The 52,480-nt window shown below is 31.1% G+C and overlaps 3 protein-coding genes and 4 non-coding genes across 11 annotated transcripts; all 7 read left to right on the plus strand.

The window, feature by feature from the left end:
* Positions 1 to 14,610: 14,610 nt before the first annotated feature.
* LOC102621878 (probable pectate lyase 19) lies at positions 14,611 to 16,771 on the plus strand. The gene is made up of 4 exons (XM_006482481.3): positions 14,611 to 14,859; positions 15,067 to 15,718; positions 15,833 to 16,075; positions 16,239 to 16,771. Exons 1-4 carry the CDS (start codon positions 14,672 to 14,674, stop codon positions 16,461 to 16,463), a joined length of 1,308 nt encoding a protein of 435 aa, XP_006482544.1. The 5' UTR covers positions 14,611 to 14,671; the 3' UTR covers positions 16,464 to 16,771.
* Positions 16,772 to 19,589: 2,818 nt separating this feature from the next.
* LOC127903595 (small nucleolar RNA R71) lies at positions 19,590 to 19,696 on the plus strand. The gene has a single exon (XR_008056303.1). It is a non-coding gene; the product is annotated as a small nucleolar RNA R71 (small nucleolar RNA).
* Positions 19,697 to 22,333: 2,637 nt separating this feature from the next.
* LOC127902936 (probable pectate lyase 19) lies at positions 22,334 to 24,320 on the plus strand. Its single transcript, XM_052442941.1, has 4 exons — positions 22,334 to 22,579; positions 22,787 to 23,438; positions 23,553 to 23,795; positions 23,959 to 24,320. The coding sequence occupies exons 1-4, from the start codon at positions 22,392 to 22,394 to the stop codon at positions 24,181 to 24,183; spliced, it is 1,308 nt and encodes a 435-aa protein (XP_052298901.1). The 5' UTR covers positions 22,334 to 22,391; the 3' UTR covers positions 24,184 to 24,320.
* A 2,988-nt stretch (positions 24,321 to 27,308) lies between these two features.
* Positions 27,309 to 27,415, plus strand: LOC112498731 (small nucleolar RNA R71). Its single transcript, XR_003066149.1, has one exon. It is a non-coding gene; the product is annotated as a small nucleolar RNA R71 (small nucleolar RNA).
* Positions 27,416 to 30,052: 2,637 nt separating this feature from the next.
* On the plus strand, positions 30,053 to 51,261 carry LOC127898591 (probable pectate lyase 19). Of its 5 annotated transcripts, none has more exons than XM_052442938.1 (4): positions 30,053 to 30,298; positions 30,506 to 31,157; positions 31,272 to 31,514; positions 43,009 to 43,513. In XM_052442938.1, the coding sequence occupies exons 1-4, from the start codon at positions 30,111 to 30,113 to the stop codon at positions 43,231 to 43,233; spliced, it is 1,308 nt and encodes a 435-aa protein (XP_052298898.1). In that variant the 5' UTR covers positions 30,053 to 30,110; the 3' UTR covers positions 43,234 to 43,513. The 5 variants fall into 5 exon arrangements, with proteins under 5 accessions (XP_052298898.1, XP_052298896.1, XP_052298900.1 ...); XM_052442936.1 differs by lacking the exon at positions 43,009 to 43,513 and adding an exon at positions 31,678 to 32,181; XM_052442940.1 differs by lacking the exons at positions 30,053 to 30,298; positions 30,506 to 31,157; positions 31,272 to 31,514; positions 43,009 to 43,513 and adding exons at positions 41,384 to 41,629; positions 41,837 to 42,488; positions 42,603 to 42,845; positions 50,729 to 51,233.
* LOC127903604 (small nucleolar RNA R71) lies at positions 38,640 to 38,746 on the plus strand. The gene has a single exon (XR_008056313.1). It is a non-coding gene; the product is annotated as a small nucleolar RNA R71 (small nucleolar RNA).
* Positions 46,360 to 46,466, plus strand: LOC127903596 (small nucleolar RNA R71). Its single transcript, XR_008056304.1, has one exon. It is a non-coding gene; the product is annotated as a small nucleolar RNA R71 (small nucleolar RNA).
* Positions 51,262 to 52,480: the final 1,219 nt, after the last annotated feature.

Consider the following 52,480-nt stretch of genomic DNA (forward strand, 5'->3'; position numbering starts at 1 on the left):
GCTTATTTTAAAGAGGCTAGCCGTCTTCATACACAAACGGCTGGCCTAAAAAATTTTAAAGACCAACCGTTTTCGATGTGGTTTTCACTGGAGGAGAAACGGCTAGCCTCTAAAATGTAAAGGCTAGTCGTTTTCGCGTTTGGTGCTCACTGGAGGGGAAACGGCTAGCCTCTAAAATTAAAAGGCTAGTCGTTTTCGCTTTGGATGGTTTCTGGAACTTGAACGGTCAGCCTATTATTTTGTAAAGGTTAGCCGGGTTCAATCCAATGGTATTGTTCATCTTTTTCCTCACAAAATCGGTCAACTGCTTCTCTCTTTAAAAGCCGAATCCTTTCTCCGACGTTCTCACTCCAAAAATCCACCGTTTATAATCAGTTCATAGCCCAAATTCAATCTTATAAATCGTTTCCCACCACTTGGTCTTGTTAAAATTAAAAAAAAAAAAACTGGTTAACCGTCGAAACCTAAATAACCTAGGTTGTAAACCCCTTTCACTTGCTACTTCACCAATATTTCACTATTCGGTAAATGTTTACCAAAATTTAACCTATATATCCCTTTTAAACATCATTAACTTCCATCTAATCGGTATATTCCTCTTCAAATCATTGAAAAATTAAAATGTCAAGCTCAAGGCTACGTAGAGCAAAAGAGAAAGGGAAAGAAGCGATTCCACCACTCAAATGGTCACCCAAGGGGGGGGGGGGTGTAGAATTAACTTGCAACCTTGAAAATCATTTAATTAATAGACCAATAAACATGAAACCATGACCATTAACTTGCTACCTAAACCATTAAACTTGAAACCAGTGAACTTGAAACTTAGGGCAATAAACGTGAAACATAAGATCATTAACTTGCAACCATGAAAATTATTTAATTAATGAACTTGAAACTTAGGGCAATAAACATGAAACATGAGATCATTAACTTGCAACCTTCAAAATTATATGATTAATGTACCAATAAATATGAAATCATGACCATTAACGTGATATCTAAACCAATAAAATTGAAACCAATAAACTTGAAACATAAGGCAATAAACCTGAAATATGAGATCATTAACTTGCAACCATAAAAATGGTTAAATTAATGAACTTGAAACTTAGGGCAATGAACATGAAACATCTTATTATTAACTTGCAACCCGAAAAATTATATAATTAATGGACCAATAAACATGAAACCATGACCATTAACTTGCAAGCTAAACCATTAAACTTGAAACTAGTGAACTTGAAACTTAGGGCAATAAACGTGAAACATAAGATTATTAACTTGCAACCATGAAAATTATTTAATTAATGAACTTGAAACTTAGGGCAATAAACATGAAACATGAGATCATTAACTTGCAACCATGAAAATTATTTAATTAATGAACTTAAACCATTAAACTTGAAACTAGTGAACTTGAAACTTAGGGCAATAAACGTGAAACATAAGATTATTAACTTGCAACCATGAAAATTATTTAATTAATAAACTTGAAACTTAGGGCAATTAACATAAACATGAGATCAATAACTTGCAACCTTCAAAATTATATGATTAATGGACCAATAAATATGAAATCGTGACCACTAACGTGATACCTAAACCAATAAAATTGAAACCAGTAAACTTGAAACTTAGGACAATAAACGTGAAACATAAAATCATTAACTTGCAACCATAAAAATTATTTAATTAATGAACTTGAAACTTAGGGCAATGAACATGAAACATGAGATCATTAACTTGCAACCTTCAAAATTATATGATTAATGGACCAATAAACATGAAATCATGATCATTAATGAAACATAAGATCATTAACTTGCAACCATAAAAATTATTTAATTAATGAACTTGAAACTTAGGGCAATGAACATGAAACATGAGATCATTAACTTGCAACCTTCAAAATTATATGATTAATGGACCAATAAACATGAAATCATGACCATTAACGTGGTACCTAAACCAATAAACTTAAAACCAGTGAACTTGAAACTTAAGATAATAAACCTGAAATATGAGATCATTAACTTGCAACCATAAAAATGGTTAAATTAATGAACTTGAAACTTAGGGTAATGAACATGAAATATCGGATCATTAACTTGCAACCTTCAAAATTATATAATTAATGGACCAATAAACATGAAATCATGATCATTAACATGATACCTAAACCAATAAACTTGAAACCAGTGAACTTGAAACTTAAGGTAATAAACCTGAAATATGAGATCATTAACTTGCAACCATAAAAATGATTAAATTAATGAACTTGAAATTTTGGGCAATGAACATGAAACATCTGATCATTAACTTGCAACCTTCAAAATTATATAATTAATGGACCAATAAACATGAAATCATGACCATTAACGTGATACCTAAACCAATAAACTTGAAACCAGTAAACTTGAAACTTAAGACAATAAACCTGAAATATGAGATCATTAACTTACAACCGTAAAAATGATTAAATTAATGAACTTGAAACTTAGGGCAATAAACATGAAACATCTGATCATTAACTTGCAACCCCAAAAATTATGTAATTAATGGACCAATAAACATGAAATCATGACCATTAATGTGATACCTAAACCAATAAACTTGAAACCAGTAAACTTGAAACTTAAGGTAATAAACGTAAAATATGAGATCATTAACTTGCAACCATAAAAATGGTTAAATTAATGAACTTGAAACTTAGGGTAATGAACATGAAATATCGGATCATTAACTTGCAACCTTCAAAATTATATAATTAATGGACCAATAAACATGAAATCATGACCATTAACGTGATACCTAAACCAATAAACTTGAAACCAGTGAACTTGAAACTTAAGGCAATAATCCTAAAATATGAGATCATTAACTTGCAACCATAAAAATGATTAAATTAATGAACTTGAAACTTAGGGCAATGAACATGAAACATATGATTATTAACTTGCAACTCAAAAAATTATATAATTAATGGACCAATAAACTTGAAACCAGTGAACTTGAAACTTAAGGTAATAAACCTAAAATATGAGATCATTAACTTGCAACCATAAAAATGGTTAAATTAATGAACTTGAAACTTAGGGTAATGAACATGAAATATCGGATCATTAACTTGCAACCTTCAAAATTATATAATTAATGGACCAATAAACATAAAATCATGACCATTAACGTGATACCTAAACCAATAAACTTAAAATTAGTGAACTTGAAACTTAAGGCAATAAACTTGAAATATGAGATCATTAACTTGCAACCATAAAAATGATTAAATTAATGAACTTGAAACTTAGGGTAATGAACATGAAACATATGATCATTAACTTACAACCAAAAAAATTATATAATTAATGGACCAATAAACATGAAATCATGACCATTAATGTGATATCTAAACCAATAAACTTGAAATTTAAGGCAATAAACTTTAAATATGAAATCATTAACTTGCAACCATAAAAATGATTAAATTAATGAACTTGAAACTTAGGGTAATGAACATGAAATATCCGATCATTAACTTGCAACCTTCAAAATTATATAATTAATGGACCAATAAACATGAAATCATGACCATTAACGTGATACCTAAACCAATAAACTTGAAACTAGTGAACTTGAAACTTAAGGCAATAAACTTGAAATATGAGATCATTAACTTGCAACCATAAAAATGATTAAATTAATGAACTTGAAACTTAGGGCAATGAACATGAAACATATGATCATTGACTTGCAACCCAAAAAAGTACATAATTAATGGACCAATAAACATGAAATCATGACCACTAATGTGATATCTAAACCAATAAACTTGAAACCAGAGAACTTGAAATTTAAGGCAATAAACTTGAAATATGAAATCATTAACTTGCAACCATAAAAATGATTAAATTAATGAACTTGAAACTTAGGGCAATAAACATGAAACATCTGATCATTAACTTGTAACCGAAAAAATTATGTAATTAATGGACCAATAAACATGAAATCATGACCATTAACGTGATACCTAAACCAATAAACTTGAAACTAGTGAACTTGAAACTTAAGGCAATAATCCTAAAATATGAGATCATTAACTTGCAACCATAAAAATGATTAAATTAATGAACTTGAAACTTAGGGCAATGAACATGAAACATATGATTATTAACTTGCAACTCAAAAAATTATATAATTAATGGACCAATAAACATGAAATCATGACCATTAACGTGATATCTAAACCAATAAACTTGAAACCAGTGAACTTGAAACTTAAGGTAATAAACCTAAAATATGAGATCATTAACTTGCAACCATAAAAATGGTTAAATTAATGAACTTGAAACTTAGGGTAATGAACATGAAATATCGGATCATTAACTTGCAACCTTCAAAATTATATAATTAATGGATCAATAAACATAAAATCATGACCATTAACGTGATACCTAAACCAATAAACTTAAAATTAGTGAACTTGAAACTTAAGGCAATAAACTTGAAATATGAGATCATTAACTTGCAACCATAAAAATGATTAAATTAATGAACTTGAAACTTAGGGCAATAAACATGAAACATATGATCATTAACTTACAACCAAAAAAATTATATAATTAATGGACCAATAAACATAAAATCATGACCATTAATGTGATATCTAAACCAATAAACTTGAAATTTAAGGCAATAAACTTTAAATATGAAATCATTAACTTGCAACCATAAAAATGATTAAATTAATGAACTTGAAACTTAGGGTAATGAACATGAAATATCCGATCATTAACTTGCAACCTTCAAAATTATATAATTAATGGACCAATAAACATGAAATCATGACCATTAACGTGATACCTAAACCAATAAACTTGAAACTAGTGAACTTGAAACTTAAGGCAATAAACTTGAAATATGAGATCATTAACTTGCAACCATAAAAATGATTAAATTAATGAACTTGAAACTTAGGGCAATGAACATGAAACATATGATCATTGACTTGCAACCCAAAAAAGTACATAATTAATGGACCAATAAACATGAAATCATGACCACTAATGTGATATCTAAACCAATAAACTTGAAACCAGTGAACTTGAAATTTAAGGCAATAAACTTGAAATATGAAATCATTAACTTGCAACCATAAAAATGATTAAATTAATGAACTTGAAACTTAGGGCAATAAACATGAAACATCTGATCATTAACTTGTAACCGAAAAAATTATGTAATTAATGGATCAATAAACATGAAATCATGACCATTAACGTGATACCTAAATCAATAAACTTGAAACCAGTAGACTTGAAACTTAAGGCAATAAACCTGAAATATGAGATCATTAACTTGCAACCATGAAAATTATTTAATTAATGGACCAATAAACATGAAATCATAACCATTAACTTAATACCCGAACCATTAAACATGAAACCAAAGGAACATGAAACGGAGGGCAATAAACATGAAATATGTTATCATTAACTTGCAACCATGAAAATCATTAAATTAATAGACCAATAAACATAAAACCGTAACCATTAAATTGATACATTGACCATTAAACTTGAAACTCCTTTTTTATTATTATAAATTTTTTTTTGTTATGTCCTTTAATATTAAAATAATAAATATTTTATTATTATTTAATTTCTTATAATTAAATATTATTATTTTTATTATTATTTAATTTATTTAAGGGGCAACCGATTGCAAAAACCGGTTGCTGCCATTTTTTTTTTTTGGTGTTTGACTGCCAAGTGGCAGCCAAACCATTGCTCTGCTTTTTGCCTTTTTTTATTGCTTGCATGTATCACATACATGCATGTACTGTAGCCGTCCTCGAAAGTAATATATTTTCCAGATATAACAAGGAAACCATAAAAAATTTAAAACAATCATTACCTTGTACAAAAAGGAAAATCAACTACAAGATTGGAAACGGAAAAGACGAAATCATGGTGCAATTAGAGGAGACGAGGAGAAAGTAAACACCCATCTTGTTGTCTTCGAAAGTACAGCTTGGCAGCATCCGCTTTCCGTTCGGTTTTGGACATAACCGAATCCAACCGAAGCCGATTGATACTTTAACATTAGAACTAAAAGCCTGGTTTTAAATTATTCTTAATACGTATTAATAAAAAAAACTGAAAATAGAAACGACAGTTGCGTCAGCCACCGTCCACGGCTGCCGGCGTTTCTTTTACGTCGCATTTGGAACAATCAGCCATCACCATCCGAGTCAGAGGACGCCGCCCATCAAGGAACAGCCTTGAACGGCGCCATTCTACCGCTGAAATCGCCGGAATCTGCCAAAACCCGTGCGATGCCGCCGCTGGCCGATCGCCAATTTCAGCCGCGCGTTAGAAGCACCACCATCATTGATCCACTCCTCGCCATCAGTTCAACCTTTTTCACCCCTTGCCGCCACCGATCGACGAACCCATCGCCGGAATCTAAGCCAAAACCAAATCGCCGGCTTTATGTCTAATTTCCGGCCAAAACACCGCTTATTTCGGACAAACCACCACCACCACCATACTCAACAACCCAAAATTTTTCAGATCCGTCCGTTCTTGTCCAATTATTTCCAACCACCATCCCCGGAAATCCATCTTTTACTTATTTATCTTTTTAGCCCAATACTTTCTTTTATTTCAGTATTGTCTTTTAATTTTCTGATCTTAGCAAAAAAAATGTAAGAAAAAAAGAGAGAGAAATAGAAAAGAAGAAAAAAAAATTGAATCATGAAACCACAAACATTATCGAGAAGATTTTGTCTTGAAAGAAATTTTAAATAGGATGTTGGAGATCTTGCGTTTGATTGCTAAAGATTTAGAGAAATTTCGAAATAAAAAATCTTTACACATAAAGTAGACATATGGATTTGATGAAGTTATTCGTGATAATGCCTGTTGTGAGAATAATAAGGAATACTTCGACAGCTAGGACTCTCTCGATTGTATTTACAAATGTCCTCTCTTCTCTATATCACACATTCTTCGATTTATATATATTTTCTCTCCATTAAAGGCTTCGGTTGTCGAAATTGTCTGGGGAGAAATAGAAACTTGTAATAAAACGCCACGTGTCGATGAAGGGTGCCATGGCTTTAAATAATCACTGTATGTACCCGAAATACCTAACTTACACGATAAGTTCGGTACCCAAGGTACCTTACCTACGTCATAAATTCGCGTACTCGAGGTACTTGACCTACACCATAAATTCATATACCCGAGGTACCTGACTTGCAACATACACCAAGTACACCTGTAGATTAAGAAGGTATGAGGGGTACCACAGATCAGACGCGAAATGGTTAAGGAAAAATCTCTAAAAACTCAATCATGAGAGACATTTCCATCGCCTAAAAGATAAAATTTGATTTTTACAAAATCAAATATTAAATATCTTGTTGAAAAAGCGGTGGTAGTTGACTATCACATCTACCAAAAAGTTAAGGACCTTGTACCAAGGACAATGGTCTTTAGCAGCCTTGCCAGACAACCTCTACTGAGGCATCCTTGATCACCCTCCAGCGTACACCACTTGTTCAAAAGGATAAATTACGCCATGAATGCATTCTTACTCCCCAAGCATGCTCCTAATGACCCAAAAATCATAAAAAAGATAAAAGGACAGAAAAATGCTAGAAAAGGATAACCAATAACTATTAGAAATGTGCCACGTGACAACCAAGCTACTCCATATATAAAGGCATCTAGTTCTTATTTTCATTAAAAAAAAATACACACACACACACACACCTTAAAAAAAAGGCTGAGATCTTCTTTAACCTCAAATCACCATTTTAGAGGGCTGGCAAACTCTTGCCACCGTAAAAAACTTGAGTAGCTAGCTTGATCATCGGAGTGTGGATACTAGTCACCCCGGCTCCACCTCTAACTTCTTTTTTATTGTTTTGCAAGCTAAAAGATTATCTCCAAGAGCCTCCTTTCCAGATTTTAACCTCTCGCTATCATCACCGTCCTCCCACTCTCCTTACCTCCTTTGAATTTTAAAAAATATCGCACACAATGATCAAGTGAGGTACCCTGGTTTTCCCAAAAAAATAAATTTATTGTTTTAGATAGGTTTTTCTCTTTTCTTTTGCACCCCAAATCTGTCTAAAACATCAATAATTAACCACATTAATTGATTTTATTATGAGACAATGATACTTTAATCCCATTTAGAAAGTACATGTGGGCAATTCACACCATTAATCTAGCTATAAGTTTAGAATATTCTCAAACTTGTATCATATTAGTCTAGTAACTAATCTCAGCTCAATGAGATAGAGGGAGTGGTGCACAGTCATAATAAATAAATTGTTGTCACTAATTACTCATTATAATCTAATGGTAATTTAATTGGTAATGCGATGTTAATTGTGCTTAAGCCTACCAACATAACTAGAATCTATTAATTAATCTAGAAATATGCACAACAAAAGAAGAAATATTCACTAGAACCTGAAAAAAAAAATAATCAATTATGGAGTTGATAAGGTTGAGCTTGATTTTTTACTTCTTCCTTGCCACCTTGGTTCCATGCCTCTTGGCCCATATGGCCGACTCCAATGAAGCGTTGTGGCGACGAGCATAAGAAGCCATAAATGCCACCAATGAAGCCTAAAATCCTGAAGTAGTGATTAATTACTATAAAATGCATGTTTAAAAGTAAGCTCAATATCTTTAAGACGTTATTTTATTTTTTATTTTAAAACATATAGTGCTAACTTCTAGAGCACATGCTAAGAAAAAATTTTATGACCCCAATTTTTAGAATAAAATTTTGTTACATTATGTTGCAACTCGTAGATTTTTAGGAGGGAACATTATAAGGAGGAAATTGTTGAGGCATGAAAAACACAATGGACCGCGCGTTGCAACAAACCTAATAGTCTGGTGCTGGCGGTGTCAAAATGACTGGGCCAACAACCGCCATAAACTGGCCGATTGCACGCTTAGTTTCGGTAAACATGCCACCGGTGGAAAGCATGGACCTATTTATATGGTGACTGATAGTTCTGATAACCAATGTGATCATAAAAACCTTAAACTAGGGACTTTACGCCTCGTTGTGACCCAGAAGGGACCTTTGTGGATCATCTTTGAACGTAATATAAGTATAAAGTTAAGGGCGACATTAGGTATAGGCGAATTAGGTAATCGCCTAAGGTCCTATATGTTGGAAATTCCTCATTGTGGCCATCAAGTCCTTATATGTTAGAAGACCCCTTCTTTTGTATTTTTTTATATATTTAAATTAATATTTTAAAACTTACTTATGATAAGAAAGCCTATTTTTAGGCTTTTTTTAATTGATAATTATTTTACAATTAAGTCTTTTTTACACAAATTTTATATTTGATAACCTTAACATTAAAGAGCTGTAAAATTAAGTCATTATTAGGTTTTTCAAGAAAAATATTAAAAAAATCTGTATCTATTAAAAAAATCAAGATTATTTAATATTATAAAATTTCTTGCACTTTTCTCTTTAAAGAAAACTATTGCATTTATTGGCTCACTTTTGAAGGAAAAAAAATAGTTTCTTGAAATAATAGTCTAAGGGAATTAAAAAAAAATTCTTAATTACTTTTTTTTTTAATTTCTTACCATCTTATTGGTTGTCGATATTCAATATGTAATTAAAAATTGATTACATTTTAAGCCTTTTTTATGTTTCTTTGAGTGTTAAAACTACTAAATATAAGCAGGCCTCATAAAAATAGTTCGCCTAAAGCCTTTAGTACTCTAGAGCTGGCCTTGCATAAAGTTGTCAAAAATGCTTCAAATGATAGGCAATAAGACCATCGATGGTCGCGGAGTGGATGTACATAATGCACATGGAGGTGGAATTGGTACACATCAAGTGAAAAATGTGATCATTCATGAACTTCATATTCATAATATTGTTCATGTTCATGGAAGTGGCGATGGAGATGGGATTTCAATATATGGTTCATCAAATATTTAGGTTGACCATGTTTCAATATCCGAATGCCACAATGGGCTCATTAATGCTACTCAAGGATCTATTGCCATCACCATTTCAAACAGCCACTTCATCAAGCATGATAAGATAATTAATTAATTAATCTTTATAGCATAATTATAGTTTTATATTCTAGTCTTTTTAAAATTGTACAATTTTAGTGCCTTTTCATGATAAGCTCTAAATACGACCTGAATAGGTAGTACTAAACTGTAGTAGGGAAACTATATGAATAATCTAATTTTAATTAAGCTAAATTATAGGTTAACAATAAAAAGATTATTTATTCAAGTTGTAGGCGTGCTTTAATTTTATAGGTGATACTGCTAAGTGCAAGCGATACTTTTGAGGAAGATAAAAAGATGCAAATGAGAATCACATATAACCATTTTGATAAGGAATTGATTTATGGTGTGTTTACTTCATGGAATGGGGAATGTGAATGAAACTCATGTTTACTTGGCAAAATATAATTTGAGAATGGGAATAAAATTTGTGGGTCCCACACAATTTGGGAATAAGGAATGGGAATCCCATTCTCATGGGGGGGTTGGGAATGAAAATGAGGGAGAGGGAATGAGAATGAAATATGTGTTTACTTTTGTATCCCTCTAATTTTTTCATATTTCCCAAATTACCCTCATTCAAATCTCATTCAAATCACAATTACTTTTATTATTTTAAATGCCATTAATAATAATAATAATTATTATTATTAAATTTTATTAAATTTATTATTTTAGTTATTATTAATTATTTTTATTAATATTATCATTATTAACAATAAAAATAATGATAAAAAATAATTAATTTATCATTATTAACAATATTATCATTATTGTTGTTGTTGTTGTTGTTGTTATTATTATTATTATTATTATTATTATTATTATTATTATTAAAAATAATAATAACAATAATTAATAATAACTAAAATAATAAAGTTAATAAAATTTAATAAGAATAATAATAATGTAATTTTCATTATCTAGATATAAAAATGATATTAATTAAAAATAATAATAATAAATGTTAATAATGATAATATTAATAAAAATAATAATAATAAATGTTAATAATGATAATATTAATAAAAATAATAATAAAAATAATTAATAGTAACTAAAATAATAAAGTTAATAAAATTTAATAATCATAATAATAATAATAAATTTTAATAATGATAATATTAATAAAAATAATAATAACAATAATTAATAATAACTAAAATAATAAAGTTATTAAAATTTAATAATAATAAATGTTAATAATGATAATATTAATAAAATAATATTAACAATAATTAATAACAACTAAAATAATAAAATTAATAAAATTTAATAATAATAATATAATAGTAATAATAATAATAATAACAACAACAATAATGATAATATTGTTAATAATGATAAATTAATTATTTTTATTAATTATTGATGTTATGGTATTTTGGTAAATTGATTCTCATTCCCTTTCTTCATTCCCATTTATTTTGTTAAATAAACACATCAATGACATTCCAGCACATTCTCATTTCTATTTATTTTTGCTAAGTAAACATTGAAATCTCATTCCCATTCCTCATTTTCATTCCAGCTCATTCATATTCCCAGCCCATTCTCATTCCAGCCCATTTCTATTCCCAGTTCATTCTCATTCCACCATATTCTCATTCGTTGAAGTAAACGCACCATTAAAGAATACCATGCATCATATTTGACTTCGTTCATGTTATGAACAATGATCACACTCATTGGAAAATATATGCACTTGGTGACCTCAAAAACCAATAATTATTAGCCAGGGTAACAAGTTCATTGCTTTATACAATGATTATGCCAAACAGGTGACAATGAGAGATGCTAGCTCTAAATATGATGAAATACAAAGATCAGAGGGAGATATTCGACAATGGGGCTTTCTTTAATCAATCTGGTGACCCAAGTTGGAAGATATTATTCCATATTGAGAATGAGACGATTAAAGCGAAGCTAAGAGCATATGTTGAATGGTTCATTCGCTTTGTTGGTGCACTTAAATGCTCTCTTGTGAAAGAGTGCTAGCAACCCATTTTGTGTTATATAATCAAATGAAGCCTAAAATTAATCTTAATTTATAGGACTGGGGAACTCAATGGAAGAATTTTGCTTGTCAATCTTTATGTACAGTTTAATTGTGGGTGAAAAATTTAAAGTAGTCAGAAGATTATTGTAAGAAATTAGTGGTCTACCTAGACTAGGTTAATTACTGCTGAGTAAAATCCATCTAGGCAAAAGAAATTGTTTTCTTAGCCAGCAAGTGCGGAGCCATTGTCACCAAAAGAAAATTGTTTTCTTAGCTAAAATAAAGAACCGATAAAGAGACAACTTATTGAAAAAGAGGAAGCAACAAGCTGCCACGCTTGAAAGAGTCAAAATAGGTCACTTAAAGCAGTTGGGACCATTTAGCCCTATCTAACACATTAGCTGCTATAGGACTAGTTGGAGCTTTTCCTTCCTTAGGCAAGGATATTCTTGTCTTTTTTTACCTATGGTAGTTATAAGCCTTTGAAGCATGCCTATAAAATAAGTTGGCTTTTTATTCATGTGATTTCTCAACACATAGATGTGTTGGAATTTGGCAAGTTGGTTCAGCTAACTTGTAGTCGCCGACCACCGCTAGCTTTACATCTAATCACTTTTCTTTATTTTCGCAAGATGTTGTGAAAAATTTTAATATACTCGCAAACACACGAATCTAGAAATAGAATAGTGGTAACGATGTCGAACCCACAAAGATTGTTATAAATTGAAAAGTCTAAATTAAATCTAAAATTAATATTAATCCTAACCTAGTTGAGCAATTTGAATTTTTAAGAGAATAAAAATAATTAAATTAAGAAAAAAATTAAAGCAAATGAGAAATCAATAAGACAAAATTTACCAAGGTTTCGAAATCCATCACTATTCAACTATTAATTATCTAATTATTAATTAATCCTCAAATTTAGAGTGACAACTCGAAATCAATCTATATCATCTCATAAATATAACAATTAAACCCAATTAAAATTATTCTTGTGTAGGTTTCTTTTTCCGCTTAACAGTATGATATCTAAGCATCCCATGTAAACATATTAAATAACAAAAAGTCAAAGTTTTCTTAAGCGCTCTGCGTAAACAATTTAATGAAAGACACAGAATCAAAGATAATCATATATAAACTTTATAGACCCAAGCATAGATTTAATCGAATATTAATCCTAACAATTAATAATACATGACAGAATTGGTGAAAAGATTTAATAACATCCAACTAATCATGTGAAATAAGAACCATAAATATTAAAGCGCACATGTAGCGAATTAATTAAATAAAAAGATAATTATTTCATTAAATAGGGTTTCATCCTTAACCGTAGTATAAGAAAATTAGTTAGACATACTTGAATTGGGAGCTACAAAAGAAATAAAATCAACCCTAGAAATATTTAACTGCTGCAGCCTTCATTTTCTTCTCTGCCGAATTGCGTCTGCACTATTTTTTTCTTCCTGGCGGCTGCCCTTCTTTCAAAAGCCAAAGGCTTGCTTATATAGTCTTCAAAATGGGCCTCACCTTGTCAATTCTAAAGCCGAAAGGCTTTGCATTTTATTTGTTTTGCTTCACTCACGTGCTGGGCACTTAGAATTGCAATATGATTCCTTTTTTCCATTTATGAAACCCAAGTACGGGTCCCTTTTTAAAGCTAAAATCAATTTCTCTCATTTGTCTGCATGTGCATGATGAATTAACTTGTTGAATTCAGTTCCTTGGCTTGATTTCCACATGCATGTATGTCTAATTGCTTCCAAAAATCAATTAATCTTTAATGCTTCCAAAATTAAGCTCTTTTATGCCCTTTTTATCCATAATCTCAAAGTAATTCCCTATTCAATAAAAAAAATAAGAAATAAAAATAACTAATAAATATATAATAAAAGGGTAAAATATGTATACAAATTATGTTCATCACAAGATAAGTAAAACTCCTAAAATCACTTCTCCCTAGATCCAAACTCCTTCTAGTAACCTCACTTCTTCCATTCTTTCTAAAGCTCCACGGAAAGTAAAAACATGCAATACACCTCGATTACGAATTTATTATGTTTAGCTAGGTTTCTTACCTTGCCCAAAATTTAGTTAAAACGACACATTCTTTTTTTTTTATAAAAAATGAGAATAGGCAGCCATAATTAAGTTCATGGCTTAGTCGTTAGATTACTATTTTTGTGGGCATAATAAATTGGTCATTTGGAAGAGCGTTTAGAATAAGAATAAATATTTTAGTATTTTTTTTTACTTTAAATTACAATACAAAGCATTGCATTTTTTATTTTTTATTTAAAGTTTGACTAATTCTGTGATTTATTAAATCCTAATAATTCTAATAATAATGATATTGAGATTTATTCGTCCAATTAAATAGGATCTTAATTACTGTGTTATACTACAACCGTGAAGTGAATTTGGCTCTCCTCTTTCTGCGCAGCAATAAGAACTTAGAGCCATAAATTTTTTTTCTCAAAATCAATATATAAACACATGATCCACATTGCATCAAATCACAAGCAAAAAGTTCAATCCTACATACCTCGAACTTTTGTACATTAGAATAAAACATTTGAAAAAGAAAGTAAAAATGGAGCTAGCTAGGCTAAAATTAATCTTTCTTTTCTCTTTTATCATTTTGATCCCTTGCCTATCGGCTATCGCCGAGGCCGACGAGGTATGGAGGCGACGAGCTGAAGAAGCCATGCAGACCACTGAGCAGTACTATGATCCTGACCCTGTAGCTGTTGCCAGCAACTTGAACATGAAAGTTCAGGAGTATGTGAATAACAATACTAATACTAAAAACCCGTACCTGTCGGCATTAGCATGTTTCAAAATATAGATTTTAAACTAGATTATTCTATTTAATTTTAATTTAAAAAGGTGAAAAACGTTAGCAATAAAATATAATACATCCTATTAATGTTTTAAAGTTAGATATATATGGATATGAAATTTATAGAAATTTTTTATGGGTTGCAGCTTGTCAAAGCAGACTGCTGCCAGAAGGGGCTTGTTGAATGCAGAATCAGGGCAATGTGAGGCAACAAACCCAATTGACAAATGTTGGCGTTGCAAAGAGAACTGGGCAGAAGATCGGCAGGCGCTAGCAGGTTGCGCGCTTGGTTTCGGCAGTAAAGCTACCGGAGGAAAAGGTGGAAAAATTTATGAGGTGACTGATTCTTCTGACAATAATATGGAGAACCCTAAGGTTGGTACTTTACGCCATGCAGTGATCCAAAAAGAACCTTTATGGATCATCTTTGCCAAGGACATGAACATCAAGTTGCAACAAGAATTGGTTGTCCAGGGTAACAAGACCATTGATGGGCGTGGAGCCAATGTACACATTGCCAATGGAGCTGGAATTAGGCTACAGTTTGTGCAAAATGTCATCATTCATGGGATTCATATTCATAACATTTCTCCTGCCAGTGGTGGTATGATTAGGGATTCTGTGGATCATGTGGGAAATAGAGGTCCAAGTGATGGGGACGCTGTTTCAGTATTTGGTTCGTCAAATATTTGGCTTGATCATCTTACATTATCTAAAGCCCAAGATGGGCTCATTGATGCCATTCAAGGATCTACAGCCATCACCATTTCAAACTGCCACCTCTCAAACCATGACAAGGTGACTATAATTTAATTAAATGTTGACTTTACATGACGTAGCTCAGGTCATCATCAAACGTAAATTCAAACTTTTGATCTATTATAAGCCATGTTGTGCTATAAAATTTTGCAGGCAATTTTGCTAGGTGCAACCGATACGTTCACGGAAGATAAAAAGATGCAAGTGACTGTAGCATTCAACCGCTTTGATAAGGGATTGGTGCAAAGAATGCCATGCATCAGATTTGGTTTCGCTCATGTTGTGAACAATGATTACAATCAATGGGAAATGTATGCAATTGGTGGTCTCAAAGGCCCCACCATTCTTAGCCAGGGTAATAGGTTCTTTGCCTCAGATAACAAGAATGCCAAAGAGGTAATGTATTTTCTACAAGAGACAAGGTCCTTTATTGATTAGAGTTCACTTAATGTATAAACAATATTTTTCAATAAACGTACAAAAGACATAAAGTTCGTATCTAAAGAGAATCCAGGCTGCGCACGTAATGAATTAATCTTTATTATTTATTTGCATGCAGGTGACAAAGAGAATGGACTGCAGCCCTGAAGAAGGGAATGGTTGGATATGGAGATCAGAGGGAGATGTATTCTTGAATGGGGCTTACTTCAATGCATCCGGTGACCCGAAAAAGCAAATCAAATACGAACTGAATGATGTGATTAAACCAGCGCCAGGAACAGAAGTTCAGAGGATCACAAAATTTGCTGGGGCACTTGTCTGCAAGCCAGGCCAGCAATGTTAATTTACTAGATTTTTGGCATTGATAGAGAAACAGTGACCTAGCCATAGCCTAAGGCTAGCTCACTGCTATTGGTTAAAAATGATGGCCAAAATATTAGACAGAAAATTGGGACGGAAAATGAGAGGAGGAAGAAAATAAATGAATAGTAATCCTCTCATTTAGTCCAATTTTTTCATGGATTTGGTTAGTTTCTATAACCATATCCAACATTAAGGCTTTTTTTTTGTCCAATGCAATCAATCAACGTGTTTGATGTGCTTATTCATAATGGTAACCGTGTTTCTTTATTGGATGTACAAAATTAATAAATTTTTTCATTATTTAATAGTTAATCATTACCATTGATAATTAATTTGTTTGTTTAATTAATTACTTTGTGAGTGCTACTTCTTTTCATTAGGGAAAATTTTATAATACCGTGATTAAAATTACAGCATGAATGTCATGATAAACATAAATTTTGTAAATTATATATAAAACCTAGTAAATAGAAAGGAAAAGACGTAAACTAATATAAAAGTGGTAAATTGATGTTTTAAAATTACAAACACTTGTAAGAATATTATAAAACTTGTAAATCAACATTAAAGTAAAACAACATTAAACAAAAAATAGTTTATCAATTTGATTTAATTAAAGAAAAGCCACTCCTCAATTGAAAATAAAAAAATTGTTATGAAAACAATTGGAATAAGTTTTATTGAATTTGTCTAACCATAATTTCGGTATTCATTTTACAAATACATAATTTTTTTAATTTTTATCATAGTTTTTTTCTTAATTTTCTATCATAGTATTGTTCACTACATACGTTAATTAAGCAAAATTATTTTTATGTGGATTAAGCTAAAAAAGAAGAACGTATTCTTATGTTACTAGACATATATGATATATTAATAAAATTGGATTTGATTTTATGTTTTATACATACTTCATATAATTTCAATTTTTCATTTTTTACTTGTACTTAAAGATCATTTGGAATTACTGTCGGGGGCTTTTGGAAAGATACAAAATACCTTATCTTACAAACAACCTTGAAAACACGAAAATAATAGTTTTTCGAAATCCTATTTTGAGAATAAGTTTTATCCTTCATAATATTTTATGTACATCATCACATGTTTTACCTCAACTTAAACTATCATGTTCAATTTAGAAACAAAATTAGAAAATTTATAAGAAAATCATAATTAAAAAAGGGTTTTTATTTTACATTTGTAAGTTTTTATTTTTTCAATAATTCTTATACTAATCTACTTATTTTACCTTTTATTTACAATCCTTATATTTCATTTACGCAATTAATGTTTTGGTTTACACTTATTGTTGATTTACATGTTTTATATTATATTTTTTTATGTTAATTTACCATTCCTATGTTAATTTTTTTTTACCTTTTATTCAAAAGTTCTATGTTCCATTTTGCAAAATTTATGTTTTATTTTATTCTTAATATTGATTACAAGATTTATATTATATTTTTATTTTTTAATTATTTGTTTACAATTAATATACTATTTTATCACTCTTATGTTAATTTACTTCTTTTTTGCTTTCATTTACAAGTTTTATATTCTAATTAACAATCTATATTTTATCTTACACTTATTATCTGTTTGCAAGTTTTATATTGCATTTGTAAGTTTTTGTTTTGTTTACCAATAATACACCAATTTACCACCCTATGTTAATTTACTTATTTACCCTCCATTTACAAATATTACGTCTTCTTTACATAATTTATGTTTTATTTTACACTTAACATTGATTATAAGTTTTATGTTAAATTTATAATTTTTTATTTTTTTACTAATAATACGTTAATTTACCATTTCTATATTAATTTATTTGTTTTACCTCTCATTTATAAAAGAAAAATACTAGAAAAGAAAAACAAATAATGAAAAAGAAACCTACTATTAAAATAAAACAAGAATGCAAAGATGGACTTAATTAATCCTGATAAACAAGATCATCTAAAAGTAGCTCATCGACTTCTGATGTTCTTAACTCTAACAATGGTTGTAATCTCTGACCATTGACTTTAAATAAATCACCATTTTTTGGATTTTCAATCTCAATTGCTCCATAAGGAAAGACAGTACGAACTATAAAAGGAGCAGACTATCGAGAACGTAACTTACCTGGAAAGAGATGCAATCGAGAATTATATAAAAGTATTTTATGACCTAGTGTAAAGGATTTTCTTAAAATATGCTTGTCGTGAAATATTTTCATTCGCTGCTTGTAAATCTTGGCATTCTCATATGCATAATTCATGATCTCTTCAAGTCTTGCTAGTTGTAATCTTCTCTTCGTGCACTCCTTTGGGATTAGAAATTGGTTGACTTGGAAATTTTCTTTTTCTCTCTCAGCTATCGTAGTTGTTAATTGACTCAATTGATGTTCAACCTTTAAAATTGCTTGAGTGTTCGACTGAAAGGTTTGTTGGGTTGACTGAATGAATCTTTGAAGAGTATCCTCTAAAGAAGGTTTTCTTTGTTGAAGTGCGACAAATTAAGACATAAGTTATTCGGTAGAGGGATATACTTGGTTATGAGGGACAAATTCTTGATTGAGCATGTTAAATTGTTGCCCTCCTTAGTTTGACAAAGGTTGATTTTGTTTCCAAGAAAAATTAGGCGATTCCTCCAATTAGGATTATATGTGGATGAATATGGACTATTGAAGGATTTTTCATACGATTGTAGGGCATGTACCTACTCAAAATAAGCCTCTGGATAGGCTAATAATAATGGACAATTCTGTGCTGTATGAGATAAGTTAGAACAAAGAGCACAAACCTCATTAGCTACACTAGGATGGTGATTCATTGATTGGTTTAGAGCTAAGGCATCTACTTTCCTAGAAAGTGTAGTTATAGTGGATTTCACATTAAAATCATCTTTAACTGCATATAATCCCTTTCTAGAAACTTGAGATGATTTTTCCCTTTGATTTGAAAAATCCCACTGTTGAGAATTTTCAAAAAGTGAATTAAAGAAATCTCATGCAGCCCCTTCATGTAAGTTCAAAAATCTCTCACCATTCATAGATTATACCATATGATGATTCGACATGGTTAAACCGTTATAAAAGCATTGTATAAGTCTCCATTTCTCAAAACCATAGTGGGGACACTTGAGGAGTAAATCATTAAATCTTTCCCAACACTCATAAAATTGTTCACCATCTCTTTGATAAAAATCACTTATCTCTCTCCTAAGGGCATTTGTTTTAGACATAGAAAAAAACTTGGTGAGGAACTTGTTACTTAATTCATCCCACGTTATAGACCTAGTAGGAAGTGAATTCAACTAAGCTTTCGCTTTGTCTTTTAATGAGAAAGGGAACATGCGAAGCTTAATTGACTCATCATTAAAATTTTGAAAACGACATGTAGAGCATCTGTCAAGAAATTCCTTAATGTGCAAATATGGGTCCTCTCTCTCTAGCCCATGGAAAGATGGTAAAAGCTGAATGACAGAGGGCTTACGTTCAAAGTGTGTTGTTGTAGTTTGTGGCAACACAATATAAGATGGTTGGTTGGCTGCAAGTGGTGAAAAATATTCTCTAAGGGTTTTCTCGGCTTGCACTAGTGGAAGTATTGGCAATAGTGTATTTGGGTCATCCATCACTTCTGAATAACTAGCTCGACTCCTATCAATTTTTTACTCTCCTTTGACCAAGCGATTTGTTGAATCGCGTTCCCAAACACTCATAAACTAACTAGACAAAGAAGAAAAATTAAACAACAATAATAAAAATAAACAAAATTTAAAATAAAAGAAATCAAACAACCAAACAATGAATTCAAAGAAAATATTAACTAATTTTTTTGTGTTTTTTATAAAAAATTAAATAAATAAAATAAAAGACAACCTAAATTATAACTAGTAGAAGAATCAAATCAACCTAGATTAAACTGATTTTCTAGCACAATCCTCGGCAACAGCGCAAAAACTTGTTGTGAAAAATTTTAATATACTCGCAACCGCACGAATCTAGAGATAGAATAGTGGTAACGAGGTCAAACCCACAGGGATTGTTGTAAATTGAAAAGTCTAATTTAAATCTAAAATTAATATTAATCCTAACCTAGTTGAGCAATTTGAATTTTTAAGAGAATAAAAATAATTAAACTAAGAAAACAATTAAAGCAAATGAGAAATCAATAAGAAAAAATTTACTAAGGTTTCGGAATCCACCACTATTCAACTAGTAATTATCTAATTATTAATTAATCTCCAAATTTAGAGTGACAACTCGAAATCAATCTATGTTATCTCATAAATATAACAATTAAACCCAATTAAAATTATTCTTGTGTAGGTTTCTTTTTCCGCTTAACAGTATGATATCTAAGCATCCCATGTAAACATATTAAATAACAAAAAGTCAAAGTTTTCTTAAGCGCTCTGCGTAAACAATTTAATGAAAGACACAGAATCAAAGATAATCATATATAAACTTTATAGACCCAAGCATAGATTTAATCGAATATTAATCCTAACAATTAATAATACATGACAGAATTGGTGAAAAGATTTAATAACATCCAACTAATCATGTGAAATAAGAACCATAAATATTAAAGCGCACATGTAGCGAATTAATTAAATAAAAAGATAATTATTTCATTGAATAGGGTTTCATCCTTAACCGTAGTATAAGAAAATTAGTTAGACATACTTGAATTGGGAGCTACGAAAGAAATAAAATCAACCCTAGAAATATTTAACTGCTGCAGCCTTCATTTTCTTCTCTGCCGAATTGCGTCTGCACTATTTTTTTCTTCCTGGCGGCTGCCCTTCTTTCAAAAGCCAAAGGCTTGCTTATATAGTCTTCAAAATGGGCCTCACCTTGTCAATTCTAAAGCCGAAAGGCTTTGCATTTTATTTGTTTTGCTTCACTCACGTGCTGGGCACTTAGAATTGCAATATGATTCCTTTTTTCCATTTATGAAACCCAAGTACGGGTCCCTTTTTAAAGCTAAAATCAATTTCTCTCATTTGTCTGCATGTGCATGATGAATTAACTTGTTGAATTCAGTTCCTTGGCTTGATTTCCACATGCATGTATGTCTAATTGCTTCCAAAAATCAATTAATCTTTAATGCTTCCAAAATTAAGCTCTTTTATGCCCTTTTTATCCATAATCTCAAAGTAATTCCCTATTCAATAAAAAAAATAAGAAATAAAAATAACTAATAAATATATAATAAAAGGGTAAAATATGTATACAAATTATGTTCATCACAAGATAAGTAAAACTCCTAAAATCACTTCTCCCTAGATCCAAACTCCTTCTAGTAACCTCACTTCTTCCATTCTTTCTAAAGCTCCACGGAAAGTAAAAACATGCAATACACCTCGATTACGAATTTATTATGTTTAGCTAGGTTTCTTACCTTGCCCAAAATTTAGTTAAAACGACACATTCTTTTTTTTTTATAAAAAATGAGAATAGGCAGCCATAATTAAGTTCATGGCTTAGTCGTTAGATTACTATTTTTGTGGGCATAATAAATTGGTCATTTGGAAGAGCGTTTAGAATAAGAATAAATATTTTAGTATTTTTTTTTACTTTAAATTACAATACAAAGCATTGCATTTTTTATTTTTTATTTAAAGTTTGACTAATTCTGTGATTTATTAAATCCTAATAATTCTAATAATAATGATATTGAGATTTATTCGTCCAATTAAATAGGATCTTAATTACTGTGTTATACTACAACCGTGAAGTGAATTTGGCTCTCCTCTTTCTGCGCAGCAATAAGAACTTAGAGCCATAAATTTTTTTTCTCAAAATCAATATATAAACACATGATCCACATTGCATCAAATCACAAGCAAAAAGTTCAATCCTACATACCTCGAACTTTTGTACATTAGAATAAAACATTTGAAAAAGAAAGTAAAAATGGAGCTAGCTAGGCTAAAATTAATCTTTCTTTTCTCTTTTATCATTTTGATCCCTTGCCTATCGGCTATCGCCGAGGCCGACGAGGTATGGAGGCGACGAGCTGAAGAAGCCATGCAGACCACTGAGCAGTACTATGATCCTGACCCTGTAGCTGTTGCCAGCAACTTGAACATGAAAGTTCAGGAGTATGTGAATAACAATACTAATACTAAAAACCCGTACCTGTCGGCATTAGCATGTTTCAAAATATAGATTTTAAACTAGATTATTCTATTTAATTTTAATTTAAAAAGGTGAAAAACGTTAGCAATAAAATATAATACATCCTATTAATGTTTTAAAGTTAGATATATATGGATATGAAATTTATAGAAATTTTTTATGGGTTGCAGCTTGTCAAAGCAGACTGCTGCCAGAAGGGGCTTGTTGAATGCAGAATCAGGGCAATGTGAGGCAACAAACCCAATTGACAAATGTTGGCGTTGCAAAGAGAACTGGGCAGAAGATCGGCAGGCGCTAGCAGGTTGCGCGCTTGGTTTCGGCAGTAAAGCTACCGGAGGAAAAGGTGGAAAAATTTATGAGGTGACTGATTCTTCTGACAATAATATGGAGAACCCTAAGGTTGGTACTTTACGCCATGCAGTGATCCAAAAAGAACCTTTATGGATCATCTTTGCCAAGGACATGAACATCAAGTTGCAACAAGAATTGGTTGTCCAGGGTAACAAGACCATTGATGGGCGTGGAGCCAATGTACACATTGCCAATGGAGCTGGAATTAGGCTACAGTTTGTGCAAAATGTCATCATTCATGGGATTCATATTCATAACATTTCTCCTGCCAGTGGTGGTATGATTAGGGATTCTGTGGATCATGTGGGAAATAGAGGTCCAAGTGATGGGGACGCTGTTTCAGTATTTGGTTCGTCAAATATTTGGCTTGATCATCTTACATTATCTAAAGCCCAAGATGGGCTCATTGATGCCATTCAAGGATCTACAGCCATCACCATTTCAAACTGCCACCTCTCAAACCATGACAAGGTGACTATAATTTAATTAAATGTTGACTTTACATGACGTAGCTCAGGTCATCATCAAACGTAAATTCAAACTTTTGATCTATTATAAGCCATGTTGTGCTATAAAATTTTGCAGGCAATTTTGCTAGGTGCAACCGATACGTTCACGGAAGATAAAAAGATGCAAGTGACTGTAGCATTCAACCGCTTTGATAAGGGATTGGTGCAAAGAATGCCATGCATCAGATTTGGTTTCGCTCATGTTGTGAACAATGATTACAATCAATGGGAAATGTATGCAATTGGTGGTCTCAAAGGCCCCACCATTCTTAGCCAGGGTAATAGGTTCTTTGCCTCAGATAACAAGAATGCCAAAGAGGTAATGTATTTTCTACAAGAGACAAGGTCCTTTATTGATTAGAGTTCACTTAATGTATAAACAATATTTTTCAATAAACGTACAAAAGACATAAAGTTCGTATCTAAAGAGAATCCAGGCTGCGCACGTAATGAATTAATCTTTATTATTTATTTGCATGCAGGTGACAAAGAGAATGGACTGCAGCCCTGAAGAAGGGAATGGTTGGATATGGAGATCAGAGGGAGATGTATTCTTGAATGGGGCTTACTTCAATGCATCCGGTGACCCGAAAAAGCAAATCAAATACGAACTGAATGATGTGATTAAACCAGCGCCAGGAACAGAAGTTCAGAGGATCACAAAATTTGCTGGGGCACTTGTCTGCAAGCCAGGCCAGCAATGTTAATTTACTAGATTTTTGGCATTGATAGAGAAACAGTGACCTAGCCATAGCCTAAGGCTAGCTCACTGCTATTGGTTAAAAATGATGGCCAAAATATTAGACAGAAAATTGGGACGGAAAATGAGAGGAGGAAGAAAATAAATGAATAGTCATCCTCTCATTTAGTCCAATTTTTTCATGGATTTGGTTAGTTTCTATAACCATATCCAGCATTAAGGCTTTTTTTTTGTCCAATGCAATCAATCAACGTGTTTGATGTGCTTATTCATAATGGTAACCGTGTTTCTTTATTGGATGTACAAAATTAATAAATTTTTTCATTATTTAATAGTTAATCATTACCATTGATAATTAATTTGTTTGTTTAATTAATTACTTTGTGAGTGCTACTTCTTTTCATTAGGGAAAATTTTATAATACCGTGATTAAAATTACAGCATGAATGTCATGATAAACATAAATTTTGTAAATTATATATAAAACCTAGTAAATAGAAAGGAAAAGACGTAAACTAATATAAAAGTGGTAAATTGATGTTTTAAAATTACAAACACTTGTAAGAATATTATAAAACTTGTAAATCAACATTAAAGTAAAACAACATTAAACAAAAAATAGTTTATCAATTTGATTTAATTAAAGAAAAGCCACTCCTCAATTGAAAATAAAAAAATTGTTATGAAAACAATTGGAATAAGTTTTATTGAATTTGTCTAACCATAATTTCGGTATTCATTTTACAAATACATAATTTTTTTAATTTTTATCATAGTTTTTTTCTTAATTTTCTATCATAGTATTGTTCACTACATACGTTAATTAAGCAAAATTATTTTTATGTGGATTAAGCTAAAAAAGAAGAACGTATTCTTATGTTACTAGACATATATGATATATTAATAAAATTGGATTTGATTTTATGTTTTATACATACTTCATATAATTTCAATTTTTCATTTTTTACTTGTACTTAAAGATCATTTGGAATTACTGTCGGGGGCTTTTGGAAAGATACAAAATACCTTATCTTACAAACAACCTTGAAAACACGAAAATAATAGTTTTTCGAAATCCTATTTTGAGAATAAGTTTTATCCTTCATAATATTTTATGTACATCATCACATGTTTTACCTCAACTTAAACTATCATGTTCAATTTAGAAACAAAATTAGAAAATTTATAAGAAAATCATAATTAAAAAAGGGTTTTTATTTTACATTTGTAAGTTTTTATTTTTTCAATCATTCTTATACTAATCTACTTATTTTACCTTTTATTTACAATCCTTATATTTCATTTACGCAATTAATGTTTTGGTTTACACTTATTGTTGATTTACATGTTTTATATTATATTTTTTTATGTTAATTTACCATTCCTATGTTAATTTTTTTTTACCTTTTATTCAAAAGTTCTATGTTCCATTTTGCAAAATTTATGTTTTATTTTATTCTTAATATTGATTACAAGATTTATATTATATTTTTATTTTTTAATTATTTGTTTACAATTAATATACCATTTTATCACTCTTATGTTAATTTACTTCTTTTTTGCTTTCATTTACAAGTTTTATATTCTAATTAACAATCTATATTTTATCTTACACTTATTATCTGTTTGCAAGTTTTATATTGCATTTGTAAGTTTTTGTTTTGTTTACCAATAATACACCAATTTACCACCCTATGTTAATTTACTTATTTACCCTCCATTTACAAATATTACGTCTTCTTTACATAATTTATGTTTTATTTTACACTTAACATTGATTATAAGTTTTATGTTAAATTTATAATTTTTTATTTTTTTACTAATAATACGTTAATTTACCATTTCTATATTAATTTATTTGTTTTACCTCTCATTTATAAAAGAAAAATACTAGAAAAGAAAAACAAATAATGAAAAGAAACCTACTATTAAAATAAAACAAGAATGCAAAGATGGACTTAATTAATCCTGATAAACAAGATCATCTAAAAGTAGCTCATCGACTTCTGATGTTCTTAACTCTAACAATGGTTGTAATCTCTGACCATTGACTTTAAATAAATCACCATTTTTTGGATTTTCAATCTCAATTGCTCCATAAGGAAAGACAGTACGAACTATAAAAGGAGCAGACTATCGAGAACGTAACTTACCTGGAAAGAGATGCAATCGAGAATTATATAAAAGTATTTTATGACCTAGTGTAAAGGATTTTCTTAAAATATGCTTGTCGTGAAATATTTTCATTCGCTGCTTGTAAATCTTGGCATTCTCATATGCATAATTCATGATCTCTTCAAGTCTTGCTAGTTGTAATCTTCTCTTCGTGCACTCCTTTGGGATTAGAAATTGGTTGACTTGGAAATTTTCTTTTTCTCTCTCAGCTATCGTAGTTGTTAATTGACTCAATTGATGTTCAACCTTTAAAATTGCTTGAGTGTTCGACTGAAAGGTTTGTTGGGTTGACTGAATGAATCTTTGAAGAGTATCCTCTAAAGAAGGTTTTCTTTGTTGAAGTGCGACAAATTAAGACATAAGTTATTCGGTAGAGGGATATACTTGGTTATGAGGGACAAATTCTTGATTGAGCATGTTAAATTGTTGCCCTCCTTAGTTTGACAAAGGTTGATTTTGTTTCCAAGAAAAATTAGGCGATTCCTCCAATTAGGATTATATGTGGATGAATATGGACTATTGAAGGATTTTTCATACGATTGTAGGGCATGTACCTACTCAAAATAAGCCTCTGGATAGGCTAATAATAATGGACAATTCTGTGCTGTATGAGATAAGTTAGAACAAAGAGCACAAACCTCATTAGCTACACTAGGATGGTGATTCATTGATTGGTTTAGAGCTAAGGTATCTACTTTCCTAGAAAGTGTAGTTATAGTGGATTTCACATTAAAATCATCTTTAACTGCATATAATCCCTTTCTAGAAACTTGAGATGATTTTTCCCTTTGATTTGAAAAATTCCACTGTTGAGAATTTTCAAAAAGTGAATTAAAGAAATCTCATGCAGCCCCTTCATGTAAGTTCAAAAATCTCTCACCATTCATAGATTATACCATATGATGATTCGACATGGTTAAACCGTTATAAAAGCATTGTATAAGTCTCCATTTCTCAAAACCATAGTGGGGACACTTGAGGAGTAAATCATTAAATCTTTCCCAACACTCATAAAATTGTTCACCATCTCTTTGATAAAAATCACTTATCTCTCTCCTAAGGGCATTTGTTTTAGACATAGAAAAAAACTTGGTGAGGAACTTGTTACTTAATTCATCCCACGTTATAGACCTAGTAGGAAGTGAATTCAACTAAGCTTTCGCTTTGTCTTTTAATGAGAAAGGGAACATGCGAAGCTTAATTGACTCATCATTAAAATTTTGAAAACGACATGTAGAGCATCTGTCAAGAAATTCCTTAATGTGCAAATATGGGTCCTCTCTCTCTAGCCCATGGAAAGATGGTAAAAGCTGAATGACAGAGGGCTTACGTTCAAAGTGTGTTGTTGTAGTTTGTGGCAACACAATATAAGATGGTTGGTTGGCTGCAAGTGGTGAAAAATATTCTCTAAGGGTTTTCTCGGCTTGCACTAGTGGAAGTATTGGCAATAGTGTATTTGGGTCATCCATCACTTCTGAATAACTAGCTCGACTCCTATCAATTTTTTACTCTCCTTTGACCAAGCGATTTGTTGAATCGCGTTCCCAAACACTCATAAACTAACTAGACAAAGAAGAAAAATTAAACAACAATAATAAAAATAAACAAAATTTAAAATAAAAGAAATCAAACAACCAAACAATGAATTCAAAGAAAATATTAACTAATTTTTTTGTGTTTTTTATAAAAAATTAAATAAATAAAATAAAAGACAACCTAAATTATAACTAGTAGAAGAATCAAATCAACCTAGATTAAACTGATTTTCTAGCACAATCCTCGGCAACAGCGCAAAAACTTGTTGTGAAAAATTTTAATATACTCGCAACCGCACGAATCTAGAGATAGAATAGTGGTAACGAGGTCAAACCCACAGGGATTGTTGTAAATTGAAAAGTCTAATTTAAATCTAAAATTAATATTAATCCTAACCTAGTTGAGCAATTTGAATTTTTAAGAGAATAAAAATAATTAAACTAAGAAAACAATTAAAGCAAATGAGAAATCAATAAGAAAAAATTTACTAAGGTTTCGGAATCCACCACTATTCAACTAGTAATTATCTAATTATTAATTAATCTCCAAATTTAGAGTGACAACTCGAAATCAATCTATGTTATCTCATAAATATAACAATTAAACCCAATTAAAATTATTCTTGTGTAGGTTTCTTTTTCCGCTTAACAGTATGATATCTAAGCATCCCATGTAAACATATTAAATAACAAAAAGTCAAAGTTTTCTTAAGCGCTCTGCGTAAACAATTTAATGAAAGACACAGAATCAAAGATAATCATATATAAACTTTATAGACCCAAGCATAGATTTAATCGAATATTAATCCTAACAATTAATAATACATGACAGAATTGGTGAAAAGATTTAATAACATCCAACTAATCATGTGAAATAAGAACCATAAATATTAAAGCGCACATGTAGCGAATTAATTAAATAAAAAGATAATTATTTCATTGAATAGGGTTTCATCCTTAACCGTAGTATAAGAAAATTAGTTAGACATACTTGAATTGGGAGCTACGAAAGAAATAAAATCAACCCTAGAAATATTTAACTGCTGCAGCCTTCATTTTCTTCTCTGCCGAATTGCGTCTGCACTATTTTTTTCTTCCTGGCGGCTGCCCTTCTTTCAAAAGCCAAAGGCTTGCTTATATAGTCTTCAAAATGGGCCTCACCTTGTCAATTCTAAAGCCGAAAGGCTTTGCATTTTATTTGTTTTGCTTCACTCACGTGCTGGGCACTTAGAATTGCAATATGATTCCTTTTTTCCATTTATGAAACCCAAGTACGGGTCCCTTTTTAAAGCTAAAATCAATTTCTCTCATTTGTCTGCATGTGCATGATGAATTAACTTGTTGAATTCAGTTCCTTGGCTTGATTTCCACATGCATGTATGTCTAATTGCTTCCAAAAATCAATTAATCTTTAATGCTTCCAAAATTAAGCTCTTTTATGCCCTTTTTATCCATAATCTCAAAGTAATTCCCTATTCAATAAAAAAAATAAGAAATAAAAATAACTAATAAATATATAATAAAAGGGTAAAATATGTATACAAATTATGTTCATCACAAGATAAGTAAAACTCCTAAAATCACTTCTCCCTAGATCCAAACTCCTTCTAGTAACCTCACTTCTTCCATTCTTTCTAAAGCTCCACGGAAAGTAAAAACATGCAATACACCTCGATTACGAATTTATTATGTTTAGCTAGGTTTCTTACCTTGCCCAAAATTTAGTTAAAACGACACATTCTTTTTTTTTTATAAAAAATGAGAATAGGCAGCCATAATTAAGTTCATGGCTTAGTCGTTAGATTACTATTTTTGTGGGCATAATAAATTGGTCATTTGGAAGAGCGTTTAGAATAAGAATAAATATTTTAGTATTTTTTTTTACTTTAAATTACAATACAAAGCATTGCATTTTTTATTTTTTATTTAAAGTTTGACTAATTCTGTGATTTATTAAATCCTAATAATTCTAATAATAATGATATTGAGATTTATTCGTCCAATTAAATAGGATCTTAATTACTGTGTTATACTACAACCGTGAAGTGAATTTGGCTCTCCTCTTTCTGCGCAGCAATAAGAACTTAGAGCCATAAATTTTTTTTCTCAAAATCAATATATAAACACATGATCCACATTGCATCAAATCACAAGCAAAAAGTTCAATCCTACATACCTCGAACTTTTGTACATTAGAATAAAACATTTGAAAAAGAAAGTAAAAATGGAGCTAGCTAGGCTAAAATTAATCTTTCTTTTCTCTTTTATCATTTTGATCCCTTGCCTATCGGCTATCGCCGAGGCCGACGAGGTATGGAGGCGACGAGCTGAAGAAGCCATGCAGACCACTGAGCAGTACTATGATCCTGACCCTGTAGCTGTTGCCAGCAACTTGAACATGAAAGTTCAGGAGTATGTGAATAACAATACTAATACTAAAAACCCGTACCTGTCGGCATTAGCATGTTTCAAAATATAGATTTTAAACTAGATTATTCTATTTAATTTTAATTTAAAAAGGTGAAAAACGTTAGCAATAAAATATAATACATCCTATTAATGTTTTAAAGTTAGATATATATGGATATGAAATTTATAGAAATTTTTTATGGGTTGCAGCTTGTCAAAGCAGACTGCTGCCAGAAGGGGCTTGTTGAATGCAGAATCAGGGCAATGTGAGGCAACAAACCCAATTGACAAATGTTGGCGTTGCAAAGAGAACTGGGCAGAAGATCGGCAGGCGCTAGCAGGTTGCGCGCTTGGTTTCGGCAGTAAAGCTACCGGAGGAAAAGGTGGAAAAATTTATGAGGTGACTGATTCTTCTGACAATAATATGGAGAACCCTAAGGTTGGTACTTTACGCCATGCAGTGATCCAAAAAGAACCTTTATGGATCATCTTTGCCAAGGACATGAACATCAAGTTGCAACAAGAATTGGTTGTCCAGGGTAACAAGACCATTGATGGGCGTGGAGCCAATGTACACATTGCCAATGGAGCTGGAATTAGGCTACAGTTTGTGCAAAATGTCATCATTCATGGGATTCATATTCATAACATTTCTCCTGCCAGTGGTGGTATGATTAGGGATTCTGTGGATCATGTGGGAAATAGAGGTCCAAGTGATGGGGACGCTGTTTCAGTATTTGGTTCGTCAAATATTTGGCTTGATCATCTTACATTATCTAAAGCCCAAGATGGGCTCATTGATGCCATTCAAGGATCTACAGCCATCACCATTTCAAACTGCCACCTCTCAAACCATGACAAGGTGACTATAATTTAATTAAATGTTGACTTTACATGACGTAGCTCAGGTCATCATCAAACGTAAATTCAAACTTTTGATCTATTATAAGCCATGTTGTGCTATAAAATTTTGCAGGCAATTTTGCTAGGTGCAACCGATACGTTCACGGAAGATAAAAAGATGCAAGTGACTGTAGCATTCAACCGCTTTGATAAGGGATTGGTGCAAAGAATGCCATGCATCAGATTTGGTTTCGCTCATGTTGTGAACAATGATTACAATCAATGGGAAATGTATGCAATTGGTGGTCTCAAAGGCCCCACCATTCTTAGCCAGGGTAATAGGTTCTTTGCCTCAGATAACAAGAATGCCAAAGAGGTAATGTATTTTCTACAAGAGACAAGGTCCTTTATTGATTAGAGTTCACTTAATGTATAAACAATATTTTTCAATAAACGTACAAAAGACATAAAGTTCGTATCTAAAGAGAATCCAGGCTGCGCACGTAATGAATTAATCTTTATTATTTATTTGCATGCAGGTGACAAAGAGAATGGACTGCAGCCCTGAAGAAGGGAATGGTTGGATATGGAGATCAGAGGGAGATGTATTCTTGAATGGGGCTTACTTCAATGCATCCGGTGACCCGAAAAAGCAAATCAAATACGAACTGAATGATGTGATTAAACCAGCGCCAGGAACAGAAGTTCAGAAGATCACAAAATTTGCTGGGGCACTTGTCTGCAAGCCAGGCCAGCAATGTTAATTTACTAGATTTTTGGCATTGATAGAGAAACAGTGACCTAGCCATAGCCTAAGGCTAGCTCACTGCTATTGGTTAAAAATGATGGCCAAAATATTAGACAGAAAATTGGGACGGAAAATGAGAGGAGGAAGAAAATAAATGAATAGTAATCCTCTCATTTAGTCCAATTTTTTCATGGATTTGGTTAGTTTCTATAACCATATCCAACATTAAGGCTTTTTTTTTGTCCAATGCAATCAATCAACGTGTTTGATGTGCTTATTCATAATGGTAACCGTGTTTCTTTATTGGATGTACAAAATTAATAATTTTTTTCATTATTTAATAGTTAATCATTACCATTGATAATTAATTTGTTTGTTTAATTAATTACTTTGTGAGTGCTACTTCTTTTCATTAGGGAAAATTTTATAATACCGTGATTAAAATTACAGCATGAATGTCATGATAAACATAAATTTTGTAAATTATATATAAAACCTAGTAAATAGAAAGGAAAAGACGTAAACTAATATAAAAGTGGTAAATTGATGTTTTAAAATTACAAACACTTGTAAGAATATTATAAAACTTGTAAATCAACATTAAAGTAAAACAACATTAAACAAAAAATAGTTTATCAATTTGATTTAATTAAAGAAAAGCCACTCCTCAATTGAAAATAAAAAAATTGTTATGAAAACAATTGGAATAAGTTTTATTGAATTTGTCTAACCATAATTTCGGTATTCATTTTACAAATACATAATTTTTTTTAATTTTTATCATAGTTTTTTTCTTAATTTTCTATCATAGTATTGTTCACTACATACGTTAATTAAGCAAAATTATTTTTATGTGGATTAAGCTAAAAAAGAAGAACGTATTCTTATGTTACTAGACATATATGATATATTAATAAAATTGGATTTGATTTTATGTTTTATACATACTTCATATAATTTCAATTTTTCATTTTTTACTTGTACTTAAAGATCATTTGGAATTACTGTCGGGGGCTTTTGGATAGATACAAAATACCTTATCTTACAAACAACCTTGAAAACACGAAAATAATAGTTTTTCGAAATCCTATTTTGAGAATAAGTTTTATCCTTCATAATATTTTATGTACATCATCACATGTTTTACCTCAACTTAAACTATCATGTTCAATTTAGAAACAAAATTAGAAAATTTATAAGAAAATCATAATTAAAAAAGGGTTTTTATTTTACATTTGTAAGTTTTTATTTTTTCAATAATTCTTATACTAATCTACTTATTTTACCTTTTATTTACAATCCTTATATTTCATTTACGCAATTAATGTTTTGGTTTACACTTATTGTTGATTTACATGTTTTATATTATATTTTTTTATGTTAATTTACCATTCCTATGTTAATTTTTTTTTACCTTTTATTCAAAAGTTCTATGTTCCATTTTGCAAAATTTATGTTTTATTTTATTCTTAATATTGATTACAAGATTTATATTATGTTTTTATTTTTTAATTATTTGTTTACAATTAATATACCATTTTATCACTCTTATGTTAATTTACTTCTTTTTTGCTTTCATTTACAAGTTTTATATTCTAATTAACAATCTATATTTTATCTTACACTTATTATCTGTTTGCAAGTTTTATATTGCATTTGTAAGTTTTTGTTTTGTTTACCAATAATACACCAATTTACCACCCTATGTTAATTTACTTATTTACCCTCCATTTACAAATATTACGTCTTCTTTACATAATTTATGTTTTATTTTACACTTAACATTGATTATAAGTTTTATGTTAAATTTATAATTTTTTATTTTTTTACTAATAATACGTTAATTTACCATTTCTATATTAATTTATTTGTTTTACCTCTCATTTATAAAAGAAAAATACTAGAAAAGAAAAACAAATAATGAAAAGAAACCTACTATTAAAATAAAACAAGAATGCAAAGATGGACTTAATTAATCCTGATAAACAAGATCATCTAAAAGTAGCTCATCGACTTCTGATGTTCTTAACTCTAACAATGGTTGTAATCTCTGACCATTGACTTTAAATAAATCACCATTTTTTGGATTTTCAATCTCAATTGCTCCATAAGGAAAGACAGTACGAACTATAAAAGGAGCAGACTATCGAGAACGTAACTTACCTGGAAAGAGATGCAATCGAGAATTATATAAAAGTATTTTATGACCTAGTGTAAAGGATTTTCTTAAAATATGCTTGTCGTGAAAAATTTTCATTCGCTGCTTGTAAATCTTGGCATTCTCATATGTATAATTCCTTATCTCTTCAAGTTTTGCTAATTGTAATCTTCTTTTAGAACCAGCCTGTTGCATGTCAAAGTTGAATTTATTGATAGCCCAATATGCACGGTGCTCCAGCTCTACTAGCAGATGACATACTTTTCCATACACAAGTCGATAAGGTGACATCCCAATTGGTGTTTTAAAAGCAGTCCTATATGCCCACAATTCATGATCAAGTCTCAAAGACCAATCTTTTCTAGCTGGCCTAACTGTTTTTTCTAGAATTTACTTGATCTCTCTATTAGAAATCTCTACTTGGCCACTAGTTTGAGGATAGTATGGGGTGACAACCTTATGTGTAATGGAATATTTGTTCAAAAGAGTTTTGAAATGTTTATTGCAAAAATGGGTACCGCTATCACTAATGATTGTTCTAGGGAAACCAAAACGAGACAAAATATTACTCTTCAAGAATTTCACTACAACCCTATGATAATTGGTTTTGCATGGAATAGCTTCAACCCACTTTGACACATAGTCCACTGCAACCAATATATACTGATAACCAAAAGATGGATGAAAATGTCTCATGAAATCAATACCCCACACATCGAAAATCTCAACGACAAGAATAAGATTGAGTGGCATTATGTTCCTCTTTGAAATGTTACCCATGCGTTGACACCTATCACACAAAGAATAAAAAACCATAAGCATCATGAAAAAAAGTAGGCCAATAAAAACCACACTGTAAAATTTTTGTAGTCGTCTTTTTAGCACTAAAGTGGCCTCCACAAGCTTGTTCATGGCAAAAAGAGATGACACTTTGAATTTCATTCTCTGGAACACATCTCCTAATAATCTGATCAGCACAATATTTAAATAAATAGGGATCATCCCAAAAGAAATTCTTCACTTCAGATAAGAACTTTGTTCTATCTTGCTTGGTCCAGTGCTATGGGATTTGACATGTAGCAAGGTAATTAACTATATCAGCAAACTATGGTACAACATTTACGCTCATAAGTTGCTCATCTGGGAAAGACTCATTCAAAGGTAAAGATTCTGGAATAAATTTAAGATCAAGGCGAGATAAATGATCCGCCACAACATTTTCAGAACCCTTTTTATCTCTAAATTCAATGTCAAATTCTTGTAAAAGCAACACCCAACAAATCAATCTTGCCTTAGCATCTTTCTTAGTAAGCAAATATTTCAAAGCAGCATGATCAGTAAAATTAATCACTTTACAACCTATAAGATAAGATCTGAATTTATCAAGTGCAAACACCACAGGTAACATTTCCTTTTATATAGTTGAATAGTTTAACTGTGCATCATTGAGTGTCATACCAGCATAATAAATCACATAAGGCACACGTTCTAATCTTTGTCCTAAAACTGCTCCTACAGTATAATCAAATGCATCACACATAATTTCAAAAGGCAAATCCCAATTAGGTAGCTGGATGATAGGTGACGACGTAAAAAATTCCTTAAGTTTTGCAAAAGCATCAATACAAGATCCATCAAAGATAAAATGTGCATCCTTAACAAGTAAATTGTATAAAGGTCTAGAAATTTTACCAAAATCTTTAATGAATCTTCTATAAAAACTAGCATGTCTAAGGAAAGATCTTACTTCTTTTACAGATTTGGATGTGGAAGATTAGAAATTAAATCCACCTTGGCTTTGTCGACTTCTATGTCTCTACTAGAAATTATGTAACCGAGAATAATACCTTATTTTACCATGAAATGACACTTTTTCCAATTTAGAACCAAGTTTTTTTCTTTACATCTCTGCAAAATATTGTTAGATGCCGCAAACATTCATAAAAAAAATCTCCATAAACAGAAAAATCATCCATGAACACTTCAAGAAATTTCTCAACCATATCAAAAAAAAATACTAAGCATGCATCTTTGAAAGGTAGCAGGTGCATTGCATAAATCAAATGGCATTCTCCTATATGCAAAAGTTCCAAAGGGACAAGTAAAAGTAGTTTTCTCTAGGTCCTCTGGAGCTATAGAGATATGATTATAACCTGAATATCCATCTAGAAAACAGTAAAAGTCATGACCTGCAATTCTATCAAGCATTTGATCAATAAATAGAAGAGGAAAATGATCTTTTCTTGTGACTGAATTTAATTTCCTGTAGTCAATACAAACATGCCAACCTGTAGTTACTCTAGTGGGAATTAATTCATTATTAGCATTAGTAACTACCGTAACACCAGATTTCTTAGGAACGACTTGCATAGGGCTAACCCAAGAGCTATCTGAAATAGGATCAATGATTCATGCATCTAATGATTTAATTACTTTAGCTCTTGCCACTTTTTCATGTTAGGATTTAGCCTACGTTGCATCTCCCTAATAGGTTTAGCATTTTCTTCAAAATGAATACGATGCATGCAATCTACTGGATTAATACTTTTAATATCAGCAATGGTCCATCCTATTGCCTCCTTATGCTCTTTTAGAATACCTAAAAGCTTACCATTTTGCTCAAGATCAAGGGAAAAAGAAATAATAACAGGTAGAGTGTTAGATTCTCCCAAGAATGCATATTCCAAAGTGTCGGGCAGTGCTTTGAGTTCCAATTTTAGTGGTGTCTCCGCAGATGGGCTAATCTTCTTCTCAGAATGAGGCAGTGGTTCTGACTTTATCTTCCATTTAGTTGTGTCCATAATTGGAGGTGCATCAAGTAAGGCGTTGACTCCTACAATTGCACTGTCATCATTAAAAGATAAATCAGAATGAGTTAAATATGCCTCTAATGGATCATCAGTGTGGTTAGAAATGAATGAATCTTCTACTAATTCCTCTATCATATTTGCTTTGACAAATTCATCTTCTTCTTGTGACTGCTTGGTAACATTAAAAATATTCAATTCCATGGTCATATTACCAAAAGATAGCTGCATGTTTCCATTCCTACAATTAATAAGAGCATCAGCTGTACCTAAGAAGGGACGACCTAGAATAACTGGGGTGTGTTTCTTAGGATTATGTACATGCTGAGTATCAATAACAATAAAATCAACAAGATAATAAAATTTATCAATCTGTATCAACACATCCTCCATAATACCACGAGGTATTTTCATTGACCTAACAACAAGTTGCAAAATAATAAAAGTTGATTTTAACTCAACTAGTCCAAGCTGCATGTAAACAGAATAAGGCAAGAGATTAACACTAACGCCTAAATCCAATAATTCTTTATCAAACAATTGGTTCCCTATAATACATGAGATAGTAGGAAAACCTGGATCTTTAAATTTTGGTGGCATTTTACATTAAAGTAAATTGCTAGTTTGTTCAGTTAAAAATGCCTTTTTGGTGACATGCAAATTTCTCTTTTTAGTGCATAAGTCCTTCAAAAACTTAGCATATGAAGGAACTTGCTTAATAACATCAAGTAAAATGATGTTTATACTTACTTGCTTGAATATTTCTATAATCTCACCTGTTGAAGTCTCTTTCTTTACCTTTGTTAACCATTGAGGAAAATGAGCCTCAGAAATGTAAGTTGGTGGGCCACTTTCTTCTTGATCATTTGGTGATGAGTCTTGTGATGGAACTGAATCTGCAGAAGTATGTTCAGATGTCTTCCTTGTTTGAACCTCCACTTTGTTGTCAAACAATTTTCCTCTTCTCAAGGTCATAATAGACTTTGCTTCTTCATACTGATGGCTTCAAACTTCGTGCACTCCATTGGGATTAGAAATTGGTTGACTTGGAAATTTTCTTTTTTCTCTCTCAGCTACCGTAGTTGTTAATTGACTCAATTGATGTTCAACCTTTAAAATTGCTTGAGTGTTCGACTGAAAGGTTTGTTGGGTTGACTGAATGAAACTTTGAAGAGTATCCTCTAAAGAAGGTTTTCTTTGTTGAAGTGCGACAAATTGAGACATAAGTTATTCGGTAGAGGGATATACTTGGTTATGAGGGACAAATTCTTGATTGAGCATGTTAAATTGTTGCCCTCCTTGGTTTGACAAAGGTTGATTTTGTTTCCAAGAAAAATTAGGCGATTCCTCCAATTAGGATTATATGTGGATGAATATGGACTATTGAAGGATTTTTCATACGATTGTAGGGCATGTACCTACTCAAAATAAGCCTCTGGATAGGCTAATAATAATGGACAATTCTGTGCTGTATGAGATAAGTTAGAACAAAGAGCACAAACCTCATTAGCTACACTAGGATGGTGATTCATTGATTGGTTTAGAGCTAAGGCATCTACTTTCCTAGAAAGTGTAGTTATAGTGGATTTCACATTAAAATCATCTTTAACAGCATATAATCCCTTTCTAGAAACTTGAGATGATTTTTCCCTTTGATTTGAAAAATCCCACTGTTGAGAATTTTCAAAAAGTGAATTAAAGAATCTCTCACCATTCATAGATTATACCATATGATGATTCGACATGGTTAAACCGTTATAAAAGCATTGTATAAGTCTCCATTTCTCAAAACCATAGTGGGGACACTTGAGGAGTAAATCATTAAATCTTTCCCAACACTCATAAAATTGCTCACCATCTCTTTGATAAAAATCACTTATCTCTCTCCTAAGGGCATTTGTTTTAGACATAGAAAAAAACTTGGTGAGGAACTTGTTACTTAATTCATCCCACGTTATAGACCCAGCAGGAAGTGAATTCAACTAAGCTTTCGCTTTGTCTTTTAATGAGAAAGGGAACATGCGAAGCTTAATTGACTCATCATTAAAATTTTGAAAACGACATGTAGAGCATATGTCAAGAAATTCCTTAATGTGCAAATATGGGTCCTCTCTCTCTAGCCCATGGAAAGATGGTAAAAGCTGAATGACAGAGGGCTTAAGTTCAAAGTGTGTTGTTGTAGTTTGTGGCAACACAATATAAGATGGTTGGTTGGCTGCAAGTGGTGAAAAATATTCTCTAAGGGTTTTCTCGGCTTGCACTGGTGGAAGTATTGGCAATAGTCTATTTGGGTCATCCATCACTTCTGAATAACTAGCTCGACTACTATCAATTTTTTACTCTCCTTTGACCAAGCGATTTGTTGAATCGCGTTCCCAAACACTCATAAACTAACTAGACAAAGAAGAAAAATTAAACAACAATAATAAAAATAAACAAAATTTAAAATAAAAGAAATCAAACAACCAAACAATGAATTCAAAGAAAATATTAACTAATTTTTTTGTGTTTTTTATAAAAAATTAAATAAATAAAATTAAAGACAACCTAAATTATAACTAGTAGAAGAATCAAATCAACCTAGATTAAACTGATTTTCTAGCACAATCCTCGGCAACAGTGCAAAAACTTGTTGTGAAAAATTTTAATATACTCGCAACCGCACGAATCTAGAGATAGAATAGTGGTAACGAGGTCAAACCCACAGGGATTGTTGTAAATTGAAAAGTCTAATTTAAATCTAAAATTAATATTAATCCTAACCTAGTTGAGCAATTTGAATTTTTAAGAGAATAAAAATAATTAAACTAAGAAAATAATTAAAGCAAATGAGAAATCAATAAGAAAAAATTTACTAAGGTTTCGGAATCCACCACTATTCAACTAGTAATTATCTAATTATTAATTAATCTCCAAATTTAGAGTGACAACTCGAAATCAATCTATGTCATCTCATAAATATAACAATTAAACCCAATTAAAATTATTCTTGTGTAGGTTTCTTTTTCCGCTTAACAGTATGATATCTAAGCATCCCATGTAAACATATTAAATAACAAAAAGTCAAAGTTTTCTTAAGCGCTCTGCGTAAACAATTTAATGAAAAACACAGAATCAAAGATAATCATATATAAACTTTATAGACCCAAGCATAGATTTAATCGAATATTAATCCTAACAATTAATAATACATGACAGAATTGGTGAAAAGATTTAATAACATCCAACTAATCATGTGAAATAAGAACCATAAATATTAAAGCGCACATGTAGCGAATTAATTAAATAAAAAGATAATTATTTCATTGAATAGGGTTTCATCCTTAACCGTAGTATAAGAAAATTAGTTAGACATACTTGAATTGGGAGCTACGAAAGAAATAAAATCAACCCTAGAAATATTTAACTGCTGCAGCCTTCATTTTCTTCTCTGCCGAATTGCGTCTGCACTATTTTTTTCTTCCTGGCGGCTGCCCTTCTTTCAAAAGCCAAAGGCTTGCTTATATAGTCTTCAAAATGGGCCTCACCTTGTCAATTCTAAAGCCGAAAGGCTTTGCATTTTATTTGTTTTGCTTCACTCACGTGCTGGGCACTTAGAATTGCAATATGATTCCTTTTTTCCATTTATGAAACCCAAGTACGGGTCCCTTTTTAAAGCTAAAATCAATTTCTCTCATTTGTCTGCATGTGCATGATGAATTAACTTGTTGAATTCAGTTCCTTGGCTTGATTTCCACATGCATGTATGTCTAATTGCTTCCAAAAATCAATTAATCTTTAATGCTTCCAAAATTAAGCTCTTTTATGCCCTTTTTATCCATAATCTCAAAGTAATTCCCTATTCAATAAAAAAAATAAGAAATAAAAATAACTAATAAATATATAATAAAAGGGTAAAATATGTATACAAATTATGTTCATCACAAGATAAGTAAAACTCCTAAAATCACTTCTCCCTAGATCCAAACTCCTTCTAGTAACCTCACTTCTTCCATTCTTTCTAAAGCTCCACGGAAAGTAAAAACATGCAATACACCTCGATTACGAATTTATTATGTTTAGCTAGGTTTCTTACCTTGCCCAAAATTTAGTTAAAACGACACATTCTTTTTTTTTTATAAAAAATGAGAATAGGCAGCCATAATTAAGTTCATGGCTTAGTCGTTAGATTACTATTTTTGTGGGCATAATAAATTGGTCATTTGGAAGAGCGTTTAGAATAAGAATAAATATTTTAGTATTTTTTTTTACTTTAAATTACAATACAAAGCATTGCATTTTTTATTTTTTATTTAAAGTTTGACTAATTCTGTGATTTATTAAATCCTAATAATTCTAATAATAATGATATTGAGATTTATTCGTCCAATTAAATAGGATCTTAATTACTGTGTTATACTACAACCGTGAAGTGAATTTGGCTCTCCTCTTTCTGCGCAGCAATAAGAACTTAGAGCCATAAATTTTTTTTCTCAAAATCAATATATAAACACATGATCCACATTGCATCAAATCACAAGCAAAAAGTTCAATCCTACATACCTCGAACTTTTGTACATTAGAATAAAACATTTGAAAAAGAAAGTAAAAATGGAGCTAGCTAGGCTAAAATTAATCTTTCTTTTCTCTTTTATCATTTTGATCCCTTGCCTATCGGCTATCGCCGAGGCCGACGAGGTATGGAGGCGACGAGCTGAAGAAGCCATGCAGACCACTGAGCAGTACTATGATCCTGACCCTGTAGCTGTTGCCAGCAACTTGAACATGAAAGTTCAGGAGTATGTGAATAACAATACTAATACTAAAAACCCGTACCTGTCGGCATTAGCATGTTTCAAAATATAGATTTTAAACTAGATTATTCTATTTAATTTTAATTTAAAAAGGTGAAAAACGTTAGCAATAAAATATAATACATCCTATTAATGTTTTAAAGTTAGATATATATGGATATGAAATTTATAGAAATTTTTTATGGGTTGCAGCTTGTCAAAGCAGACTGCTGCCAGAAGGGGCTTGTTGAATGCAGAATCAGGGCAATGTGAGGCAACAAACCCAATTGACAAATGTTGGCGTTGCAAAGAGAACTGGGCAGAAGATCGGCAGGCGCTAGCAGGTTGCGCGCTTGGTTTCGGCAGTAAAGCTACCGGAGGAAAAGGTGGAAAAATTTATGAGGTGACTGATTCTTCTGACAATAATATGGAGAACCCTAAGGTTGGTACTTTACGCCATGCAGTGATCCAAAAAGAACCTTTATGGATCATCTTTGCCAAGGACATGAACATCAAGTTGCAACAAGAATTGGTTGTCCAGGGTAACAAGACCATTGATGGGCGTGGAGCCAATGTACACATTGCCAATGGAGCTGGAATTAGGCTACAGTTTGTGCAAAATGTCATCATTCATGGGATTCATATTCATAACATTTCTCCTGCCAGTGGTGGTATGATTAGGGATTCTGTGGATCATGTGGGAAATAGAGGTCCAAGTGATGGGGACGCTGTTTCAGTATTTGGTTCGTCAAATATTTGGCTTGATCATCTTACATTATCTAAAGCCCAAGATGGGCTCATTGATGCCATTCAAGGATCTACAGCCATCACCATTTCAAACTGCCACCTCTCAAACCATGACAAGGTGACTATAATTTAATTAAATGTTGACTTTACATGACGTAGCTCAGGTCATCATCAAACGTAAATTCAAACTTTTGATCTATTATAAGCCATGTTGTGCTATAAAATTTTGCAGGCAATTTTGCTAGGTGCAACCGATACGTTCACGGAAGATAAAAAGATGCAAGTGACTGTAGCATTCAACCGCTTTGATAAGGGATTGGTGCAAAGAATGCCATGCATCAGATTTGGTTTCGCTCATGTTGTGAACAATGATTACAATCAATGGGAAATGTATGCAATTGGTGGTCTCAAAGGCCCCACCATTCTTAGCCAGGGTAATAGGTTCTTTGCCTCAGATAACAAGAATGCCAAAGAGGTAATGTATTTTCTACAAGAGACAAGGTCCTTTATTGATTAGAGTTCACTTAATGTATAAACAATATTTTTCAATAAACGTACAAAAGACATAAAGTTCGTATCTAAAGAGAATCCAGGCTGCGCACGTAATGAATTAATCTTTATTATTTATTTGCATGCAGGTGACAAAGAGAATGGACTGCAGCCCTGAAGAAGGGAATGGTTGGATATGGAGATCAGAGGGAGATGTATTCTTGAATGGGGCTTACTTCAATGCATCCGGTGACCCGAAAAAGCAAATCAAATACGAACTGAATGATGTGATTAAACCAGCGCCAGGAACAGAAGTTCAGAGGATCACAAAATTTGCTGGGGCACTTGTCTGCAAGCCAGGCCAGCAATGTTAATTTACTAGATTTTTGGCATTGATAGAGAAACAGTGACCTAGCCATAGCCTAAGGCTAGCTCACTGCTATTGGTTAAAAATGATGGCCAAAATATTAGACAGAAAATTGGGACGGAAAATGAGAGGAGGAAGAAAATAAATGAATAGTAATCCTCTCATTTAGTCCAATTTTTTCATGGATTTGGTTAGTTTCTATAACCATATCCAACATTAAGGCTTTTTTTTTGTCCAATGCAATCAATCAACGTGTTTGATGTGCTTATTCATAATGGTAACCGTGTTTCTTTATTGGATGTACAAAATTAATAAATTTTTTCATTATTTAATAGTTAATCATTACCATTGATAATTAATTTGTTTGTTTAATTAATTACTTTGTGAGTGCTACTTCTTTTCATTAGGGAAAATTTTATAATACCGTGATTAAAATTACAGCATGAATGTCATGATAAACATAAATTTTGTAAATTATATATAAAACCTAGTAAATAGAAAGGAAAAGACGTAAACTAATATAAAAGTGGTAAATTGATGTTTTAAAATTACAAACACTTGTAAGAATATTATAAAACTTGTAAATCAACATTAAAGTAAAACAACATTAAACAAAAAATAGTTTATCAATTTGATTTAATTAAAGAAAAGCCACTCCTCAATTGAAAATAAAAAAATTGTTATGAAAACAATTGGAATAAGTTTTATTGAATTTGTCTAACCATAATTTCGGTATTCATTTTACAAATACATAATTTTTTTAATTTTTATCATAGTTTTTTTCTTAATTTTCTATCATAGTATTGTTCACTACATACGTTAATTAAGCAAAATTATTTTTATGTGGATTAAGCTAAAAAAGAAGAACGTATTCTTATGTTACTAGACATATATGATATATTAATAAAATTGGATTTGATTTTATGTTTTATACATACTTCATATAATTTCAATTTTTCATTTTTTACTTGTACTTAAAGATCATTTGGAATTACTGTCGGGGGCTTTTGGAAAGATACAAAATACCTTATCTTACAAACAACCTTGAAAACACGAAAATAATAGTTTTTCGAAATCCTATTTTGAGAATAAGTTTTATCCTTCATAATATTTTATGTACATCATCACATGTTTTACCTCAACTTAAACTATCATGTTCAATTTAGAAACAAAATTAGAAAATTTATAAGAAAATCATAATTAAAAAAGGGTTTTTATTTTACATTTGTAAGTTTTTATTTTTTCAATAATTCTTATACTAATCTACTTATTTTACCTTTTATTTACAATCCTTATATTTCATTTACGCAATTAATGTTTTGGTTTACACTTATTGTTGATTTACATGTTTTATATTATATTTTTTTATGTTAATTTACCATTCCTATGTTAATTTTTTTTTACCTTTTATTCAAAAGTTCTATGTTCCATTTTGCAAAATTTATGTTTTATTTTATTCTTAATATTGATTACAAGATTTATATTATATTTTTATTTTTTAATTATTTGTTTACAATTAATATACTATTTTATCACTCTTATGTTAATTTACTTCTTTTTTGCTTTCATTTACAAGTTTTATATTCTAATTAACAATCTATATTTTATCTTACACTTATTATCTGTTTGCAAGTTTTATATTGCATTTGTAAGTTTTTGTTTTGTTTACCAATAATACACCAATTTACCACCCTATGTTAATTTACTTATTTACCCTCCATTTACAAATATTACGTCTTCTTTACATAATTTATGTTTTATTTTACACTTAACATTGATTATAAGTTTTATGTTAAATTTATAATTTTTTATTTTTTTACTAATAATACGTTAATTTACCATTTCTATATTAATTTATTTGTTTTACCTCTCATTTATAAAAGAAAAATACTAGAAAAGAAAAACAAATAATGAAAAAGAAACCTACTATTAAAATAAAACAAGAATGCAAAGATGGACTTAATTAATCCTGATAAACAAGATCATCTAAAAGTAGCTCATCGACTTCTGATGTTCTTAACTCTAACAATGGTTGTAATCTCTGACCATTGACTTTAAATAAATCACCATTTTTTGGATTTTCAATCTCAATTGCTCCATAAGGAAAGACAGTACGAACTATAAAAGGAGCAGACTATCGAGAACGTAACTTACCTGGAAAGAGATGCAATCGAGAATTATATAAAAGTATTTTATGACCTAGTGTAAAGGATTTTCTTAAAATATGCTTGTCGTGAAATATTTTCATTCGCTGCTTGTAAATCTTGGCATTCTCATATGCATAATTCATGATCTCTTCAAGTCTTGCTAGTTGTAATCTTCTCTTCGTGCACTCCTTTGGGATTAGAAATTGGTTGACTTGGAAATTTTCTTTTTCTCTCTCAGCTATCGTAGTTGTTAATTGACTCAATTGATGTTCAACCTTTAAAATTGCTTGAGTGTTCGACTGAAAGGTTTGTTGGGTTGACTGAATGAATCTTTGAAGAGTATCCTCTAAAGAAGGTTTTCTTTGTTGAAGTGCGACAAATTAAGACATAAGTTATTCGGTAGAGGGATATACTTGGTTATGAGGGACAAATTCTTGATTGAGCATGTTAAATTGTTGCCCTCCTTAGTTTGACAAAGGTTGATTTTGTTTCCAAGAAAAATTAGGCGATTCCTCCAATTAGGATTATATGTGGATGAATATGGACTATTGAAGGATTTTTCATACGATTGTAGGGCATGTACCTACTCAAAATAAGCCTCTGGATAGGCTAATAATAATGGACAATTCTGTGCTGTATGAGATAAGTTAGAACAAAGAGCACAAACCTCATTAGCTACACTAGGATGGTGATTCATTGATTGGTTTAGAGCTAAGGCATCTACTTTCCTAGAAAGTGTAGTTATAGTGGATTTCACATTAAAATCATCTTTAACTGCATATAATCCCTTTCTAGAAACTTGAGATGATTTTTCCCTTTGATTTGAAAAATCCCACTGTTGAGAATTTTCAAAAAGTGAATTAAAGAAATCTCATGCAGCCCCTTCATGTAAGTTCAAAAATCTCTCACCATTCATAGATTATACCATATGATGATTCGACATGGTTAAACCGTTATAAAAGCATTGTATAAGTCTCCATTTCTCAAAACCATAGTGGGGACACTTGAGGAGTAAATCATTAAATCTTTCCCAACACTCATAAAATTGTTCACCATCTCTTTGATAAAAATCACTTATCTCTCTCCTAAGGGCATTTGTTTTAGACATAGAAAAAAACTTGGTGAGGAACTTGTTACTTAATTCATCCCACGTTATAGACCTAGTAGGAAGTGAATTCAACTAAGCTTTCGCTTTGTCTTTTAATGAGAAAGGGAACATGCGAAGCTTAATTGACTCATCATTAAAATTTTGAAAACGACATGTAGAGCATCTGTCAAGAAATTCCTTAATGTGCAAATATGGGTCCTCTCTCTCTAGCCCATGGAAAGATGGTAAAAGCTGAATGACAGAGGGCTTACGTTCAAAGTGTGTTGTTGTAGTTTGTGGCAACACAATATAAGATGGTTGGTTGGCTGCAAGTGGTGAAAAATATTCTCTAAGGGTTTTCTCGGCTTGCACTAGTGGAAGTATTGGCAATAGTGTATTTGGGTCATCCATCACTTCTGAATAACTAGCTCGACTCCTATCAATTTTTTACTCTCCTTTGACCAAGCGATTTGTTGAATCGCGTTCCCAAACACTCATAAACTAACTAGACAAAGAAGAAAAATTAAACAACAATAATAAAAATAAACAAAATTTAAAATAAAAGAAATCAAACAACCAAACAATGAATTCAAAGAAAATATTAACTAATTTTTTTGTGTTTTTTATAAAAAATTAAATAAATAAAATAAAAGACAACCTAAATTATAACTAGTAGAAGAATCAAATCAACCTAGATTAAACTGATTTTCTAGCACAATCCTCGGCAACAGCGCAAAAACTTGTTGTGAAAAATTTTAATATACTCGCAACCGCACGAATCTAGAGATAGAATAGTGGTAACGAGGTCAAACCCACAGGGATTGTTGTAAATTGAAAAGTCTAATTTAAATCTAAAATTAATATTAATCCTAACCTAGTTGAGCAATTTGAATTTTTAAGAGAATAAAAATAATTAAACTAAGAAAACAATTAAAGCAAATGAGAAATCAATAAGAAAAAATTTACTAAGGTTTCGGAATCCACCACTATTCAACTAGTAATTATCTAATTATTAATTAATCTCCAAATTTAGAGTGACAACTCGAAATCAATCTATGTTATCTCATAAATATAACAATTAAACCCAATTAAAATTATTCTTGTGTAGGTTTCTTTTTCCGCTTAACAGTATGATATCTAAGCATCCCATGTAAACATATTAAATAACAAAAAGTCAAAGTTTTCTTAAGCGCTCTGCGTAAACAATTTAATGAAAGACACAGAATCAAAGATAATCATATATAAACTTTATAGACCCAAGCATAGATTTAATCGAATATTAATCCTAACAATTAATAATACATGACAGAATTGGTGAAAAGATTTAATAACATCCAACTAATCATGTGAAATAAGAACCATAAATATTAAAGCGCACATGTAGCGAATTAATTAAATAAAAAGATAATTATTTCATTGAATAGGGTTTCATCCTTAACCGTAGTATAAGAAAATTAGTTAGACATACTTGAATTGGGAGCTACGAAAGAAATAAAATCAACCCTAGAAATATTTAACTGCTGCAGCCTTCATTTTCTTCTCTGCCGAATTGCGTCTGCACTATTTTTTTCTTCCTGGCGGCTGCCCTTCTTTCAAAAGCCAAAGGCTTGCTTATATAGTCTTCAAAATGGGCCTCACCTTGTCAATTCTAAAGCCGAAAGGCTTTGCATTTTATTTGTTTTGCTTCACTCACGTGCTGGGCACTTAGAATTGCAATATGATTCCTTTTTTCCATTTATGAAACCCAAGTACGGGTCCCTTTTTAAAGCTAAAATCAATTTCTCTCATTTGTCTGCATGTGCATGATGAATTAACTTGTTGAATTCAGTTCCTTGGCTTGATTTCCACATGCATGTATGTCTAATTGCTTCCAAAAATCAATTAATCTTTAATGCTTCCAAAATTAAGCTCTTTTATGCCCTTTTTATCCATAATCTCAAAGTAATTCCCTATTCAATAAAAAAAATAAGAAATAAAAATAACTAATAAATATATAATAAAAGGGTAAAATATGTATACAAATTATGTTCATCACAAGATAAGTAAAACTCCTAAAATCACTTCTCCCTAGATCCAAACTCCTTCTAGTAACCTCACTTCTTCCATTCTTTCTAAAGCTCCACGGAAAGTAAAAACATGCAATACACCTCGATTACGAATTTATTATGTTTAGCTAGGTTTCTTACCTTGCCCAAAATTTAGTTAAAACGACACATTCTTTTTTTTTTATAAAAAATGAGAATAGGCAGCCATAATTAAGTTCATGGCTTAGTCGTTAGATTACTATTTTTGTGGGCATAATAAATTGGTCATTTGGAAGAGCGTTTAGAATAAGAATAAATATTTTAGTATTTTTTTTTACTTTAAATTACAATACAAAGCATTGCATTTTTTATTTTTTATTTAAAGTTTGACTAATTCTGTGATTTATTAAATCCTAATAATTCTAATAATAATGATATTGAGATTTATTCGTCCAATTAAATAGGATCTTAATTACTGTGTTATACTACAACCGTGAAGTGAATTTGGCTCTCCTCTTTCTGCGCAGCAATAAGAACTTAGAGCCATAAATTTTTTTTCTCAAAATCAATATATAAACACATGATCCACATTGCATCAAATCACAAGCAAAAAGTTCAATCCTACATACCTCGAACTTTTGTACATTAGAATAAAACATTTGAAAAAGAAAGTAAAAATGGAGCTAGCTAGGCTAAAATTAATCTTTCTTTTCTCTTTTATCATTTTGATCCCTTGCCTATCGGCTATCGCCGAGGCCGACGAGGTATGGAGGCGACGAGCTGAAGAAGCCATGCAGACCACTGAGCAGTACTATGATCCTGACCCTGTAGCTGTTGCCAGCAACTTGAACATGAAAGTTCAGGAGTATGTGAATAACAATACTAATACTAAAAACCCGTACCTGTCGGCATTAGCATGTTTCAAAATATAGATTTTAAACTAGATTATTCTATTTAATTTTAATTTAAAAAGGTGAAAAACGTTAGCAATAAAATATAATACATCCTATTAATGTTTTAAAGTTAGATATATATGGATATGAAATTTATAGAAATTTTTTATGGGTTGCAGCTTGTCAAAGCAGACTGCTGCCAGAAGGGGCTTGTTGAATGCAGAATCAGGGCAATGTGAGGCAACAAACCCAATTGACAAATGTTGGCGTTGCAAAGAGAACTGGGCAGAAGATCGGCAGGCGCTAGCAGGTTGCGCGCTTGGTTTCGGCAGTAAAGCTACCGGAGGAAAAGGTGGAAAAATTTATGAGGTGACTGATTCTTCTGACAATAATATGGAGAACCCTAAGGTTGGTACTTTACGCCATGCAGTGATCCAAAAAGAACCTTTATGGATCATCTTTGCCAAGGACATGAACATCAAGTTGCAACAAGAATTGGTTGTCCAGGGTAACAAGACCATTGATGGGCGTGGAGCCAATGTACACATTGCCAATGGAGCTGGAATTAGGCTACAGTTTGTGCAAAATGTCATCATTCATGGGATTCATATTCATAACATTTCTCCTGCCAGTGGTGGTATGATTAGGGATTCTGTGGATCATGTGGGAAATAGAGGTCCAAGTGATGGGGACGCTGTTTCAGTATTTGGTTCGTCAAATATTTGGCTTGATCATCTTACATTATCTAAAGCCCAAGATGGGCTCATTGATGCCATTCAAGGATCTACAGCCATCACCATTTCAAACTGCCACCTCTCAAACCATGACAAGGTGACTATAATTTAATTAAATGTTGACTTTACATGACGTAGCTCAGGTCATCATCAAACGTAAATTCAAACTTTTGATCTATTATAAGCCATGTTGTGCTATAAAATTTTGCAGGCAATTTTGCTAGGTGCAACCGATACGTTCACGGAAGATAAAAAGATGCAAGTGACTGTAGCATTCAACCGCTTTGATAAGGGATTGGTGCAAAGAATGCCATGCATCAGATTTGGTTTCGCTCATGTTGTGAACAATGATTACAATCAATGGGAAATGTATGCAATTGGTGGTCTCAAAGGCCCCACCATTCTTAGCCAGGGTAATAGGTTCTTTGCCTCAGATAACAAGAATGCCAAAGAGGTAATGTATTTTCTACAAGAGACAAGGTCCTTTATTGATTAGAGTTCACTTAATGTATAAACAATATTTTTCAATAAACGTACAAAAGACATAAAGTTCGTATCTAAAGAGAATCCAGGCTGCGCACGTAATGAATTAATCTTTATTATTTATTTGCATGCAGGTGACAAAGAGAATGGACTGCAGCCCTGAAGAAGGGAATGGTTGGATATGGAGATCAGAGGGAGATGTATTCTTGAATGGGGCTTACTTCAATGCATCCGGTGACCCGAAAAAGCAAATCAAATACGAACTGAATGATGTGATTAAACCAGCGCCAGGAACAGAAGTTCAGAGGATCACAAAATTTGCTGGGGCACTTGTCTGCAAGCCAGGCCAGCAATGTTAATTTACTAGATTTTTGGCATTGATAGAGAAACAGTGACCTAGCCATAGCCTAAGGCTAGCTCACTGCTATTGGTTAAAAATGATGGCCAAAATATTAGACAGAAAATTGGGACGGAAAATGAGAGGAGGAAGAAAATAAATGAATAGTAATCCTCTCATTTAGTCCAATTTTTTCATGGATTTGGTTAGTTTCTATAACCATATCCAACATTAAGGCTTTTTTTTTGTCCAATGCAATCAATCAACGTGTTTGATGTGCTTATTCATAATGGTAACCGTGTTTCTTTATTGGATGTACAAAATTAATAAATTTTTTCATTATTTAATAGTTAATCATTACCATTGATAATTAATTTGTTTGTTTAATTAATTACTTTGTGAGTGCTACTTCTTTTCATTAGGGAAAATTTTATAATACCGTGATTAAAATTACAGCATGAATGTCATGATAAACATAAATTTTGTAAATTATATATAAAACCTAGTAAATAGAAAGGAAAAGACGTAAACTAATATAAAAGTGGTAAATTGATGTTTTAAAATTACAAACACTTGTAAGAATATTATAAAACTTGTAAATCAACATTAAAGTAAAACAACATTAAACAAAAAATAGTTTATCAATTTGATTTAATTAAAGAAAAGCCACTCCTCAATTGAAAATAAAAAAATTGTTATGAAAACAATTGGAATAAGTTTTATTGAATTTGTCTAACCATAATTTCGGTATTCATTTTACAAATACATAATTTTTTTAATTTTTATCATAGTTTTTTTCTTAATTTTCTATCATAGTATTGTTCACTACATAGGTTAATTAAGCAAAATTATTTTTATGTGGATTAAGCTAAAAAAGAAGAAGATATTCTTATGTTACTAGACATATATGATATATTAATAAAATTGGATTGGATTTTATGTTTTATACATACTTCATATAATTTTAATTTTTCGTTTTTTACTTGTACTTAAAGATCATTTGGAATTACTGTCGGGGGCTTTTGGATAGATACAAAATACCTTATCTTACAAACAACTTTGAAAACACGAAAATAATAGTTTTTTGAAATCCTATTTTGAGAATAAGTTTTATCCTTCATAAAGTTGTATGTACATCATCACATGTTTTACCTCAACTTAAACCATCATGTTCAATTTAGAAACAAAATTAGAAAATTTATAAGAAAATCATAATTAAAAAGGGTTTTTATTTTACATTTGTAAGTTTTTATTTTGTTAAATAATTCTTATACTAATCTACTTATTTTACCTTTTATTTACAATCCTTATATTTCATTTACGCAATTAATGTTTTGTTTTACACTTATTGTTGATTTACAAGTTTTATATTATATTTTTTTATGTTAATTTACCACTCCTATGTTAATTTTTTTTTTACCTTTTATTCAAAAGTCCTATGTTCCATTTTGCAAAATTTATGTTTCATTTTATTCTTAATATTGATTACAAGATTTATATTATATTTGTATTTTTTTTATTATTTGTTTACAATTAATATACTATTTTA

This window comes from Citrus sinensis, chromosome 6 (assembly GCF_022201045.2).
Source record: "Citrus sinensis cultivar Valencia sweet orange chromosome 6, DVS_A1.0, whole genome shotgun sequence".
NCBI classification, from domain to species: Eukaryota; Viridiplantae; Streptophyta; class Magnoliopsida; order Sapindales; family Rutaceae; genus Citrus; species Citrus sinensis.

Bases quoted from the DNA above. Each gene is read 5' to 3' on its own strand.
- LOC102621878 (XM_006482481.3), top strand. From the start codon at position 14,672: ATGGAGCTAGCTAGGCTAAAATTAATCTTTCTTTTCTCTTTTATCATT. The intron at 15,719-15,832 runs GTGACTATAATT...AAAATTTTGCAG, and splicing joins ACCTCTCAAACCATGACAAG to GCAATTTTGCTAGGTGCAAC. The intron at 16,076-16,238 runs GTAATGTATTTT...ATTTGCATGCAG, and splicing joins ATAACAAGAATGCCAAAGAG to GTGACAAAGAGAATGGACTG.
- LOC127902936 (XM_052442941.1), top strand. From the start codon at position 22,392: ATGGAGCTAGCTAGGCTAAAATTAATCTTTCTTTTCTCTTTTATCATT. The intron at 22,580-22,786 runs GTATGTGAATAA...TATGGGTTGCAG, and splicing joins TTGAACATGAAAGTTCAGGA to CTTGTCAAAGCAGACTGCTG. The intron at 23,439-23,552 runs GTGACTATAATT...AAAATTTTGCAG, and splicing joins ACCTCTCAAACCATGACAAG to GCAATTTTGCTAGGTGCAAC.
- LOC127898591 (XM_052442938.1), top strand. From the start codon at position 30,111: ATGGAGCTAGCTAGGCTAAAATTAATCTTTCTTTTCTCTTTTATCATT. The intron at 30,299-30,505 runs GTATGTGAATAA...TATGGGTTGCAG, and splicing joins TTGAACATGAAAGTTCAGGA to CTTGTCAAAGCAGACTGCTG. The intron at 31,515-43,008 runs GTAATGTATTTT...ATTTGCATGCAG, and splicing joins ATAACAAGAATGCCAAAGAG to GTGACAAAGAGAATGGACTG.